Source organism: Quercus robur, chromosome 2 (assembly GCF_932294415.1).
Source record: "Quercus robur chromosome 2, dhQueRobu3.1, whole genome shotgun sequence".
Lineage (NCBI taxonomy): Eukaryota > Viridiplantae > Streptophyta > Magnoliopsida > Fagales > Fagaceae > Quercus > Quercus robur.
The window spans coordinates 71,566,059-71,637,803 of record NC_065535.1 but is presented as its reverse complement, the minus strand read 5'-3'; the positions used below and the strand labels follow the sequence as shown (position 1 = coordinate 71,637,803).

Genomic DNA, 71,745 nt, shown 5'->3' with positions numbered 1-71,745 from the left:
GCCATTGAAGAATGAATATTTATTGAGAAAAAAAAGCACTAAACTTAAAATATTTTGGGCAGTGTATACAATTTCTTCCATCTAATTCATATGTAACCTACTGTCAATAAATTGATCGACTAAGAAGTACAGACACTTTATTTAGTGTATAGTAACCATGTCATATTTGTGTCATATCGATGTCGTATTAGTCATCTTATATTATAATTTTTTAGAAATTGTTCATATTACTGTATTATATCCATGTTCATTTCGATATCTGTGTCCGTACTTCTTAGTTAATCAATTTCAAAGTGTTTAAAAGTTTATGGTAATATCTATATCTTTAAGGCATTTACATTGTTACCTTGAAATTGTCGCATGTGCACGTTCTATTGTGGTTTCATTAGTACGTCACTACGTTGTTTGACGTATTAACTATCCTACACATAAGGGCTACTAATAAGTAACAACAGGATGCTCTTCTAACCGAAAATGAATAGTCAATTCCGCATTTAAAATTTTATTTATTGGATTTAACATTACACAAAATGTCACGTCATGTAAAATTTAAATGATATAATTTTGTAAATACTTTTAGATTTGTAATATTTAATTTGAAATGTAAAGCTAAACTATTTCAAATGTACATTTGTAAGATATGTAATTAATTATACTTCTTAGAATACAAAATAGGCTATACCAGAAAGGTTTTGTCAAATAAAATGGGTTACTATGTTTTTGCAGAATCACGGTCTGGCCTTGAATATATATATATATATATATATATATATATATATATATATATATATATATATATATATATATATATTGAGTTTATTGTAATATATAATTCAATATAATAAAGACTTGTTGTTCTAGTGCTTTCTACTATATAAATGTAGGTTACCAAATTAAACAGGAACTAACATATAGGTTTAAAGCTTTCGCTAGACTAACAAGACTTAGGCCGTTTTGTTAGTTTACCGTCTGTGATCTTAAACCTGTTAGTACACTAGAATTTCAATGCTAACTTAACTAACTAATTCCTCTCAAAAAAAAAAAAAAATAAAAGGTTACCAAATTAAACCACGTTAATCCTATTTCTACTTTATATTTGTTACTTTTTTTTTTTAATCTAAATGATGTAGGAAAAAATATGGGTTTTAGAAAGAAAAAAAATTTGTATATAATTTTTGTAATTTTAGGAGATGAGATTTTATTTCCTTAATTTTAAGTGTTTTAAGGGGTTTATTAGTTAAAACGGAGTCATATTATAGTATTGTGTCAATTAAGATATGTATAAGAATATATTTCTTTAAAAATAAGTTTTCTAGAGCCTTTAGATAGGCCTATAATATGTAAATGAAATTTAAATTCATAATATGATCAATAATATTTTCAAAGATGTTTTTCTATTCTTTGCAATGGATTCTAGATTTTTTCCTTATGGATTCAAGAAGGTTTTTTTTTTTTTTTTTTTAAATGGATTTAAGGGTTTGCATCTAGCTAAAACAACATCTAACCCTTTCACACTTTTTGTTCTGTGTCAATTGGTATAAGAACTTGCTTGTATCCTAATATGGCAAGAGGTGCCTAGGGTTATAATTGAACCAAGATGTTTATGAATGCTCAAGCTTAATTCGGGAAAATGCTTATTTATGTTCATTTGTTTAGTAAACAAGTTAAACTCAAGCTCAAGTTTAAGCTTGACTATTAAATGAACCAAATTAAAACATAATAATGTGTTCATGAATAAGCTCATGAACGAGAGGCTTGATCTAATTAACTATGTATAATATTGTATTTTTATATCTATAATTGTCTAAAATATATTTATATAAACTTGAGATTAAATTATATAAGTTTATAAATAGGTTTATATGATATCAAATTATTATTTGTAATTTATTAATAATATAAATAACTTATTTGTAGTAAGAATTCATAAATTTGTGAAAGAGTAAAAAAATTAGTCATTATTTTCCTATATATGAAAAAAAAAAAAAGTTAATTAAGTAGTTTGTGAACGAGTTCAAGCTTGTTTGACAAGAAAATGAACAAAATTTAAATATGTAATCTTGTTTGGTGATAAATTCAAACACGACTCAAGTTTGAAATAAAATTAAACTAACAAGTCCAAATTTTTAATTCTCAATCTAGTTGAGCTCATGGAATTTAGTATAAGATTGTAGGGGCCAGTGGGTTGATGATTTGTGTCTAAACCAATCATCAAGCTCACTCTCTTGCAATCTAGCATTGAACATGACAACGATAATTGCCCTAAACTTTATAATAAAAAGGAAAATTATTAGGTACTTCCGGATTATCATAAATACATACTCCCCACTCTCAAATGAATGGTGGGTCCCACCATGAATTTAATTAGTGGGACCCACCATTCATGTGAGATGAGGGAGTACACACTTATGGTACTCTGAGAGTACACAATAATTTTCCTAATAAAATGGATAACAAGAAAACTTTGTCGATTGAAGAGGACCAGAGTTGATATTATCAAAGAAAGTCACTTTTTGTTGTAGCAATAATTGCCCAATATTGTTTAGATTATCACACTTTAAATTTTGAAGAGAGAGAGAGATGTCTATGGTGATATATAAGTACTATAATGCAGGCAGTGCAGAAAGAAGAGAGGAACCAACCTATGATCGATCATTTTCCATCAATTATTTTTCACAATGGGTTGGGAGGGCCGGCCAGTTGTTAGTACTTCATGTCTGTTTGGTTAGTTTATTTTTTTCAACTTATTTTACTATTCAGTTTATTTTTACTATTATTCATGGGTCCTACTGCACTTTTTGGTATTATTCATGAGTCCCACTGTACTATTTCAACTAACATTTATCTTTATCTACAGTACTTTTGGCAAAAAATTTTCAATTTCAGAAAAATAAACAGATCTTAAACAGACCCTTAGTCGTTTATTGGCACTTAAATGTGTAAACCTTATTTATTCCCAAAATATATATGTATGGACTTAATTAGTAGTGTTATATGTACTGAGTGAACAATTTCTTAAAATCAAAAAGAAATTTAGGGATTGTTTCTTTTTAGTAATTTATTTGTTTAGGATTTATCAAAAGATATAATTTTTTTATAACTTTTATGTTAAATGTGAAACAAAAAGCTAAAAACTAGTTTATTTTTTTAATTAAAATTACATAATTTAAAAAAAAAAACTGAGACAATTTTTTTTTTAGAAAATAAGCAATTAGCAAACACATACAAATTTCTAATAACTTATGTAAGGACTCAATTTGTAGCAACCCCAAATTAGTGTATTGGGTTCGAACGTTGGCCCAAACAATAAAATTTGTAGAGAGTGGGCTAAAAGGTTAAGCCTTGGTAAACGAACAGTTGTTAGTCATGGTATTCACGATGATCGCACAGTGATGTACTGTGCTTACCCAAGAAGACTTTCTCCTCGGCATGGCCTGGGTGGCTCCGATTCTTGGCCCTGGTCCTAGCCCCTTTTCTAGACTGCTTCCTTCTCCTTTTATATTAGCCTTTCTCCTCCCTCCAACATCCACGTGTAGGTTTAGCTTTCTAGGACTGATACTTGTCCTATCAGCCCATACCCAAAGTGGTTGGGGGTCGTTGTAAAAGCTGAAAAGCATGGTTCTGTCAGGCGCAGAGTACTTAATTGCAGTAATGGCAGTCTTTCACTTGTCCTTCGTCACCACACTGTTCAGGGGTCCCTTCCCCATCAATGCGGAGGTGTTAGCTTTTTTTTGAACCGCTCCTATATTGTATTCGCCTTTTCTTTTGGGAGCGCTTTGGGGATTGCTTTTGATGGTGTGCCGCTCCTTCCTTCTAGGTTTTGGGATGCCGAGGACAGGATTGTCCTCAGCTATATCTCTAGGCCATTTGGACTTCCGTTGCATGTCCTCGGCAACGCCTCTCCTCGGCGCGGGCCTTGGGCCCTAATGTAAAGTGGACTGGGATCACAAATTCTCTAGCTCCACAACTTATTTTTTTGAAGGTAAGAAAAAAAATTCCCAATTTTAAGCAAATAAGCTAGTTAATCGCACAAAACTACTTATTAAATTCACTATTTATCTGACCTTTAATTAAGTAATAAGGTAGCCAAATGCCTACTAATTTACTGTAAATATATAATTTAACCACTTACCAGAATTTTTTATGGTTTGTTTACATAAAGGTATTTATAGATAATAAAGAATTTGGATATTAAATTTTAGTTCAAAATTATTTGAATAGAATGTAAAATGATAATTATTTTATGGGTGTATTACAAATTACACCCTTAAAGTTTGGGGTGTTTAGATTTTATACTATGAAATTTCAAATTTTAGAATTTACCCTTGAAGTTTGGTAGTGTTTGAATTTTACACCTTAACGTTTTAGAATTTGGATTTGACCCCTTAACGTTTGAGAGTGTTTGGGGGGTGTAAAATTCAAACACTCCTAAATTTTAGAGAGTAAATCCAAACACTCTTAAAAATTTAGGAGGTAAAATTCAAATTCTGAAATGTTTAGGTGTAAAATCCAAATACTCCTAAACTTCAGGGGGTAAAATTCAAATTCTGAAACTTCAAGGTGTAAAATCCAAACACCCCTAAATTTTAGGGATGTAATTTGCAATTTTCCCTTTTTTTTATTGCTTTCACATTGGAGCACTTGAAATTCCTCAAAATCTCTTTTTTTAAGTAGGAATTATTGAAAATAAAAAACAACAACAGCACAAATTTTAGAAAAAAAAAAAAAAATGAATAAAAAGAAGGATGTTTAGCCTATTTTCTAACGCCAGTTTCTTCCATTTTGCTATATTCAGACGTGGATTTTATGATGGATTGGGGTCATGAAAAGAAATGCAAATTCATTGAGCTAAAAAAGGCCAAGAAAATTTTAACTATTGGAAAATGCAAAAGTTATTACAAATTTTACTACAAAATCTTTACAAAATAATGTGATAATGAATATAATTAGTGTATTTTCAATAACCTGATAAATGAATGTTTATTTTATTTTATTATATTTTTGTAATTTAGCACATTAATTTGTAAGTCTTATGTAAAAAATTTGTAGTATCTCTAGAAGCATGAATATCTTGTATGAATAATACTAAAGATATAAACTATTTTACAAAAAAATTTACAAACTGTTAGTGTGATAAGTGATTATTGGTAAATGAAAAAATAATATTAATAGTGGACCTCGATGAAAACTAAAAAGAGGTTGGCTACATCAACATTTTATAAAAATATTGTAAAATAGTTTGTGACTATAGCATTATTCATCTTGTATCATTATGATATTGTAAAATCATAATTGAATTCTTATTATATAAAAAATAATTTTTTTCCTTAAAAAAAATCATCATTGAATTATAATTTTTAAAAAATAATAAAAAATCATTGATTTTTTCAAGATCATTGGTTCATGTGAAATATTTTTACTCCTCTCTATTTCAAATAGATTTAATATTCCATAGTTTAGATTAAGTTTTAAAATATAAAGATGTATTTGTGCCACATCAATAATAATTGTAAATGACTTGACATGTACAATATTAGTTATAAGAAACAAAATCTTAACCTGATATAGAGATGATCCTATTCCTTTAATTACCTCTCTTCAACTATATCAATAACTAGTCGCTAACCCGTGCGATGCACGGGATAATTAAACAAAATTTATACACATTCACTTTTATTGGTATAATCATTTGAAAATAATTCTAACTAATACCCAAATGTAAGAGAGACATTGACTTACTATTTAAAATAGCCTTTTGAAGAATTTACACATATTGTGCAACTGAGCCTTAATTTCTCATCAACAATAAAAACATGGAAATTCAAAACATGGAAAGAAAATAAAAATTACAACAATTAATTCCATTATCTTTCATGCTATACTTTGTAATTGTACGGAATTAAGTCAACTCAATTTAAGTAGTTGTAATAAAATTGGCTTCTACTATTCTCTATTCTATAGAGATATGAACATATTGGATTTCTCAAACAATTACCGGTATTGCAATAAAATGATTTATTATTGAAAATAAGAAACAAAGAAAATCTGTCTATAGCTTAAGAAACACAATATAATAAAATTAAAGAGATAAAATTTTCGGAGGACAAAATATTATAGATAATTTTAGAAACAGATTATACACTTAAAAGGGTTAGTAATTTATAGCACTTACCCCCCACTATTAGTATACAGATACCAAGTGCGGTCGTCGTAACCCTTTGAAAGAACATTCCCCAATTGGACCTTATCAAAAAAAAAAAAAAAAAAAAAAAACACCCAATTAACAAAATTGATCCAAAAGGGTCTAAAAAGCACACAAAATCAATTCAAAAAACAAAAAATGAGACAAAGTAATTACTTTCCGTTGCCAATGAAATCGTCTTTTGTATTGCTATTCCAAACTACAACACTTATCTCTCTAAGGCATTCAATTAACGAAAACACAAACTTTTCTTAGAATACCGGAGTATTATGACCATCTATACACACACAACAAAAACAAAATCAGCATAACTCACTATAACTCTATAAAAGCCTCAAAAATATAAAGAGAAATTAAAGGGGTTGAATTTGATATTTACGTTTGGAGAGAGAGAGTTTGCAGAAACTGTGGCTTTATATTTCTTAACTTGAGAGAGGGGTAAGGTTGCTAGGGTTTTGAGAGTAAGATTGCTAGGGTTTTGAAGTGTTATAATGTTTTTATTTTTATTTTTTATTTTTTAAATATTGTGCTGATGTGGAAAATTGTGGTGCCAGCAGAGGTTTCGGTTTTATATATATATATATATATATATATAGATTAATCCGCTCCTGCATTTAATTAAAAAGGCTTTTGGAAATAATTCTTTTTTCTTTTTCAAGTAACTAATTATAGGGAGATAAGTAGATAGTGACCATTAAGCGTAAGCCTCGAGTCTATGGAAAAAAAAAAAAAAAAAAAAAAACCTTGACTTCCAATTTTCATAGTAACATGGACCCGCAGTAAAATCATTCCTTTAGGCTTTAATAATAGTATGGAATATGGAACTGTCGACCACCCACAGCTACAGAACTTTTTCTAGGATCTAAAATTTAAAAAATGACAATTAATAAATTTTAGGCAAAATGCAAAATACAGCCTTCAAATTTGACCAAAATTTATTTTAGTTCTTTAATTTTATTTTTGTTCATTGAGCCCTCTAAGTTTCAAAACTGTTCAATCAAAGCCTCCCCATTAGTCTCCGTCAAAATTGTGCCGTTGATCTTTTAAAAAACAACACAACTTTGATAATTTTTAATTTCTTTAATTGAAATATATGGAAAAAATATTTTGAAAAAATAAATAAATAAATTTTGGATATGAACATTTTCCAAGAACAAATAGATAAGAAAAAAAAAAATCAAAAGATATGTCTCAACCAATCCATACACAAATTAATCTTAAAACACAAATTCATCCAAACTACACAAAAAAAAAAAAAAAAAAAAAAAAAATTATACACAATTTCAAAGCAACCTTAAAACCACCAAATAAAGAGAGATCATCAAATTGGGGAGAGAGAGTTCAAAACCACAAAAAAATGAACTTGACAACTCAGATTAGATCGGAGAGGAGAGAATCCAACGAGATTGGATTTTGTCAAGCTCCTCTCACCGATTGCCATCGTTCGCCACCACCATCTCGGTGGTGAATCTCATTTTCAGGACAATGAATTGATAATCTAATAATGGAATGAGGTTAGTTTAATAATAGTCCTAATGGTTTAAAAGTCATGAAATTATATGCACTAAATAGTTATACTGAAATGGCTAATTAATACTCACTTAACATGTTGAGAGTTCTCTCCAAAAAAAAAAAAAAAATTGTTGTTGAGGGATAATGAAACTTAACAAAATTAGATAATCAACCATGTGTACTATGGCTACAATTATGAATATATTAAACCATGAGTTATTCTCAAAAAAAAAAAAAAAAAAACCATGAGTTTTTTTTTTGGGGGGGGGGGGGGGGGGGGGCTTAGTCTTAGAAATTTACAGCATAAAATATTTAATAACTAACATGGTTTTTAAAATGAAAACCACAAGTTAGGTTTGCTAGTCAATAGATTATGAAAGATCAGGGATCAAATTAGGTTTGCTTGGTTCTGATCCACAAACCGAAAGGCAAGAAAGGACAAATTGCCATTTATTGGATTATGATCCATGGTTTAGACTAAAATAACTTGAATGTTGTAACAAAGACTAATTCCTAACAGCAAGGTCCTGCAACAAAGTGTCACCCACTCATAATTAAACCATATCAAAATGTCTTCTTCCTTAATTTCCCCAACCCATAACTAGACAAATATTTTGACACTCTGCAAAAGTTGAATGAAAGCAATACTAATTTTAGAAACCTATTTGTGGCTCTTATTAATTGAGCGGCTTTGTGAATTTCAACCCACTACTCACAAGATGCGTGTATCTCATTTCCTACAAACCCTTCATGACTTTCTTTTCATTACATAAAATTTTTCACCACGATTAATTAGTAAAGAAATTTTTTTGTTGTTTATTCTTTGTTTCTAATAGTTAAAGCCAATATACTCTCAATTTACTTGATAAGTTTTCACCGTAATAAAATAATTTTTCATGTATAAGAAATTAGCCATTTTAATAAGTATCTTTTTGGCATGAAAGGATATACATATATTGATAATGTAGGGAATTTTTTTAAGGAAGAGTCATTTCGACTATCTTCGTGTCAGTAAAACCTACAGGTAACTAACCTAACTTTAATGATTCTAGTGTCTCATATAGGTTAAAAATAAGTTTAACCATGTATGCATATGTATATAAGATATGAGACACCTTCCTCTTGTAAGCTGGTATTTAAAAGTGAGTTTTACCCATGAGTTGGTATTATTTAATATCAGAGTAAACTACCATATCGAGTAATCGAACATTATGAATCTAGTATCCTTATTGGAAGGTGTTCGTCACGCGTTATTTAGTTGGTGTAAGACTAGGAGCATTTATAATCTTCAATGTAGTCACAATTTTGTGGTCTACTGAGTCCATTTCTGTGAGGTCATTGCCTTAATTAGAAGCATCTTAGCTATCTTTTCTTCCAGGATTGGTGACTCTAGCAAGTAAAGAAGCTTTGTCTAGATATTAAGCATTGCCATGTGAGAACAGCCCATCCTCAGTTAAGACCCACTAGGGCTGCAACTTTTTGCTAGAAAAGATTCAATTTCAACCCTAACCACATGTGCAATTCGTGGTTAAGAAGGGATCCAGCTGTGTTCAAGTAAGATTTTTTTGATGAATTTGTTTTCAGGAATGATAAAGTGTTCAGACAAGCATAGTGTTATGGATAAATGATGCCACTTTTGCAATTAATTTTAAACGAAAATGTTAGAAGAACTTTATGATTTTATGGAATACATCTAGTGTAGAAGATGCGTCACTTCGTGCCATGTCAGAGAGAGAAACGATGATATGATATGACTATATATATATATGACGACCAAGTCTTGTGAAAGATATATTATCATTGCCTGCCCTTAATTCAGGGTTTGCATGTGATCATGCAGAAAAATAGATAAGCATGTAGATGAACTCAAATGAAGATATATCAATGTATGCCCTAAATTGAGGATTTGTATGTGATCATGCAAAAAAAAAAAAAAGATAAGTATGTTCTATTTTTTTAAGAGAGTTTCAATTTATATTGTTTGTTCTTGATAATTGCTCTTTATTATTAAACTAATTAAGACACTCAATTAGTTTTTTTTTTATGTCAGTGAGAATCGAACTTCAAATATGTATGAACTATAAACTCATAGGAAGGATTATTTTTTTAAAAAAAGTAATTAATATCTGGATGGAAGCCATCCTAATTTACATATCCAATAGCATCCAAGAAAAAAGTCCAAACTGCACCTTTTCTAGTTGTGTAACTATTCAATTTGGCACGGTTTCATCAATGTACTTGATACACAGGTCTAAGAAAAAGTTTAAAGACATAACAAAACTTCACAATATTTTCACTTATATATTAAATTTAATTTTAATTTTGACTTATGGTCATCATTTTCAAACCCGAACCATTCAAAGAACCGGAGAAGGGAGATGTTCAAGATTTTTAAGGTCGGATTAAGGTTCAACCGAGGTCGAACTGTGATGACGTCAAAATTAATTTAATATTAATTAAAATACAAATAAATGTATTAAATGTATAAAAATATGGAAAATTACCCTTGAAAAATATTAAGCAATTAAAACAACTTTCAAATGAATATTCATTATTTTTATAAAGTGAATAGAAAATAATAAATATAAACAAGCTTTAAAAATTTGTGTTTATTAATCTTTCAAATAAAAAATGCATTTTAATTTAAAATAAAATCATTTTTAGCATAAATTTACAATTTTCATATTCATATTTATTGATGTGAAAGAATAATTCTTGAACATAAAAAAAATTAGAAAATACTATTAAGTAAATAGTGATAAAATTAAATCCAAAACTATTAATCTTTTAAAATTAAAATAAATAAAATATAAATTTCAAGAAGGCCACAAGGGAGCTAATTAGTTCAGTGGTTAGCGTGTTGGACAAAGGTCCAAAAGGGCCAAAACTCCTAAGAGGTTGTTGGTTTTATACCTGAAGCATGCGTTTTTTCCACAAACATTTTATTTTGAGTTGTAGTAAGTCTCATATATTTTTTTAATTTTATTTTGATCTATGGTGGGTTGACACCTTACTTATTGTGTAAGTTTTTTTTTTTTTTTTTTTTTTTTTTTTTTTTAAGACTTATTGTGTAAGTTTGTTGTATACATAGAAAAACTCATAGGTCTAAATGAAAAAATATATATATTTTGCGTGTGATGTATACATTGAGTCTCTCACAGCATATGAGTCCTATTATATACATAGAAAAACTCATAGGTCTAAACTCTAAATGAAAACATATATCTTGCATTTTGGTGGAGCCTAATTTAGAGTTTAGACTTACGAGTATTTTTCATGTATGTAATGAGATCCACATGTTGTAAAAGGCTAAATACACGGAATACCTTCTCGGCCTAAACTCATCAAGAGCATATTGGCTTAGTGGTGCTTACTTCCACCCAATCCTTGATGGATGAGGTTAGACTCGATCCACTGGCTCACCTTATCTGGTGAGTTTGACTTTTCTAGAAATAGTTTAAAGAATAGGGTAGTTTTTTTTATTTATTGAAAACCAAACAAAAACTTGTTTAAGTTTTCATTAAATTGCATTGTTTCCTAGTTTTTTTTTTAGGCTGAGTAAGAATTAGAATATAATTACAAAGAAAAGATGGACAATAAAACAGCATCAAAAGAACTAGGATGGTCCTACTCCTCTTTCTTCCTGGTAGATAACCCAAGGAGGAAGAGTAGAGATGGGAAAAAAAACCACCAGGTTTACAATGCACAGACCTGAGACCACTTTGTAATATTATGAGCCAAAAAAAATTGGAGTTTCTTGGAACGTAGTAGACCATATCCCAACACACAAAACAGGACAGAAAGGACTTAGTTTCTCCAATAAATTCATCTGATGGACCAGGGAGCATCCTCCCCTCATTCTTGATAGCCATGACTTGATCACATTGCTTGCATCTCTTTAATAACTATATACTTTAAACTTTTGTCCTGCCATATATGGCTTCGCTCCACAAAGGTTCACCTGGACTAAGGATTTTCGACCAAGCTTCTACCAAAGTTCCACCATCATTTCGGCATCGCGATTTGGATTCTTTGAGCAAATAACGGTGTTGCTAGTAGTAATGATTCATCTATTTATTTGCAATTGATACGTCCAGAGCACATGATGTGTCTGTTAAGTCTCTCACCCTTTCACTCCAGAGAGAAGTATCTCAAGAAAAAATAAAATCTTGACTGTTTATTGATTGAATGTGTATATTAGCATTGATATACCATGTTAAATATGCTATAATAGATGCGAAAGCAAAAGCATAAAGTATAGAACACATAAAGGTTACATGGTTCAGCCTAATGGTTTACATTCATAAAGAAATGTAATACAAATTTTATGTTACAAGAAACCATAATATGGTATATATAGTAGACTAAATCCTAGACTAACCATACATTAATTGGTTAATAAACTTTTAGTACAAGTAGTAGACTTGACTTGTATACATAGATGGATTGGACTTGAACCTATTACATTGGGCTAAAATATTTCTAATACCCCCTTTCAAACTCAAGGTGGAAGCACGATAAAACCTTGAGATTGGATAAGCTTGAGAAGATCCCTTGAGGAAACCATGAAATTGACCACGAAAATGTCTTGAAGAAGCTATGAAGAAAGATTCAAGAATGACCTTGAAGAGACCAAATGGATCGAACCCTATGGAGACATGCACATTGAAAAAATGACATCAGAAAAATTCAAAAGAAGACCTGCATCAATGAGCAAGAAAGGTTGCTATGGCCAGATAATGGCTATATTGAAGGCCTAAAAAAGATCGGTGAAGACGGCATCTTGATAAAGCATGATTTGTGAGTCTTTGTGCAAAGGAGGGTCCTTTAGTCAAAGTCCACCTAAGGTCAAAGTCAAACCAAAGAGTTAATGGTCAAACTGGCTTTGGTCCATGGTTAAATTTGGGTATTTCGGGTTGGGTTGGTCTAAGTCAGCTGAGTGAGAAGACGTGGCACTGACGAGGCGATGACATGGCATTACTATTGAAGTGGCACTAGCTGACGAGGACAGATCAAGATGTGACGTGGTGAAAATATAATGGCTAAGATATTGATGATCTGGTGGGCTTGCATGGCTCGGATGACGTTAGGAGGGAAAATTATTAGGTACTCCCCCCTCTCACATGAATGGTGGGTCCCACTATAAATTTAATTAATGAGACTGACCATTCATGTGAGAGGAGGGAGTACGCATTTATGGTATTTCGAAAGTACACAATAATTTCCCCGTTAGAAGAGGCAGACATTGAGGACCAGCGCGTGGAAGTGCGTGAAAACATAGGAGGAGTGTGGAATTGACAGCAGGCGCGTGGCACGATGGATGGTCGCCAGATTTCCAGGTTTTGCAGATAGAGCAATGGAGAAGTTGACCGAGTGGCATGTGTAGCCGTCGGTGAGATGCGCATGAGAACAAGAAAGGCACATGGATTGGCCACAAAACATATTGGCTGCGCATGGCACTGATTCTAGCAACCAGATTCTTGGGTTTTTCTTGCGGGATGCTGAGGAAGAGGCCTGTCGAGTCAGTTTCAACAAAGGAAGGCTTGAAAGGCACAAATCTTAGAGGATAGACACGACTTGCCAAAAAATTTCGAGATCGTAGTGATTGTTGAAGATGTTGACAGCGATTGTGACCAGGCAATAGAGAAATGTGGCATGAGGAAGGCCGGGGCAGATCTGTAGGTTAAAGGAAGAGAGAGCAAGCTTGATAGAGAGATTTTGCTAAAAGCTAAGAGCGATGTTTGGCTCTAATACCATGTTAAATATTAGTATTGATATACCATGTTAAATATGTTATAATAGATGTGGAAGTGAAAGCATAAAGTATAGAATACAAGAAGGTTACGTGGTTCAGTCTAACACCCTACATCCACAGAGGAACCCTAAAGGGCTACATCTTTAAATATGAGAGTGTAGTACAAATCCTATGTTACAAAAAACCATAGCATGGTATATATAGTAGACTAAACCCTAAACTAACCATACATTAACTATGGTTAATAAAATTTTAGTACAAGTAGAAAACTTGGCTTGCACTCATAGATGGATTGGGCTCAGGCCTATTACATTAGGCTAAAATATCTCTAATAGAATGAAAGAATGAGAGAGTTAATACAATAATTAGTCTTTAAGAAAATTTTAATTAAATAAAATTTTTCTTGGACTTTTTCTTTTTATTTGTAAGGACCTAATATATTGTTACGATGACCAAAGTTTGGCTACAAACATAATTGTAGCTTAAGGCTATAACTCTCATAAAAAAAAATTAACATTGCTATATGTTTTGAAAATCTAACCATTGAATTGTATGTTATCTATGTTCTTAAAACACATCAAATTTCATGCCAATCGGATGTTATTTACTATTTGATCTATAAACTTATTTTATATATATAATTTTAAACTACAAAAACTCAAAATTTAAACATTTGATTGATAACTATTGATCTTTAATCTTCTTGAAATTTTGCAAGTATGGAGAATATAAGAGGAAAATATAATTAATGGTGGATTTGTCAAAATTCATATCCAATAAAAAAAATTATTGAATGGAATTGTAGCCTTATTCCACAACCAAGTTTATTGTCAAAGTTGCCCCTCAAGAAAAAAAAAAAAAAAGTTTATTGTCAAAGTTTGTTCAAAGTTTAATTATGTTAGGACTAAAAAAAATTTAGGGTGGTCACAAAGTTTTTTTAAGAATAAAAAAATCATAAATTTTTAAAATTGATACATACATATATATATATATATATATATCTATATATATTTTTTTTAATGTCAGAGTGGTCCTATGACCACCCTAGACTATGTGGAGCTGCCCTAACCATCAATCCGTTACACAGTAAAAACAGTTTTACAAATCTGTTATAACAATCTCCAGCTTGAGCTAATCCACAATTTATGATTCCATAATTATGGTTAGCTTGCCGAGGTGAACTGACTTGATGTCGTTCAAGTAAAACGATTGTGTTTTGCCTTCCAGGAGTAAGGGTTTTTTTTTTTTTTTTTTTTTTTTTTTTTTTTTTTTTTTTTTTTTTTTTTTAAGTCAGGAGTTAAGTGCTTAAGTTATTTGAGAATTGATGATACAATGTCATTTTTAGTTTTTTCTTTCTTTCATTTGGCAAAATAATGTAATTTGGGTCTAATCTAAACATACACTTCTGGTTTAAATAGTGTCTATTCTTAGATCTCTCATTTATACAATTGACAATATTCATACACTTCTAATATATATATATATATATATATATATATAATCGAAACCTCTGAAACTCTCACAATTTTTCACGTCAGTATAATATTTAAATAAAATTATCATTTTATTTAAATAAAATTATTATTTTTAGTTCAAACTTAACCAGGAGTAAAACTCTATCTCTCTAATAAGTCTAACTTAAACTCAAACTCAAACATTGATAATCTATATAAAAACAAAAATTATGATAGGACTTTAAAAAAAAAAAAAAAAAAAAAAAAAAAACTTTGAAAAAAGAGAGTCTCATGTTGATAATCGTGGGTTTGGTTTTTGGGTTAAAATTTCTACTTTTTTTTTTATTTTTTTATTGTACAAGATAGATAAAGCATCTCTATTTTTTTGGAAAAAAAAAAAATCAAAGATGCAACCTATGTCTTCTAGCCAAGGGAACGATAAATTTTTATTTGGTATGTTATATATAAATTTGTTGGATTTGGTTTGGTTATAAAGTAGAATTTGGGGATTCTATAAATTTTAAAGTTTTAAGTCTTGGGGTTTTTGGTATTTGCATCTCAGTAGGTTGATCTTAATTCTTCACCTTAAATGCTTTTTATTTAGGTTCATGTGATTTTTTGTTTTCTTATTAAAAGCTATATTTTTGGTTGATTAATTATTTGTTTGGATTAATTTCAATTAAATTTTTTTTTTTCAAAATGTCTCTTTACTCATTGTTGGATTTTTTTTCAAAGTCAATAGTTTTTTTTGTGCATCGTACGGGTTAACAATTAGTTTTAATAGTGTCTATTCTTAGATCTCTCATTTATACAATCGGCAACATTTGTCTCAAAAAGTACAGTAAATAATCATGAATGAATGGTGATCATAAAATGGAATACACTGGTCCATATGTTGGGAAAGATAATCCATCATTCATATTTCAAATGCATGAGATAATCATTGCACAGTAATAAATTCATGGTACTCATATTAGACAACCAAAACTTAGCAATCATACTCCCATACGCCACAAGATCGATGATATTTTCATTGACACTTTTCTTGGAAGAAAAATGTGTAATATTTTGAAACCTATATATTATTTTATTATGTCTCTCTACTTTCTCTAACCGTCCGTTGAATTACCAAAAAAAAAAAAAAAAAAAAGATAAATCAATGTGATCTCTCGAAACCAGATGAGACTAGAAGAAACATGGGAATGAGCACCATTCCTATGAGATCTTTTGTCTCAAAGAGCCCACAAAAGGGCAGCCCGCTCTCTCTATCTCAGTTTTGGTTTAACATCATATATCAATCTGGAAAAAATTTAAATTGGTTGTAGTGCAGATTAAGAAAGCTGCTTTTCCATGCTGTGGCTATGGAGTTGGGGTCTGCCACCTCCTAAGAAAAGTGGAAGCAGTGCAATTTAAATTTCCCCAGTTTGCCCATTCATTTAAAATATTTATTCACATGCACCTGAATCATCCAAGCGAGATCAACATAATATATAGCAAGAACTACAACATGATAACTTAGGAATATAACTTGGGATATTGGTTTCTTCCAATATCCCAATGATAGTATTTGATAGTATTTGATATTTGTGTATTTTTAAAAACTTTATTCTTAATTAAATTGGTTTCTTTGTATTAATTCCTCAATGATCATGCCAAAAATCATGAAATAGTAAACATGTTATTGACATGTTACTTGTCTTTCATACAAAATATGGCCATATTGCTACGAAGATTTTTCATATGCATAGAATATTTTAAATATATAATAAAAAGGTTTAAAAACTTATAAAATTTTAAATGGTGTTTATAGGGTTGATGGGTCCAAGAATATATGTTGGGCCTTGGGCCTTATCCGAGGACACTTAGTGGTTTAAGGACAGATAAACAGTAATAAATATGTGAAACTCAGAGCTCTGTGAGTGAGCTATGAACAGGAAGGCTGGGGAAGGTAGGCCGAGGAGGAGTATCTCCTCAGCTAAACTAAGCCGAGGGCAGAAAGTGTGTTTTGTCATCCAAAGTGACGTTCTAGGGAGTTCTGTTGATAAGGATATGCATTGTGAATGTAAAGGACAAATAGGGAGCTGGGAAATATCTAAGGGAAAGCTGCTACTACCACATTGAATGCTCTGCAACTAACTCTCTGGCTGCATTAATGAGAAAGTGATACCTGAATAATAATTTTCAACCTTATAGCTACTCCCTCAAGATTTCAGGAAGGTGCTGATGTGATAAGGATCAACACCAACAATCTGCTTTACACATGGATGGTAGAGACGAAAGGAAAAAGGATTGTATAAAATAGAAGAGAGACCCAGAGAGAAAGGGATCGAAGATCAAAAAATTAAGAGAGAAACATTGTAGCTATAATAAATGTATTTGTAATCAACTTCAAGAGATATATACAAGAATTGATCTCCTCGGACTGTGCCAAGGACGATTTTTATTAGATACAACCAGTCCATTTACTTTTTTGTCACTTGGATGCATTGTAATTGTTATCCAACTTATTAGAACCTAGTTTTTCAATACACTCTCTACAAATTCATTGTATTGGGCTCTTAGGGCCTAGATCTTTTTAACTTTTGGGCTTAAGACTCAAATTGTGTCCTTACAATGTTAAATACTTCAATTCAACTTCAGACGTCATTTCAAACCTTACTTAAATTCATGGCCTATAATAATTGAGCCAAATTTAACTCTCCCCCAACACATTTTTGGGCATAAGGCAACAAATTTATAGTGAGCCTTCTCTTATTTTTTAAATATTAATTGAATAATATTTATATTTCGATATTTAAAAATATATTTTTCTAGCTTTTTTTAGATTTAAGATTACTATTAATTATGTTTTTGTGTCCAAGTTCTACTTTTTTTTTTAATTGGAAATATTGATAATCCACTTAATCTTTTTAGTGAAATAGTCGATCTTAAATATGATTTTATCAATTTTAATTTTGAATAACTTCTTTTTGCAAAATTAAATATAAAACGTATTGTTAGTTAATATTTTTATAAACAATACATGCATTAGAAAAAAAATATAACATTTTTTATATATAATATTGTGGGGCTAGAGAATTTGTGATTTCAACCCACTTTACATTAGGGCCCAAGGCCCGCGCTAAGGAGAGACGTTGTCGAGGACGTGCAACGAAAGTCCAAATGGCCTAGAGATGTAACCGAAGACGACCCTGTCCTCGGCATCCCAAAACTTAGAAGGAAAGAATGGCACGCCATCAAAGGCAGCCCTCAGAGCGCTCCCAGAAGAAAGAGCGAGTACAGTGTAGGAGCGGTTCAAGGAAAAGCTGTCACATCCGCATTGAATGCACCGACAAACGTCCTGGACGCATTAATGGGGAAAGGACCCCTGAATAATGTGGCGACAAAGAACAAGGGAAAGGCTGCCATTACTGCAATTAAGTACTCTACGCCTGACAGGGCCATGCTCTTCAGCTTTTACAACCACCCCCAACCACTTTGGGTATGGGCTGACAAAACAAGTATTAGCCCTAAAAAGCTGAACCTACACGTGGACGTTTGAGAAAGAGGAAAAGCTAGTATAAAAGGAGGAGGAAGCAGCCAGAAAAGGGGGGACGGCATGATGTATCGTCTCTAGGATCATTGAAACCTAGCGGAAAAGGAACAATAAGAACATTAAGCTCCTCGGACGAGGTCCAAGGTCTGGAGCCACCCAGGCCGAGCCGAGGAGAAAGTCTTTCTGGATGCGCTCAGTTCACCTCTGTGCGATCATCATGAACACCATGACTAACAACTGTCCATTCACCAAGGCCTAGCCTTTTAGCCCACTCTTTACAAATTTATTGTTTGGGCCTTTAACGTTCAAACCCAATACCACTTAGGGATCGTTACAAATTGAGTCCTTACAAATATAATATGTTATTGGACTATTTTTATCTATGTATAAAATGTATTTTAAAACTTTTAATTCTAAAAATAAATCTAAACCATCATATCAAATAAATATTACTTTTGAAATGGTCATGGTCTCTTTTGAGTTTTGACGATGTTGGACTATAGTTTAAATATTGAACGATAGATTTCAATAATAAATTTATCTAGAAAACTGTTAATTCTAATTTTAGTTTTAATTTTTAGAGAGAGAGAGAGAGAGTAAAATATTTTGGGCCTGGTAAATTTTTTATAGCTAAGACAGATAAACAAGACAATTTATTGGCCAAGAGAAAAGGTCTTAAAGCAACCGCATCAATCTGGCCAAATTTTTCCGTTTATTTTACACTAAGAACCTACTTTTTCTATTTTACACTACCACTTTTCTAAAACACCCACGTCAGTTCATCTATTTTACAATCTATTCTATTTAAATAATAATATTTCTATAATATTTTATTATTATTTTATCCTTTTCTATTGTCCTTATCTCTTTTTCTTTTGTACTTATCCCATTTCATTTGATCTCATTTTTTCACTCTCATCTCCACTATTATTATTTTATCCTTTTCTTTTGTCCTTATCTCTTTTTCTTATGTACTTATCCCATTTCATTTGATCTCATTTTTTCACTCTCATCTCCACCCCTATGCCGTTTATTGTCAAGACTCTCCATTTCATTTGATCTCATTTTTTCACTCTCACGGTCAGATTATCTTCTACCACAAGAACCAATCTCCACCACAAGCACCGATCTCAAAGATTTGAAGAAATCCCTCTCTGTCGAAGCTTGCATGGTTGAATCTCTCTCATCTGATTCCAAGCATTCTGCCACCATTGAGTTTGTATTTTGATTTTGATTTTGAGTTATGAGTTTTTAGTAGATGCTTTAATTTTAAGTTGATTTTTTGTGAATTTTGGGTAGATCAGGTTTGATTTTCGTTGTATTTTGGGTTTTCATTGTTTTAACGGGTTTTGGTGGTGGTGGTTGTTTTAACGGGTGATGGTGGTAGTGGTTGGGTGGTGATGGTTGGACGGTATTCGGTGGATGGTGGGATCTGCGTTTTGGTGGGTGTGTTTGTGTATCAAAGGAAGGAAGAAGAAGAAGAGTCTGGGTTGATTTTGCAAATGGAGAAGATAGAGAAAAAAAAGGAGTCAAATGTGAAATTAGTTAAATAATAGGATACACATCTATATATTCGCTCGGTTACTATAGTAAATGTGTATATACACAATTTTAAAAAGACTGATGTGAAAGATTTTTGAAACAAAATGTGTAAATTATTTTACTTTTTGCCTTTTGCAAACTTTTACATCCGTTGATGCGGATGCTCTTAGCTATATAAGAGAGAGGCCTTACTTTTTTTTTTTTTTTTTTTGCAATACTTTTTTTTTAAACCTTTTTTTGCAATACTATAAAACAAATAAATATAATATATTCTATTAAGGGCTCTCTTCCAATTGAGGGCCTTTAGGTCATTGCCTAAATGGTCGTAGCTCCACTCTTTTGTACAATAGAAAGATTGCATTGCACACCAATCAGTTATAAGGCAATCAAAAATAACTATTAAGTGCGGCTATGCCCAAAAGGCATTGGAACAAAGATGAAAGTTTGGTTTACAGCTAAAAGTATTTAGCTAATGTAGCAACCATACAAGCCAAATATATAAAGTTCTAGACAAACGTTCTGCTATTACAACACTGAGAAAGGGGAAGCGTCCTCTCCCAAATCGCTAGGAACCAAAATTCTTTAATGGCTCATGCCTGAAAAGAAAGCAAGAGAGGGTTGTAACAAACATATAACGAAAGGAATATGACAGGTGTAAGCATGAAACTTGCGTTCGCAACGATATCCCATTATTCAAAATCACTACGTTTTTGGAGAATAAAAATAGCAGCTTAAAGCCATTATATAATTCAATGCCACGGTCCATTCTATAAAATTCATGTACTTGCCTTGCTAGCAATATTGTTGGAAAGCCAATCCAACCCCTCATAGAGACCCTCTCCAGAAGTTGCACATGTGCTCTGAATGTACCTGAAATGGACCACCATTTAGCATCACCTTATGTTTGGGTTAATTGTCATTTTCATCCTAAGTTTAATTTTTGTATTTTACTCCTTAAACTTGACGAACCTGTCAAGTTGGTCCTTCCATCCATTGCCATTAATAAAACTAATACTATCACAAGAAATACAACATCGTTCTACTAGACTTAACAATAATTTTATAGATGGTGATGGACAAAAGGACCATATTGTCAGGAACATCAGATTTTGAGAACTGAAGGGTGTGCTTTGAAATTCAATACAGTTATATCCATTTTGTAAAAATCTTGATGTGAATTTCAAGAAGAATTCCATTAAACTTTATTATTTAGTAGTTTGACTTGTTAGAAGTATGATGATGCTAAAAGAGTCACTCCTTTAGCTTCATTCAAAATTTCAGGAGACAAAAAAAATTGGCATGATTGTCCCAAGGGAGAAAGAAATTCTTTTAGATCAGGTTGAGAGCACCATGTCAAATGAATAAGGGAAAGTCAACAAATCTAGTAGCCATGTCCATGGAGAACATTCAAGAAATGACCCCCCCCAAGTTGAGGCAGAAACGAGGAGAAAACATTACCAGTGGCGTTGGCGGAGAGAATGCAAGCCAAGCTTGTCAGTTATCTCTGCAGCATTCATTGCATTAGGCAGATCTTGTTTGTTGGCAAATACAAGCAAAACAGCCTCCCTGAGTTCATCCTGAAACAAGATTAACATTTGAATTAATAAACCTAGTACCAATATCAAACAATATTGCAAGCTTGTAATACTGTGAAGGATAAAACAGATACTTGGCCAAGAAAGCAATAATGAACTAGTTAAAGGAACTAGCTATACCACTTATCCTACTGATGCAAGAATCAGTAAATAGATGTTCATAGAACAGTTGCCACAGTGCTAGTTGATTTTGAAATTTACCGAAAGCAATCAAAGCACAAAACAACCCCAGATTTAACTTGGATTTTTTTATGCAAACTAATATCTGAATAGCATCCTGTGAGTGAAATCCTAAACTACTACCAATGAACTTAATAAGAGTTGTATCATAGTATGCAGGAAGCAATTAAGATGTACTCTGACAATTGCATAAAGATTACATGGGTGACTTAAGGAAAGAATATATACAGCAAAGGAAACAACGCAAGTTAAAACTCAAAAACGTACAAGAAAATTGGTAAGAGAAAAGATGGAACATCAGTATTTCTCTAAGCAAAGGGGATGTTATGTCACATATGTAAGTATAGAGTAGAGGAATGGAACCTGGTGAAATAACAAAAAGATGCAGGAAAAAGTAGTTTATATTCCAAAATGTGAATAAATACTTAAATAGCAATAAAAGCAATCTAGAACAGATTTAAGAATGTATACAAACCCAGCTCTATGTCAGTCCTTTTTTTGAATAAAGCAGCAAAATGTCAGTCCAATTTAAGTTGCACATAATGGAAGGAAACCAGGAGATCAAAGCATAACATGCAAAGCATAAGAGGAAGACATGAAAAGTGGTAATGTACCTCATTCAACATCCTGTGCAACTCATCCCTTGCCTCAACAACACGATCCCTGTCATTGCTATCAACCACAAAAATAAGACCCTGAGTGTTTTGGAAGTAGTGCCTCCACAATGGACGGATCTGTTTAAAGAAATTATATCAATGAATCATCATCTAGTTACATAATTCTACAGTGGATATCCATTTATTTAGTTAACATATTACATGGACACACATTCTTAACCCCAGAGGATAGTACAATCAGAAGGAGACCACGCCTTATGAAGGTTCAGATCAATAGTTCGAAACCCTTCCCCTCCTCCTCTTGGCACCAAAAGCTCCACTTCTAAAATTCTATTTAAAATACAAACTGCTATGATAACATTCACACTCCCCCCTTCAATGTACAGTCTGTAACACATGTTGACATGACAAATGCCACAAATATGCAATATCAGTTTGAAATCGATAATCATATTTTGAAAGTACTTTTTTTTTTTTTTAAATAATGTCACTCCATGTAACCCTATTTTACAATGTTGGTCCATTATCTGATAACTCATAACCTATAAATGCTCAGCCCATGTTGCAACATTTAAACTGTATATGATTGTTATCGCTAAAGGTAGCTGAGTAACTGTTTCCCACACTGCTCATGCATTGTTAAAAATCTGAAAATAATACCAATCTTGCAGACAATAATCAACTTTTTTTCATCAGGCAGACGCATTTGAAATTTGTCCCACATTGTTGATGGAAAAATAGCTTCATAGAAGGGCGGAACTAGGTGGACGGTTGGATGCCCTTCCCTTCCAAAATTTTGGAAAATCCATTAAAAAGTAATTTTTTATTCTTTTGACCCAAAAATTATGAGCAAATAATCTAAAAAATGAGAATGAAGCAATAAGTAAATTAAAGAGAATACAAATGTCCAATTTAAATTCTTTTTTGTTTAAAGTCTTTGGAGTACTTATTATTGTACAATTTTTCATTGAGTTTAAATAATCTTACATAAAAGGATTATATATAATTAAAGCCTATTATGTTAAATATTCTAGAACAGGAATTGAATCAAGAACCTTCTATGTGACATTAGTTTAGTCCTTTATTAACAAAGCATGAAAAGTTTCACTTACACATTTTAAGCAAACCCATAGATATACATGCACATGTATGGATGCATGTACAAATGTATGTATATGTACATCATTACATGTGAGTGTGTGCATTAAACACAAAAGCATTTTTACTATCCATGAATAACAGAAAACAAGGAACAACTCAAAATATCAAACACACAAACACAGAGGGATGTTTGCACATGACATGACTTTTTCACAAACACGCAAACACAGAGGGATGTACCTTGTCTTGACCACCAACATCCCAAACGGTGAAACTGATGTTTTTATATTCCACTGTTTCCACATTAAATCCTGCAAAGAGCAAATCCTCCCATGATTAAGGTAAAAATTAATTCCATTTTAATTAACAGAATGTCAAAACTGCAATGAATTGGGAAAATCATCATTCAAATCATGATAGGGATTAAAAAAAATTAATTAATTCATCAAAAGTAATTAAGGTACACCTGGGACAATAAAAGTATTTCAACAAACCAAAATAAAGTTCCCAAGTGAGAGTAATTCATTCACAAAAATCAAGATTCCTAGATTGTAGTTATATAAAATTGAATACTAACATTTAAAATCAAATAAATACTCCAATTATCCTCCTGAAATTTGGAAATCTGCTACTAAGACGACTTAGTTTTAGTACAGAACAACGTACATAGCCTTCTAAGCTTCTAACTACCATTCATTCAAAATCTTTGTTATACACAACAGTTTATAGACATATAGAGCTTACATATACAAGATTCTGCTACAGTATTCACAAATTGTAACTAGGGTTGTAAACGAACAGAAACAGCTAGAGCTCAACTCAGGGAAAAACCTTATTTATATTTGTTTATTTAGCAAATGGGCCAAGCTCAAGCTTAAGTTTAGGCTTGACTATTAAACAAACTGAGCTCAAACATAATGGATATTAACCCATGACTTCACCCTCCAACTTGCTTTTGCAAGGGGAGGAGGTGCCAATGACATGCTACAAAAGTTCCAATGAGACATAAAATAATCCTCATTTCAAATCTGTAAATTCACTTAGAGCACCATTAGTCCCACACACAGGCAAACAAGTAGTCCCATTCCATCCAAAGCAACATTTCATCTATTAAACAGTGCAAGGTCCACTGTCTTACCCATCATAAAGACTAGATCCGAAAAGATCAAAAGACTTCTCAAAGAACAATATCTGAAAACAAAACAAAGCAAAAACCTTCTCTAAAAACCTTTTCTAATTTTACATTCTCTCTTTGATGAAGAACTACTTTTCCCAAAAACCACAACTAATAGGAAATGACAAATTTAATCATTTAAACCCAATCTCTATCTTAACAAGTGGGCCATAACAACATGGAGTTTCTAACTTTAGATGGAATATAAACTGAAGGCACTGTCCAAAACTCAAGGCCACCTACTAGGACCACGACAAACTAAAAACTCATTCCAGACGCCTAACAACAACATCAAAGCAAAGCTTTAGTCCCAAAACATTAGGGCTGGCTATAGATCCTCAACACGCTAATCAGGGTTCGCCACAGGTATTCTTCTTCGCCATTCTTTCAAATCGAAAACCATACTCTTTGTTACCTCCTTAATAAACATTGGAAAAGGCTTACATCTAGACCAGTCTGGAAAAAATTCCTCCAGACCGACGTGTACTTTTTAGTCACAAGACCTATTTAATAAGTCATGTGACTAGTTTAAAAAGATACACGGAATGGTTTTACGAGTTGCCAAGTAATGTGTTGGCAGGAGATTCCGAATGCTCCAAACCCGTGAAAAATTTGTTCATTAACATTTAATTTCAAATCTTCCTATGCCTGTTTTTGTTCCCTTGACATGAACCAAATCAAACCCCAAAAGCCTAAGCTGATAAGAAACAATGAATTCAAATCATTTAACCAATACACCAAAAGCCTTGTAGCCCAACTGACACGTCTTAGTGTTTCCAACTGAAACGCTCAGGTTCAAATCCACATCCCCCAACTATCAAATTATCAAACAAAATCATTTAACCCTTATGCTAATACTTAGAGCCACGAAAGCAAATATATATATATATATATATATATATAATTCGAATACATAAACAGCAAGGTAATTAGTAAACTGGGAATAATTACCGATGGTAGGGATGGTAGTAACGATTTCACCGAGCTTGAGCTTGTATAAAATGGTAGTTTTACCAGCAGCATCGAGACCTACCATCAGAATTCTCATTTCTCTCTTCGCAAAAAGCTTGCTAAACAGCTTCGTAAATGTCAGCCCCATTTTTAAGCAACCTCACAGTACCGAACCTGATTAACTATTCAGAAAAAATAAAAATAAAAAAGCCCTAATCAATTCAAATATTCATAATCACAAAAATTATAGAAAAAGATTCGAACTGAGATCAGATTAGTTCAAATTCAACGATGCGATGAAATTAAATCGAAGTATAAACGAACAATTTTGAAAAAAAAAAAAAAAAATTGTATATAAAAAAGAGATCTCAGAAACAACAGGATCGTTTAATTGAACTTAAACGAATAAGTAGTTCTAAAAATTTTACCTACGATAATTTGATGGATCTATCAGTTAAGATCTGCGATGGGATTTTAGAGAGAGAGAGAGAAATGACCTGTGAAAGATTGGAGGAAGGAAAGAAGGAAGGAAGGAAGTAAGGAGAGGAGAGCCGCGATATTTTGTTTTTTGAGTGACGTGAATGAAATTTTTTTCTCTGCGTTATTTAACAGCTGATTTTTTTGGGCGCAGTAACAAATTTGATTTTTTTTTTTTTTTTTTTTTTTTTTTTTTTTTTTTTGTGGAGGTGTGAAACGGGGACGACGTCGTTTTGTGAAGTTTGTGGAATGGGAAAATTGTTAGGGCCTGTTTGGTTTGTTGAAAAAAGTACAATATTCTGTATTCATTTTCAGTTTTCTGTGAGATTCACCACTTAAAATTTGGTTTGGTTTTAGAATTTATACTTAGTTTTCATTTTTAATGTTCTAAAAGTTATATTTGAATACAAAAAATGAAAACAACTGTTCAGTATTTTCATTTTCTATAAATACAAATACTTTTCCATATTCGTAAATATTGTAAAAAATACAAAATTACTTTTTTTGAGTGATGCGAGTGTGTGTAAGTGAGAGAATTTACTTTTAAAAAAATGACCAAATTTAGGTATGATGTATTATATACCCAAATTATGTATTCAAAACAATTTACCAAACACTATCAAATGTGAAAAGTGATTTTTTTTTTTTTTTTTTGAATTTGAATATAGAATAAAGAAAATGAAAAGTGAATACACTACTTTCTAAAACTAAATAAGATTTTAGCGATTTTCTCTTTTTTATTTTTTATTTTATATATAGTAATAGCATTGATGTTCTTATATTTCAATGGGTTCTATATGTCATTTTTGGGACAATAATGTAAAATCATATGGGCTCCTTACAATTTATGAGCATCTTCTTCTCAAAAAAAAAAAAAAAAAAATTATGAGCATCTTCTTTCTTTTTATTTGTTTTTTAAAGATTTTAAAAAAGACCTACCTTAACATGATCTCATCTTTACTTTACCTAAAGAATTTATAACAAATTCATGTTAATCGTATTACAAATTTTATTATATAATTCATAAAAATTAATGTGTCAAATTTTCAAAACAAAACAACAAATTAATTAAAAATTATTTATTATGTTACCAATGTGGTATTTAATATACTTTTCCAAATCTTTAACATTTTTCTTGAGTTGTTTCAATTTTCAAGCTTCTTGTCCTAGATTTATTTGATGACTATGATGCAGATATAGTGATAATTATTCTTATGTAAAGCATATATAATTAGTTAGTCTTTTTAGTAAACATCTTTGATGTTTCATGAGCTGAATCATCTTGATAAACTTTCAGTGATTTTTATTTTTAAATAATACCCATGTTAATTAACTTCATATGGTCTCTAACACATACACAAAGCTTCACAAATTTAATTAATTACATGGGCCCTTTGCAATTTATTAACGTCTTTTTTCTTTTTATTTGATCTTATCTTAACTTATATAAACAATTCATAAGATATGGATGTTGAGAGTATTACAAAAATTTTACAATATAATCATTATAAATTAATGTGTCAATTTTTAAATACAAAACAAACAATTAGTTAAGAAATTTTTTTTCAAACCCACAACCTCTTGGCACATGGTTTAAAGCCACGGTTTTTTATTTTTTATTTTATTTTTTTTTATACAAAGATAGAATTTTTAGTTCCTCAAATAAGGATAAAATTTCTACTTTAAGTTAATCTAAATTAGTCTAAATATACATGTATGTAAAACTTCCGTTTAAATACTTAAACTCCGACTCTTATCTCTGACATTTCACAAAAATAAACACTTACAGATGTTATTTTATTTTTCATTTACACATATTCTTTCACTAATATATATATATATATATATATATATATATATATAGTGCCTGTCTCTTACAGTCTCACACACCTTGCTAGTTTTGTGGGCATGGCTTGCAAGACTTGGCTCCACTCATTTTCTTTCGTCCCCATTCTCCATCGCCGCTCCTCCACTCTTCCCGCCATGTCTCACCTTCTCAACCGCTCATCCCAATCCGGTCGGCTATTTTCCTCCTCCGCGAACCGGCCATCACCACCACCAACAATTCCTGTCCACGCGCAAGCCAAGCGCGGCTTCTCATCCAAAAACGACGACGTCGCCGTAGCTACTCGTAAGCGCGCGCACACTCTCTCTCTCTAAATATTGAACTTGGTGGAGCTCTGAATCTGATTTCGTAATTAATTAATACTGAATATGTTTGTGTTTTTGTTGTTGTTGTTGTTTATTTTGAATTAGCTGAGGATGTTCGATTTGAAGCGCCATTGAAAATAGTGGAATATCCAGACCCTATTCTGAGGGCGAAGAACAAGCGAATCGATTCGTTCGACGATAATTTGCAGAAACTCGTCCACGAAATGTTCGACGTTATGTATAAGTAACTTCTCTTATCCCAATCCACTTCTTTATTCGTTGTAAATTAATAATATATGTTTCATTTCCGTCTCTCCCATCTATAATGTTACAGTTTTGCAATGCTCACCAGTCAGCACTGTCCCTATTTTTATTATTATGTACCAATCATAAATAAAATTCCAACTTAGAAATAGGGTGCCTTTTGTATAAGCTATTGGAAAACGGTGTTTTGAGTTTAAAATGAGCATTTGTAATAAAAGCTACAAGGAGATATGGTTGCAAATCAGAGTTTTGAGTTTTAAAAAGTAATAACGCTTATTTAAGCTTCCAAAATGCCTAACTAAACGGACTCATTTTCGTGAAAAAAACAATTGAGAAATTTTTTTGTGTCACTTGACTTATTGATTTTAAAAGAACCCATTTTTTATCAATAGGCATAGGAGGAAAAAAGGTGAAGGGGATAATATTATGATTGTCCTAGAGAAAGTGCTTCTTATTTTATTGGAGTAATGCTCCAGACACAACAATTGAGTTAGCAAGCTTTTGCTGGTTCTCATTTGGGCTCCATTGAGATCACTTTTTTTTTTTTTTTTTTTTTTAATTTTTACCACCATTAACAACTTTCACCTCCACTGTTGTGAAATTTTAACAGTATTCTAGGCCATGCCACCATTTCATTGTCACCTCGGCAGTTGTGAAATTGATTTCATTGCTGTTAAGCTTATTCTATGCCATGTCAGCATTTGGTCTGGCATACAACAACAACAACAAAACCTTTAGTCCCAAGATTTTTGTCTGGCATTTACTTAACTATTTTAATAGTGGACGGATGTAAGGGTGAAATTGATAATTTTTTTTAAAGGAGAGAATTGTAACTTTTTAAATTTGAAAGATGTAAATCAAAGCTAAAATTTAAGGACTAAACAATCATTTTGGCCTTATTTTAATATTTAGTGATTTTTTATGGTAGTGTACTATAAGCCTGCTACGGTTAAATCTTTGATGTGTGTTCAAAGTCCATGTTTGACAACTACATTGAGTATTGCTTCATTGGTGAAGATGAAACCTTAATGAATTGGCACTGGCCAAAAGCTTTGCTTTTTTATTTTTATTTTTTAGTTGGTAAGTTACATATGCACCCAATGTGCTGTAACTCATTGGAAGCCAAAAACTTTGCTTTGAGAGTATTTATTTAATATTTTTCATGAAGGTAATTAAAATATGTAGGTATAAAAATTTAGAAGGGTTCATAATGCTTTCCTCATTCATATTTATTGGCTGAAATCCTCTTGCAACCTGTGAAGAAGAGTAAAAAATTGAAATTTGCTTGACTTACCACTCAATGGTGCTGTTGTAAATCTCACTTAATGATTCTCGGCATTGGCCTCATCCTTTCTGGGGGTGGCTACTCTAATCCAATTTCACCTTTTGGATCTCTTTGTAGCTTATAATTTTGGTGAACTGTATACTAAAATTGTTGTTAGTAATCTTTTGAAACACCAAATCAAATCTTTAGTTTTGGAGACTTGTTTAATTAATCCGAAGTGAAGTATTGCTGTCCCTTTTGTAGTTTTCCACTTACCATGAAGCATTTCAAAATTCTGTGCATTATTTATTTATTTTTTTTCTATTGTTTGTTTGCTATTATATTCTTTACAACCTCTTCTGAATACCGAGCTGGTCATGAGGTTCAATAAACTCATTCACTGATACAGTTTACTGTGTTCGAATTGAATGGTTCTGTGATTAGGTTTTATAGAATATAGAGTTAGATTCTTATGAACAATCCTTGCTATTTACAGGAGTGTGAACAATACTTGTTGGCTTCCTTTTCCGCAGAACTGATGGCATTGGCCTCTCAGCACCTCAAGTAGGAATTAATGTTCAACTCATGGTGTTTAATCCTGTTGGAGAACGTGGTGAAGGAGAGGAAATTGTTCTTGTAAATCCAAGAGTATACAAATATTCCAAGAAAATGGTGCTTTTTAATGAAGGTTGCCTGTCCTTCCCAGGGATTTATGCTGATGTTGTGGTATTCAAAGCTGATTGATTCCTTATTATCTCCTTTTTGGTTTCATTTACATTTTGAGTACTCTGTAGGACATGGCCACTTTAAATAAGCAATTTTATTTGGTGCATATTAATACCTTTTTCCAATTCAGCAATAATTCACTTATGGTCTTCTCATAAGTCTTAACTTCATTGTTGACTGGGTTTATAAATATTTGGAATGTGCAAGAGAATATTTTTTTTTAATATATATTGGTAAATTACACATGCACCGAATTAGTAATGAAACCCATGACCTCACCCATGACCTAGAACTTTTAAGGGAGGAGATGCCTGTTGAGCTGGAGCTCATTGGCAATGTGCAAGAGAATCATGAATGCATGTGTAGAAGTTATTGAATGTTTTGTTTGTGAATTCATTTTTATAGGGGCTTAGCTTGAATTGCTCTCTGACTTTGTGTATTTTACTCCTGGCTGCTTCCTCATTTCTTGTTGGTAATAAAAATTAAAAATAAAATTATGAGTTCATATGATCTTTCTCTAAAATACTAAGATATCATTAGGTATTCATTAATAAAAGCCAAGCTGGATCCTCTGAATTTTTTCAAGTTTTCTTAAGATTTCCTTTCTAAAGCTTCTTGAGCTCATTGGCGTCACTTGAATTCTTGTCATGAGCTCAAATCAGAAAGAATATGTTGTAATGCTCTCCATACAAGTTTTTACACTGTTGATTTTTTTTTTTTTTTTTTTGGATTGCACCATACTTACAATGTCTGTCATGTTTGTACTTGCAGAGACCAGAAACTGTGAAGATTGACGCACGGGACATTAAAGGAGCAAGGTTTACTGTCAGCTTGTCTGATCTTCCTGCACGAGTGTTCCAGCATGAATTTGACCATTTGCAGGTCTGTCCTCCATTTTGATTCTAATTTAGTATATCTGGTAATACAACAAAAATCTTGTCCCTTGAAACTTGAAGGAAGGTGTAAATTTTACAGTTTTAGAAGCTAAATCCTATGGTCCAAATGAATCTAAATTTTAAATTAACCTGGAATGTGGACTCACTAGTTAATATGACATACCACTTTTAACCTTCCCCAGATCTTAATAGAATCAGAGATAAGAATAAGTTAGAACTTCATAAGATGCATATGAATGTGAGTCCACTCTTTTCATTCAAAACAAGGGGAAAAAAAGAAACAAAAATGATGCATGAAATTATGAGTGTTCTATTCATTTCAAGTAATTAGTACTATGAAAAAAATAGACAAGGGAATGGAACTACTAATTTCCATCTCGTATTTCTTAATTTGTAATACCAATTGCTTGTTTTTTTTTCCCACAAAGACTTCAAACCTTTTAGCTTTTGATCTGTCATCATCATTTGAAGGAAGAAAGATTCTAATAGTGTACCAGGTTTTAAAACAGATGCTTAGGTTAGGCCATTAGGGTACTGTCAAATCAAGGAAATGGAAACTCTTTGAGATGTAATATCCTTATTATTAGGTGGAGGCATCTGCTTAAATGCCATGAATCTCAGAAAACTTGCTATGTTGCCTTGAGCCATTTATATACCTGGGTTTTATCCATACGAGCTTTAGCAAGGCAATTTATTGATGCAATCATCTTCTTTGGTTTATTCCTCATGGTCCATTTTGTTCTTTGTAAAAAGGTTCCTATCATTTCATAACCACACTTTTTGTGACTTTAATTCTGTATAAGGAACCTGAAACAACACCAAGAATCCAATTCAAACAAGAATGAACATTTATGTCTCACTTTTCTACTGTTGTGATGGCTAAGTATTATAAAAATAAAATTAATCAGATGAAACCTGATAGGCTACAGATTTTTATGGAGGAAGTGAAACAAAATGCCAGGGCTGTAGAAGTGCAGAAGCCCGTTTAAATAGGAGACAAGCGGTGCAATAACCTTATAAGGTGATTGGAAATAAAAATCATAATTTCAAGAGCTTGCTTAAGAAGGAAATCAATCTGGCTTTTAGAGCTGGCTCTAAATGTTGAATATAAAAGGCCAGTGAGCCATAGCTCAACTGACACTTCCTCCTCCCATAATAATGGGATGAAGGGTGAGGTTTTGGGTTTAAGAACCACAAAGTTCATGCGTAACTTACTTATAAATAAAATGTTAAATATAAAGGACAAGAATCCACTTTATAAAATTGAGCTGCATAACAGGCCTGTTCCAATATTTCATAGTGAAAGGACCTATATTATTAGTAACATGGTCTGTTCAATGTAGGCAAACCATTTTGTCTAGGTTTGTGCAGATATGACATATTTCCTTGTATCGTCATTCTTAACACAGCAATATAATGCATTTTGCATATGGTGAAACAATTTAGATTGAACCTTTCCAAAGGAGCATTCATCTATGTTAATGCCTATGAATACTTAAGGGTTTGATTTTTCAGGCCCAGTTTTATGTTTCACCTGTAATTCTTTCTTATAAGATGACTTGAATTTGCAGGGTATTCTATTCTTTGATAGAATGAGTGATGAAGTTCTTGATAGTATTCGCACAGAGCTACAGGTAAGCAAGCATGCCTATAAATCTCATGTTTTCTGATCTCAGAAGAATAGTTTCCCTGCTCCCTTGAAAGTGTATACCACGATGATGCTTAGAACCTTTTGTTTTCATTGGAAAGTATACCTATTGATAAAGGTGAACCAGCAATGAGCAGTGACAACTGCTCTTTGCTTGTATCTGATACACCATCCTTGTTAGATGGCATCAAGAAATTTATTGAACTCAAGCATCATGGGCATTGCTAGCCGATCTTTTGGGTGACTAAATGTGTACAAAAAATTGTTGAAAGCTTTGCTTTTGGTGCAAATTGAAATGTTTTTGAGATTGTTTTGGTCTGCCTTATGTTTTCGGTGATTGTAGTGTAGATTTTCCCTGTGTATTAACAGGATCCTGTCTTTGCAATGGAAAAGGAATATGTTCATTTTGTTTAGGTAATTATGACAGGCTCTAGAAAAGAAGTACGAGGAGAAGACAGGATTGGCAAGCCCTGAAAGAATAGAAACCCGCCAAAGGAAGAAGGCTGCTGCTGGTTTTGGAAAATCTTGAACATGCTGGCTTCCATGGACACATTTGGTTTCCATATTCCATATTGATAATTCTTAATCTTGTTTGTTTCCATTTGTAATATTTTTAACTGTTCTTTTGGTTGCTCATCATATGGGAAAGCTGAGTGCTAGGCATGATGCTGATTGTATTATACGTTGCAGTGCTCTTCCATTCAAGGAGATGGTAGGGAATGTTTGATAGGTTTTCTTGTAATGCAGAAATTAGAGTTTTCAATTTGATTTTCTTAGAAGGCTTCACTCTATTGTCCTATGTTGTATTATTATTTTGGTTGTAGAGCATGCAGGTCTGCTTTAATGTTTCAAAATGTCAATTTCTACTGGTTTATTTGATATCAAGCAAATTTCGGTCACTGCAAGACATTTGAAGTCAGTGTCATTGGCTTCTTTATTTATTTTTTATTTTTATTAATATCTTCAAAAAAAATTTGGGAGATTGGAGAAAAGTAATATCTTTGTTTTAAAAAAGTTGAAAGTCTTTCTTAGGAGAAAAAAGAAAGAAACGAAAGAATAATAGAAAAAAATGAGCAGAAGAAACGAAATTGTGTCTACTTTTCCCTGTTTTTTTTGTTCGAATGAAAGTTCTCTTAAGAATGCGTCCATTTTATTTCTAGAAAACTTCTTTTCTAATCCAGATCATGAGATGAACGCTAGCAATGTTTAACAAATGGGATAATACATTCAAGACTTTCTAGAAACTGGAATTTATTACTTGTATAAACTAAAACAAAAAAAACAAAAAAAAATTCTAGAGACCAGAATCAAGTAAATAAATGTTGTGGATTTGGCAATATAGATTGTTCCATTCCTAGGAAACAATCACATAAGGAGAACAAAATTCACACTGGCATCATTCATCACGCATTCACTCCAAATCAACTAAGTTGGACATGAGAAACCACTGCATCCATGCACTGCATCTGTCCTTGAGGCTAAACCCAGCAAGAATTACCATAAGACTGAACTCTAGTGCTTGATAGCTTGCTTGGCATCAAACAATCAATTGGAGGGACAGTCCTAGTTCTCAGTGTTCCATTTGCTTTCCAACAGAAAGAGCCACACAATTCGAAGTTATAACTTGGAAGTGGTGTTAGTTCTATGTTAGCCAGAGATAGACCGGTGCATGGCAAACTGTTACTGCAGGCAAAATGTAAAGGTTTTACTGTGTATGTTCCCCATATATTCACATAGTTTATGCCTGACACTGCCACAGCTGATGTATCATTACGGCATTTGCTTTTGTCGCTAGCACAGTAAAATTGGTCGATCATGATTGGAATTTCAACTTCATAAACTTGAATGTTTGAGAATGTGATTCCTTGGACAGAACCGTAGCCTCCCTGCGGTTGAAAACTATAAGAAAATGTCTAATAGGAGATGTAAGTTGGATGAGTTTGAAATAGGTTCTAGTTACCTAGAGTAGAATATTGTGAGTGATTATGTAAATATGCTCTTAATGGCATTTATGATTTGAATTAAGAAGAGGTAATCGATAGTGTATACTGATAATGTTTATAATTTATACCTGCCATGTCTTTATTCTGACACCAGTCAGTGTATTATGCAGTGTGACATCTCGGACGATGATATTTGAAACACAAGCTTTGGTTTTACCCGCTCCCAGTGCTCCAATGCTGATTCCATGTCCAGGTCCACAGTTGATGTTGTGTATATAAATATTTGAGCATCCAGTTTGTATGGATATGCAATCATCTCCTGCAGAATGCAGTCGTTTTTATCACCCTTTACATAACTACTCATGACACAGGTTCCTTTGGTCTGACACCAAGTTGTACAACTAGGCATGTGGGCATTGAGAATTTTTAGATCTAGGATTTTCTATCTTAGTATCTGAGAGAAATAGAGAGAGGTTTATATATGCTTCCATTTGTTTTAGTTGGTTGTTTTCCAAGTAAATTCTTATTCTTTTTTATATTCCCTGCTTGATTGTTTAATATCTTTTTGTTCTTCATTTCAGCTTACAGCAAGTGAACAACTGCTGATAGTGTTTGTGAAATTACGATAAAATTCTACTCCTATCTAGAATGAGTGATGTTAGGGATACTATAAATTTTACCACATTCATTACCCATCACTATTAAGTTTTATGTAATAAAATTAATAGGAGCTATAGCATTTTCCATTTAGAATTTTAGAGTTACATACCACATGCAAGATTAGCTCTGTAAATGGTTACATCTTGAGAGTTTTGTAGGTGAATTCCATCTGTATTGGGGCTATCAGATGGGGCTGAAATACGTATGTCGAAAACCTGAACACCTATGCAATTGTCAAATTTGAGGTGGGTTCTAGCACTGTTTTGTATCGTTATGCCGCTTACTGTCACAGCTTTACTTCCATAAAACCTCAATGCCTGTTTACCATAATAGCACCATACATATACAAAAGCTCTTTTAGAGTACAGCATTGCTAGAACATCGTGAATAGTAGAGCACAAGTTAAGGTTGCTACCGTTGGTTTGGTGCTTGGCATTCTTCCATTGTCATTCCACCAGTCTGAGCCTTGTCCATCTATAACACCTTTTCCTAAAATTGTAATTCCTTTAAGATTTTTGAATTGCAGCCATTGTAAGAGACCTGAACCCCAAGGTTGAGAGCTTGTAGGGGCTATAATTTTGCCATCCAACTGCATTATATTTGACTAGTAAGTACTGGCTCATATATTTAACAATAAGAATTAACACATTTTAGCATAACGGTTTCTAGTCTAGGGCCCAAACAATGCGCAAGACAGTTACTATTCTTTGTGTCGATGCTTTTATTTTTATTTTTGTACAATAAAAAGTTTAGTGTTTCTTCCAACTACGAAACAAAATCATCAACATAAGTGCTTTACTTTGTGTGGCATTGTTTTGTTATATTAACTATTTTGAGTGCTTGTAAGAAAATAAGGTCAATAAATTTATTTATAGATGAATTTCTACCATGGTATGTTGAATAACCTATACATTGTACGATGAGCTTCACATGTCAAAAAAAAAAAAAAAAAAAAAAGCTTTCATGTACTCAAACAAATCACTAAAAAACTTATGAGAACCATAGTTATAACAATCTCCTAATTTCTATATGACATAGAAATTGATCTTCAAATTCAAATTATATTGCATCAAAACACTAAAATTGTGCAATTCACTATGACTAAAATACTAACATCAACTAAGGGGAAAAAAAGAACACAAAAAAAAAATATAATACCACAAATCATTAAATTAAACAATTAAAAATAATATTATTACTTTTTGTCATCTATTTACAATTTATTTTGAAAATTTATTTATTTTAAAAAAATTCATATTTAGAATAGGTACTCTCAACCCAAATTTGAATTTTTCCATTTTTAAGTAAGTGCACAAAAATGGACCAAAGTAGACCGAATTGGATCAAAACAACCAAAAAGGGACCTATTGGACTGTAATGGGCTGCAGTGGACCTAAATAGGCCGAACTGTGCAAAACAAAATGACTGAACCAAACTGGACCGAAATAGATCAAACGTACCGAACTGGACCGAATCATCAATCACACCACCTTTTTTTTATTGATTTGTTCTTCTAATTTTTTGATAGTATTAAATATATTAACCAATTGAATTTATACATTCATTTTGGACTTTTTTTCCCCTAATAATATCTAGGATGGTTTAATATATTTAATATTATAAAAAAAATAGAGGAACAACTCAATAAAAAATGGTAACACGGTCGATGATGTGGCTCAATAAGAGCATGATAACATTAAACATTATACTTCGACTATTAGATATTATATAGGTATAATTATAGCTGATATGGTAATGAAATATGGGGTTAATAATTTATTAGTGAACCTGAAATTGAATGTTTGGTTGACAATTTGGGCCAGAGAAAGTGATTGGTTTGACGAGGAACACAAATCCATATGGAACAACCATGGTTGATCCTTCCACTTTGCAAGCTGCTGCCCATGCTGCTTCAAATGCCTGCATTGCATTATTACATGGACAAGTTAAAAAATAATAATCTAGCCAAAGAAGAAAAAAAAAAAAGAGAGAGCATATATTGTAACAGTACTATTAATAATTGTAGTCATGAGTTACGAGTCACGATTATTTGTCAAAAAATAATGCTAATGATAATAATTCTCTCCAAACTAGTTTGGAGAGAAACCTTTTAAACTCCTCCTATATTTTTTTATTAAATGTGAATTTTGAACATTTAACTAGTTGAATTTCATGCTATTTTTGTTCATAACACACATGTCAAATTTCATTTAAATTGAATGTTATTTACCATTTGATCAATAGACTCATTTTTTATGCATAATTTTAGATTACAAAAATTTAAAATTTAAACATTTGATTGATGACATCATTATTGATCTTTGATCTTTTTGAAATTTGTAAGCATGAACGATATAATAAGAACATGCAATCTAACTGCTAGATTTTTAAAATTCACATCCAATAAAAAAATATTGTAAAGTTTAAAGGGTTTTGGTGATGATGCCTGATGTCATTTAGATATTGGTCTTAATTTGTATTTTGTACTGCTACATGCCTACATGGGATCTTTGCCAACTCTACAATAATAGAAATTAGAAATTAATTGACACCCAAAAAAAAAAATTTTAATAAGGGATAACAACTGGTTGACTATCCAATATTCTGCTTCTTCTTTTTTTTCCTTCTACTTTTTAATGATTATGATTTCCCTTTGACTTTATCTCCTCTTGCTTATGTGGCCATTTCGTTATATGCAAGCAAATATTTTAATCTTGAAGTAACCAGCTGATTGTCCCTCACGTTTGCACCAAGTGCCACAACACATAGTGGGTAACTATTCCATGACTCTTCCTTCTGCTTGATAACTTTGAACTACATGTTTGATTTTGTTTCTTAACAGAAAGTTCTGCATTTGGCCAATGAATCAGTTAGCAAATTTTGTTGTTAGAGTCATCACTAAATAGTAGAAATCATCTTCAAGTTTCTAAAATGTTGATATTCATCTTTGGTTGTCTAATGAAATTCATAATGAAGCTTACATGTTCAATAAGCTGAATTTATAGGGTATATAGCTTTAGAAACTTACCTCATCTGTACCTCAAGAATCAACAATGTAGATTACCATTATATCTAAAATATGAAAAAGCACATATTTTTGGTTTTTATAATGAGTATATTATTAATTGGCTATGTACAATTTGAAATATTATGAACTAATAAGAAGGCTTTTTAGAGTCACCTTTGTGTCGTCGGCATATCCATTGCCTTTAGCACCATACTCTAGTACATTAAAGATGGCATAGTTCCAATGTCTTGGTTGCGGTATGTAACTTTGCGAAGCACCGCAATTCTCAAAGCTTGAAGACCAAACAAACAAGGCAATGAGAAGAACTAATGTAAGCCCTTTAAGGTTAGACCTACTCATCTTCAATTTTTTGTGGGGGTCTGTTTGGGTAACCAAGAGGGTATGTGGGCTTAGGAGTATATATAGGTAGAAATGCTTATGCCACTAGGCACCAGGTGCATTGCACATGAGCTGACATTCTAGTTTAATAATAAAAAGATTTGTTTTATATCTTCTAATTTTCATTATTATCTTTATCTTATTTTAAAATGAAATCATGGGTACCCAGTTACATTACAGGCTGATCAATTAGAGGTGTAAAATGAGCCCAGCTTAACTCAATTTGCCTACTTTTTTTTATTGATTTAAAAGAATACATTCTAGCTATTGAAAGGTTTTGACCGTTCCCGGACACTTTCGTTTTGGCAAATAATAGAACATCTTGCCATGTTGTGGCATGCTGGCCGGTTAATATATATATATAAAAAAGATATGAAGAATTATTTGAAGGGAACTTGTAAGGGAACATTAGTATGTTTCCATGATCAGAATATGATCAAAACAATTCAGTTTATTACAATTACAATTTGATTTTCTAAATCTAACAATGTTGTGTGTCATTTAAAATTTTTAAATGACATAATTTTGTGCACTAAAAAAGAATATGATGAGATTTTGGATACACATGTAAATTTATAATAGTTAATCTAAATCATGAAATGGATCAATTTCATAATCACTTCGGCCCGTTGAAGATTTGTATAAGTAGGGATATCATATGGGATTTTCATTTTATGGTTCATCCAAGGGAGAAAGTTCAAGATATGATAAGAAAATACATTGTCTTATACAGAGGTAACGTGAAAAGATTGACTTAAAATTAAGATGAACCAAGCTATTTGTTATTCCTCATCTTTTGCACAAAATGTATTTTCATTCAGCTAGCGTGGCAAGTCAGTTGGATTTTAATTCAGAAAGTGCTGATTCAGCCAATAATGGAAACTACTCGTTATCATCTTGATTGGGAGGAGGATTCAGGTAAAAACCATGCTAAACTTAGGAAAGAAAAAAAAACATTCACCTGATGTTTCACTGTAACTTGCTGAAAAGGATAGTTACTTTGGTAAGAATAAATTGAGATAGAGAAGGTCTTGAACTCTTTGTATATCCAGGACAGTAAGACTGATGAGTCTTTAAAACAAATCTGTAAGTTTAGCCCAATGGGAAGAATGTGGCCAGCAAGGTACCCTTTTTTGTGTGGGATAGTAAGAATGTAGCTACAAGGTGCCAATTCAGGCACAAAACCTGACTTTGAGATCACAAATCCATAGCCATTTATCCTGGAAGAGAGCGGTTTATAATCATTTCAATAAAAGAAGGATTGTCAGATTGTAATTAATACAGCAAGGGATTAAAAGCAACACAAATTTTCATTTAAAAAAATGGTGCAACAAAACAAAAACAAGTCGTCATAGCGCAAAATTTCTGCAGAAAGCTTTTCTGCCACCAACTACTAGTAGAAGCTAGAGTTACTGCAATTAACCAAATCAAATAAAAAGAGAATTCAAGGCTTTACTTTATCCACTAACAATATGAAATCTTACCAACCGGTAATCTCAGAAAAGAAAAGAGATGCTACAATCAGATCATCTTTGGGCCTCAGTCAAATGATGCTTCTGATATGTGGGAATGAAATGTCACATTCCTTTTTAAGCATGATTGTAATGATGCAGCTTGTATAACAAAACTTTTCCACCAGCATTTCCCATGGCCATGAAACCACCACCAGGACTGAAATCCAAACATAGTGGATATTGTAGGGACTTCTTGAGGGGAGGCCAGTTTGAGAACACCGTAAATGATGGAACATGTATCAACTTTAAGCTGTTCTTCTTCATGCTAGATGAAATAGCCAATATTTGAGCATCATTGTTAAATTTCAGAAAGTCCACTTTGGTGGTTAGATTTTCTATGGTCTTGATAGGCTTTCTCTTGCCCCCTAAGAACTCCTCTCTGTTGTAAACATTCACAATCCCACTGTCTGAACCAGCTGCAAACAATTTTCCATTTGGGGAAGTTGAAAGACTAGTACTGTTTATGCAACCTGCATCAACAGCCTTATGGAAGCAAGCCCTTGTTCTCAAGTCCCAATGGTAGACCTGGCCATCACCACCAGAGCTCAATAATTGCTGACCATCATCAGCAAAAGCTAAAGAACGAGCTGTTCCATTCATCTTTAGTGTCCCGATCAGTTCCTTTGTTTTGGTAGAAACCAGCAAGATATAACCTTCATTTCCCACAAAGGCAATTGTACTTGAATCAGGGGAAACCTCAAAAACTTCCAAGCTTTTCTCCTCCCTGCCAACCAGGGGGCCAATTTTATCAACTTTTGCTTTCACTAAATCAAAGCTATAGAAGAACTTTCTCCTTCCAGCTACAATAACCTGAGACCCATCAGGCAAGAAAGATGCCTTTCGAATGGGGCAATCATCAAGGAAGATACTTTGTATCTTGGTATTCCGTTTGCCATCAATCTGAAAAAATCTAAGTCTTCGATCCAATCCTGCAGTTAGTAGCAGCTGCGCATTTCGATGGAACTGAACTGAATTTATTGGAGCATTTGAAGGATCCTCTGCATTTGCATCTACAAGTCTTGAATATTCAAGACGTCCAGGCAACAACTTAGTGCTGCTCCTCACAACTAGGTTTTCATTTGTTTGAAGGATATCTTCAACAGCTTCAACATTCTTGTAATTATGGGACAGTACTGCCCCATTTTCTTCATCCGATGATTCATCATCAAAAGATGTATCATTCCTTGACCTTGAATCAAATTGGGCCCACTCTGTGCCAGGGTTCAGCTTAATATGCTGAGCCCTCAGTCTCAACACATAGTCTGAACCTGAAATCAAACTCTCATCCTCTTCCTTCCTCAATTTCCTTAATCTATTAACTTTAGCAATATTTATTTCGGTTTTATCCTCTTCCTCATCCACCCAGACTGGTTTTCTTTGCTTAGTTTCTAGCTCGTCATTGCTTATTTCTGATAATTCTGCATCCTCTTCATGAACAGAAAGCATGCTATTTGCAGAACGATCCATTATGAATAAAGTAGAACCTTTCTCAAGCTTGTCTTGAATCTCTTCCTTATCTTCCTTCCCGAACTCAACAGGGGAATATAGAGATCCAAACAAAGAGTTTTCAAGCTTCTTCATTTCTCTTTCTTGCTCAATTACTAGCTTCTCATTCTCTTCATTGTGTTCTTTCTTTTTCTTTTTCTTATTCATCCTTGAAACATCCAAATATTCGTTTTGAGCATCTTCATTCCCTTGCATGGAGGAGAGGTCATTGATATCCTCCCTTTTAGTCTTTTTAGCTTTACTTTTGGGGGGAATATTTTGCGATATTAAACTCATCTTTGACAAGAAAAATCCTTCTTCTGCAAAACCAAACAAAATGCAATTTAAACAATGTACAAATTAACAGCCAAAAGATCTCTTGCTTTGGAATATTTACAGCAAACTGAAACATAATTTAGTCAAGGAATTATATCATGGAACTTCTTTTTTAAAGTAAGTAATGCTATTGAAAAAAAGCACAAAAATAGGCGCAGCTGTGCAAGCCTCTTACACAGAATGTTTTATATCATGGAACAGTAATTTCATGTTCAGGGTAAATCATAAATTATTTCTCATTTTGATCCACCACCTTTGTAAAATATTTAGCAACTAAGACAAAAATTTAATTGTAAACTAAAAAATATTGAAATTCTAAGAGAACTCACAAGGTAGAGCCCAATATAGTTCAACTTGTGAAAAAAATAGAGTTGCAGTATATATATCTAAAGCTCCACATGCAGATACACAGACTTAGAACAGGTCAATGTTCTCTAACAAGCATAAGACCTTTGAAGTGATCCCAAAACATCAAACCTGAAATGTCAATGCTACCAATATAATTAAGAATCACAATCATCCTTTTGAGTTTAAAAGATATACAAATATTTTGATTTGATTAGTAATAGATATTTTAGTAAAAATAGAAGAGACATCATGTAAACGGGATGTGTTACTTGATCAAAGAATTACATACAAAAAGAAATAAAATCAATAAAAGAAACATACGAAACAGAGAAATGCACTTCAGGGAAAAACTCACAGCCTTCCTAAATATCACCAGAAGTAAATAGCATCAAGATGTCAGTCTTGCACGCACACGGGTCTGTTTTGAGATAATATATTTTCATTGGCTTATTACTTTGCTTTAAAATAAGCTATGTACTAGAAAATGTGAGGCTTTAAAGTGAAAATAACACCTATCCAAACACACACACAGTACATCATATGTAACTGTCAAACTCACAAATGTCCTAATGATTACTGGCCACCACGCACAATTTAATATGACCATATAACATAATAAATTAAAGACGTATTACATGCATATAATGTTCTTTTGTGCTCTCTTCACACATAAAATCTGGAATTTTCTCAACCAAATAATTGTACACATTTGCTTTCATAAAATCTGGAATTTTTTCACTTTACTACCATTTTTTATTTCCAGCATTCTATTAGTTTCTCTTTTTGATTTGATTGTAATGGTTTATGATACTTCGCATTCACCATTGTGAACATAGAGTTCTTGTTTCTTTATCAATTAATTCTGATTAATAATATATAAATTAATTAATTAATTAAAGATAAAAACCATACGCATACAATGTTCTTTTGTGCTCTCCAAGTTGTAATCATCTATTCTAAAGACAAGTTCATAAGTCCTAAACTGGTCTTTCCTCAAAACGAGTTTAGAATTTGAATTTTCTAAAAACGAGATCAAATAAAATTTAATTCACTTGAAATTTGTCTTTCCTAAAGATGAGTTCAAATAAAATAAATTGAGACAAAACCCATCTTCCCAAAAAATGAGGTTCTTTTGAAATGGCGTCTACTGAATATTTGGACAAGGAAGTTTTAGCAAACATCTACTACATATTTAGAAACGTTTACGAAACATCTAATAGATATCTAGCTGAACAGTTGCAAAGGCATTATAAGCCCTATAATTTCTGGGAAAAAAACATACAAAGCACCTTAAAAGGAATTGCATATATAGAAAATGGGTAATATCAAGCAACATCAACTTCCAAAAAAATATAAAAATCTCAATAAGCAAAAGCTGGAAGCACCATTTTCACAAATTTTTTTTTTTTTTTTTTTTTTTGATAAGTCAAATTAAAATTTTTTTTTATAGGTAATAAAAACTTTTATTGAATAAACTGAACATCGTGTTCATGATGATGAACACTCTGGACATGAAAAAATACAAAAATCTCAAGAGCTAAAGCTAATAGATTGTAGGAAAGCAGAAATTGAAATGCATTATTTAAAACCCCAAATGCGAGTCCACTAAAATAAAGTACCAAAAATAAGACGTTTTAAAAGATCTTAGGATCTCTCATTATCTTCAAAGATACGGTTGTTACGTTCATGCCAAACTAACCAAATAAGACAAGCTGGAATCATAATACAAAGACTTTGAAACTTCCAAGACTCTTAAGACAAATTTTTAATTGATATTAACATAAACACATTTTACTGCTGGCAGTAATACTTCTGCCCTACCTTCATCAAGTTCTAAGGCATCCTAGTGAGCTACCTAAGGAACAAGACTTACTGATTATTAAGTCTAGTCATGAGTCATGAAAAAGGTTAAGGAAGCTGCATACTAATCAAATGACCACTAAGAATGTCTGATCTCCATAATGTCCCATTTTCATATTCAATTATTAATTTTACCCAAAAAAAAAAATCAGTTAAAAAAACAAAGACAATGAAATGCACAATCTCAGCATCTTCCCAATTCAATGATTATACATACAGATGGGCCAGCTGATCAATACTCAAAAAATCACAACCACTACAATTTTATCTTTCTGGTTTATGTATATTTGTGTGTGTGTCTGTGGAAAAAAATTTCATTAAAAGCCAAAATGCGTGCTACCACAGTACATGGGCTGTGTACAGAAGTAGACACAAAACTGAACACAAAATATAAACAAAAAGGAACAGCAACAACTCAAGGAATTAATAGATTCTAGGAACCCCCTCTACAGAAAATTGACAATGACGGTAAAGACCACCCATATAAAGAATTCAGAAATAAGTGTTTCAATTTAGCAATGAGCATGGAATATGATTGGACCTACCACTGTACAGCAATAGCAATCCCACTACCATGATTAAGAAGAATGCAAAATCTTTTTATAATGTAATTTTTTATTCATCATATAGAGGGAATGTACAAAACCATATAAGCTTACCTTCAATTCTGCACTTTTCAGAACCTCCTCTGTAGGAACTTCAAACTCAGGCCTTTTGGGAGGCTTCCTTACTCCTAGCTTTCTAAGATCAAGATCCTGCGATAAAGACATGGAGCGATTAAACGAGACAACTAAGCATTCTTAGAAACAAAATAAATATATAAAACTATATATATAAATATATAAATATATATATATATAAATCATTGAGATCCCAAATAATACATTAGAGAGTAACGCATACACTCACAAACCCAATTACAACACTTGACAATTCCAAAGCTGTGTAATATAATGCTACTCAAAACCACCATTATTTGTATTACATATTGCCTATAATTTTCACAAACCAAAAGTTCTCTAATCATATAAAAAAAAAACTTAAAAAAATTAGAAGAAAATCACATTGCAAATATATCTCTCCAAAAATATTTTGGGTTCCTAAGGGGCGGAGGGAGGGGGGGCACTTGCCCCCCCCTGGCCTTCTCAATATTTCTCAAGCAGTAGTGGTGTAAAATGCAGTAAAAGTCCCCACTTGACAGTTGACACAAAAGACAATCTACTTTTTCTTGTTATTTATATTTATTAGCTTGTCAACAATTCTCAGAAAATTTTACATTCACATGGCAACACTTTTTTTACATAATGGGTCCCATCTAATAGTACTTTTTTTTTGCACACTACTTTGCCAACTACGACTGAAAAAAAAAAAAAAATATATATATATATATATATATACTGAATTGGACTTTGAAAGAAAAAATCTATGTTTATGTGTAATGTTCCTACTTTAGCGCCTCACCAGTTGGTTTCCAGCTTACAATTTTTTTTCTAGTTATCAACCTTTTCAATATCAAACTTGAGTTTTTGCTATAAACTCGAATTTTAACGACATAAAAAAGTAAAAATGTCTATATGAAATTTTAGAAGCATTCATGGAATTGAGTTGCATATAATCGAATAGAACTTCATAAGCATATTGCTATATTCTTAATATTTTTACATTGCTTTATTTTTCCAATTTATTTTAAAGATCCAAATTACATGTTTAAATTGTGTGTATTTAGTATCGATTAATTTATCTTAGATTAATTCTACCTTCAATCTTGTCTTTTAATCTTGCCCCCCCAACTTGAAATTCTAGCTCCGCCATTGGTTCCTATATCCTCTCCATTAATATTTTGGTGGCAATGCACAATTGCAATACAAAAGGGGTTGACATTTTTTTGAAAAAGCTAATAGTAGACACAAATTACTACCTGGGAATACAATATCTCATACAAGGCACCAGTATATAATGTAAAGTCTAGGGGTGTAATCGGTTCGGTTCGGTCGGTGACTCGGTGTTGAAGACAGTTTGACAGTTTTTGCACCGAACCGAGAATTTCGGTTTTAACATATTGAGCACCGAAACCGACTTGTAAGGAAGGAACGCTGAACTGACCAATTGCATTTGGTTTCGGTTCTGTTCAGTCGGGTTTCGGTGTTTGGTATGTGAGAAACAAAAGCAAGAAAAAAAATAGAAAAGAAGAAATTTTTTCATCAAACAAAGACTTTATTGGCAGACAAAATCAGTACAAAAACTAACAATAAAAGCAACCAACACAGACTCTGTTTTCAACCCAAAATAGAGAGCAACACAGGAAAAAAAAATAAAAATAAAACACAAACTAAGATTAAGCAAACATCACATCGTGTTTTCTTAGAAACCAAACAGATCAAAGAAAAAAAAACTATTTCCCTTTGCTTTCCCACATTTTCTCAACACCCAATCACCAAGCAAACACAAAAAAATATACTCAAAATCATGTATATATTTCGAGAACATACCAAAATAAGGAGAAACCTATTTCCCTTTGCTTTCCTACATTTTATCAGCACCCAAACACCAAGCAACAAGCAAACACAAGAAACATATACTCAGAATCAAGAAGATTGTATTTTCTTTTTTCTTTTTTTGGTTAAACGTTTTTGGGATTCCTTGAACTTTGTTTCTGAGAGACTAAAAGAAATGGAGAAGAAAGAGGGTTGTGGCGGAGAACAGCTACAGCTTGAAGTGAAAGAGAAGAGCTAGAGAGAAAATTAAGGAAGGGGGCGGCTGAAGAAAAGAAAAGAGAAGATAAAATGTGGTATTTATATCATGCTACTAGGGTTTTTCGGTTTGAACGCACACCCCTATATTAAACTAGTAACTTGGTAAAGAAAATTTCACTTATTTCAAGTTTTTCAATCACCAAAATGAAAGAGAATGAAATCCAGTCACAAAACTGCAGTTCCTAAAACAAAAAATTATGTGGGTGTAGTTCATATCAACGCATCAGCCTCCAGAAATTGAAGCTTTAATTGCTTCCACAAAATTACTTCCTAGTTCCTACAACAAAACACTAGAAACCACCTCTACTCTCTCTCTCTCTCACACACACACATACACACTTCAAAAACAAAACACACCCAGATAATGGAAAACAAATTTTTTTTGAAAAAGATATAATTTTTATTAGGGTTTCTCAGTTCTACCAAAAAAAAAAGAACCTTTAATGGGTAATCATGAAGCATAATAACAAATATGAATTGGTTTGTTGTATTGAAAAATAGAGGTTAAGGCTTACCTTGCAAAGCAATGGCGAGAAGATAGTTTACCAATGAAACGGAGAGAGAGAGAGAGAGAGGAGAGTGGACGAGAACAGAGGTGAGAAGGGACCCAACTGGGAGCGGCGGTCGTCAAGGGTTTTGTTGATTTTTTTTTTTTTTTTTTTTTTTTTCTTTATAATTTATTTTTATCTTTATATAAATTTTTCTTTAGATTACTGTCACTCCAATTTTTGTGTTCGGCTGGATCAGCTTATTTTGTTTTTTATTAATTTTTTTTTTTTTAGTATACTAAAATATACTTCTAGTCTTTTGCCTTAAAAAAAGTGAAGTTTAAAAAACACAGTATATAAAAGATAAAAACTAAGAGATAAAAGTCAAAGATAATAATTCAGCTGTGTTTATACCTAGAAAATAGGTAATGCTGATTATTTTTTGATGCAAACACGGGCAGCACTGCAGCCAACCTAAGGGTTCAAAAAATTATATATAAAATGGAAAAAAAAATTGTTTTGACCTCCTAAAATAAAATTTTGAATATTTTAATCCTAAATTTTGTTTAGACCTAGTTGAAATAAGCTTGAATATAATTAGTTTAGGAGTACTACTTTTACGATATACTAGTATTATGCCTGTACGACACATGATTTAATTAAAAATCATATGTAATTTAAATAAAAGATAACGACAACTAAGTTTTTATATTTATCTAAAAAATTGATAGAGATGTATGGAAAAAAAAATCGATAAGAACAATTATAATTTTTAGTCTATCCATAAGGTGTTTTAAAAAAATAAAAAAATAAAATTAAAGGTTGATATTAGTAGTTGTATATGCGTATTAAATTATAGTTAATATGAACTATTAGTGTGAAACCAAAATTCAAATCCCCTAAAATGCTAGAACTCCTAAATCTCCTATTGCTAATTAAATAAATCACTTAGAAATTATAGATAAATTAATAGTAACAAGATTAGATGAAGAATTTTCTTATTGTATTCAAATTGAGTTTTTATTAACTTAGAAATTATAGGAGAAGAGGATAAGAACAAAAATATATATATATATATATATATATATTTAAAAATCTAATAAAAAATTTATAGAAAAATTAATTAGATTATTATTTTTCATTTTATAGATAGCCATAATTTACTTACTTATATATCATGTTTACACATGCATAATAGTTGGTGATCTGTATGAGTTGTGCATGTAATGGAGCTGCAATATAATGATATTGTATGACTGAGAGTGAGAGCATGTTTGTGTGAGCACACTTTGGAATAACTTTTAATTTCATGTATGTTTTCTTCTAAAACAAAAAATTCATGTATGCTTGCAAGGGTTACATATATACCAATCCAGTAACAATGGAAGTTTCATCTTTGAGATAAAGAACTGATGTAATGCTCAAGGAAGCTACCTGAAAAGGTCAAAAGAATCAATAGAGTATAGAAGAAGTGATCGAGAAGAAAAAGAAAATATATTATGCTCATAATATGCATGACTTCTAATTTAATTGAGAAAATATAAATAAATAAATAAATTTTGACACTAAGAAAACATAAACTTAGCTATCAAAAATAATTTTAAGACTCCTACACCTTTGAAGAGTTGTAGAAGATAACTGTAGGGGCACGATTTTGGGGCTCAGGCCCAACAGGCGGGTGATTCTGGCCCAAAAGTCCCTCAACAATGAATTTGTAGAGAGTAGGTTACAGAACTAGGTCTTTGACAGAGGAAAACGCAGTTACGACCAAGCCATGCAACCAGTTGGACGTAAGGATATTCCTTCAAACTTTTGGAGTAATGGTCCCTGGGGCTGTTTCTTATACTTCTATCTCTTTTCTCTTTCTCTATCTTTTTCTTCCTTCTGCTTGCGATCCCCTTTCCATGGGGATTTCCTTCTCTTATATAGCATCCTTCCTAAGATCATGTCCCTACACTTGTCAACCACCTGACCCGCCACTTGAGTGCCTGTCCCATAGGTCATCCTTCCTCTTTTCTGTGAGTTGCACTGGTCAAGATGATTCTGCGTTCCTGTCCCTTCCACATTAATGCGGCTGGAAAAGTAGTTCCTTGGCATTTAATGCGGCAGTTGTGGCTGCCCCCCTTCCTGAACGTCACGCACTGTTCCTTCGTATTGGGTGACCTTTCGCCAGGTATGGAGTGCGAATTGGACACTTAATTGGCGAGTCCGAGGAGGTACTCCTCCTCGGACACCCCTAAGCAGGCCCGGCCCATCATGGTTGGGATGGGATATCCTACGCCCATGCCTTTTCTTCTTATCGTGGCTGGGCTTGGTACATGAACTACGGCCCAACATCAGCTGACAGATTTTACCCCCCACAATAACCATATATAAAAAAAAAAGGCATACCATATATTTCAAAAGAAAGAATTGCATACTCGTTTATTATATATAACATATATTTCTAATAATGGCCTCCACAAATATATCCAAAAAAATAATATATTTTTTCCCTCTTGCATAAAATTTTTGTTGAACAATTAATTAAAATATTATCTCTTGATATAATGTGCCAAATCTAAATAATATATTAATCAATGTTAGGTTTGCCCATTTTTTTTCCCACCACCTCTATCTTTTAGCGTATTGGCTTCAGTAACTTTTGTTAGTTATGAAGATAGTAATTTATTATGTAGAATCAAATTTTTTGTGTTAGTTATGAAAATAGCAATGTATTATGTAGAATCAAAATTACTTGTTGGGTCTTTTTTTTGTTGGCTTTTAAGTGCGACTAGCAATTTTTACACATTTGTATAAAGCAACGTCTTTGTCGATATTATCTCTAGAGTTTGTAAGACCGCGACTGATCCTCAAAAGAATGAATGGAAAAAGCAGCATGTTGTATCCGTGTGGAATTCTGAAAATATTTTATTCTTAGTGGATTGGTTCAAAACTTTGTTTAAATTCTTAACGAAAAAAAATAAAATGAAATTTTGGGTTAAGTGAATAAATGGATAGAGCCTTATGGCTCCAATTATAGGTAAACAAAAAAAAAAAAGAAAAGAAAAAAAAAATGAAACGAGCTTCTGTTCTTATTAAATGTTAAACTCATGGACGTTGAAGTACCTTTCTTATATGAAAAAAAAAAAAAAAAAAAAAAAAAAAATACATACCTCTAACATTGAATACGTGGACAGAGGTAGGCTATAAGACAAAAGCCTTCATGTCATATTCAGTTCAAAGCTGGGCAAGTTGGATAGTGATTTGGCTGCTGCTGCTGGTAATAACTTCACTTTGGGCGCCATTGCTGGAGTTATTTTTACAATTGCGCCGTGCCACAATGAGAATCAGGAGGCTAACCATTGCCACGGCGAGTTTGACCCACGAAAGCACTTGTTCTTCCCCGTACATTACAAAAAGATCAATGAAGTTATATCAAATATTCAACACCGAAAAAAAAAAAATATATATATATATATATTTATATATTTTTTTAAAGTACATAATGCATGAATAACTTTAGGTATTGTGTTGCTACCAGGGTGAGGAGGAGGGTTTTCAAAACTGGAAGGGTTGAAAGGAGGCGAGGAATGTATAAAATTTTCTATTTAAGAATTATAAGAGAATGATAATTAATGGTGGAGAGAGAGTTTATACGAAGATATATACAAATGTGAAGTTTAGAGTTTATATATATTAAAGGAAAGCTGAAGTAGTCGTGTGATAGTGAAAATAAATAAGAAGTTGATAGACTTTAGTAGATGAACCTTCTATACATCTATCAAAAAAACCTTCTATCCATTACTAAAAAAATGCATAATATATTAACCAAAATATGAGGAAAAGTAAAGAGAAAAAATAAAATAAAAGTATTAGAAAGGAAAAAACGTGAAGGAAAAAATAATTACAGAAAAATATTAGAAAAGGATTTTTTTTTTTTTTTTTTAATCTTCAATATAATTGATTAGTTGTAATACACTATTAGGCATTTGTGTCTTTCCAAAGTGTTATTTTCCCTTAAGAGAAGTCTATCCAAAGAAGAGATTGATATATTATTAAATTATTAAGTTTTTGTATTCATCAAACTTTATCCAAAGAGATGATAAAGTAGTAGACAAAATTCTTATAATAACAAATAATTTGCCCAAGATGCACACTTTAATTAAAAATCATATGTAACTTAAACAAAAGATAACAACAATTAAGTTTTTTGTATTTATCGAAAAAATTGATAGAGATGTATATTATGTATATTTTTAAAAATCTAATAAAATTTCTACAGTTTGGTGAAGCCACATGGCGCAACCACGACCTTTAAACCCACCTTTTATTATATATAATATGATATAATATGATATTTTCACAACAGTTTTACAATACAAGTTAAGTTGTAAGTTGTAATTGGTTTTTATCTAGACCTACAATTGATATTACTTTTTTACATACCTTTAACAACTTGCCACATAGATTTCATTATGAAAGTGTTGTGTCAGTAGCATTACTTTTAAAATTGCTCATTCGTTAAACAAAATAAATAAATAAACACTCTGGCTTACTTTGTCATTGACAGCAAAATGAAATTGTTTTCTATGTACTTTTATTCTTCATTAACCAAAAATTACACCACTTTTAGCCAAAAAAAAAAAATTTACACCACATTTACAACCAATTAATCTGTATTTACATATATGATTAATTCCTTATTCTCTTTATCTCTATTTCTCTTTTCCATGTTTTATTTATGTCTAATCAAGTAGTTTGACAAGTATTCTACATATTTTGAAATTCAAAAAATCTCTTAGTGCTTGCTTCAATTCCAAGAAAATAACCGCATGAATGCTTAATAAGTCATATATTTCAAAAGTAAAAATTTATAACAGTCACTATTTTTTTTTTTTTTGTTTTAATTTCATGTTTACTACTAGTCCTACTCCTAAGTGTGTTACTATTCTTCTTTATCATATATTTTTATTTAATTGATATTACATATAAATATAATAAATTATTATATTTAATTCATCAAAAATATAATAAATTATTATTATTTTGACAAAAATGTATTAGTTGTTATTTAATTATATATATATATATATATATATATATATATTTTAGAGTCTATTATATCTAATGTATTCAATGGTTGTTGTCTTACCGATCTTTAAACTATTAATAATTTTTTAAAACTATTGTACAATATAGTTATATTATATACTAAATTTTATTTGGAATAATGTTTTTAGATTATTGTATACTAGTGTACGTGAGATTAGGAATTAAGAAAATCGGAAATTCAAAATAAATAAATAAATAAATCGGTGAGTCTCGATAAAGTTAAAAAAAAAAAAAAAAAAAAAAAAAGAGTTGGAACATGGTCATGAGGGAAATATCAAAATGGACTGAGAAGTTTTTTTTTTTTTTTTTTTTTTAATTTTAATTTTTGGATAAGTTTGTTTGGAAGACATGGATTAGTAGTAGAGTATCCTACTTTGTAAGCATTTTACGGGAAGTTAGAGTCTTGGAGATATATTTTTACCAAGTTGTCCTCAAAATTTGTCCTTATTAAACATAGGGTCTAGGAATATTTCTAAACCATATAAAAGTTCAGTCTAAAAAGGGAAATCATTTTATAAATAGTATAGATAATATGAAAGTTTTATATACAGGAAAAAAAATTAATCATTTTATTTTTTACTCCCCACAACAAATTCCTAACTTCAACGGTTCGACCCCAAAATCTTTTTTTTTTTTTTTTTTTTTTTTTTTGGGTGTTACAACTTACAGCCACTAGATCTTGAATGTGATTTATAGGATTCCTAGTTAATTGAATTTATTTATCTCGTCATTTGTGGACTTGTAGAAGATGGTTAACATAAGCTCCACCAACCATAAGGCAAACACTTTCGTTTCATATATATATATATATATATATATATATATATATATATATATATAAGACTAAATTATGCTTTTGTCACTGTAATAGTCCAGGCTTACCAAATTAAGTCCTATAGTTCTAATATACTACATCAAAGGTCATGTATCTATGTTTTGCCTAATAATATAATGCACCCACATTAGACTCTCTAATCTACTTCAAATGATAAATGAAACACAATTTTTTTACCCAAGGGCAAATAAATTCAATATAGGCATGCATTTGAAATTAAATTTTTTTAATGGAACATTTGAATTAATTCGGAAGCTTAATGTAGTAACCCTATGTTTTAATTACACCTGCTAGTATTATTTACTAGCATTGCTTGGATACTAGTATTTACTAGTGTGGGGGGTAAAAGACCGAGAGGCCCATGTCAATATCTACATTGGGCCAAGGGTCCAGTCCAAGGAAGAACCCCTCTTCGGCCATGGGAAGAACCCTCCTCGGCCATGGATGTAGCCGAGGACAAAGGGAGCAGCCTACTACTGGGAGTGACACTCCGGGTCATCCCATGGAATAGGGTAAGTACTAAGATAGAAAAGGACAACGAGAAGAATGGAAATATTTAAGGGAAAGCTGCCATTATTGCATTCAGTGCCCCGTACCTGACATAGCCATGTCTCTCTGCCTTTACAACCACTCCCAACAACTTTGGGGATGGGCGGATGGGACAAATAGCAGTGCTATGAATCTAAAAATCTAAGGGAGGGAAAGGGGATATAAATAGGATAGAATAGGAGACAAAGGGGGGGACTCGGGGATCCCTACCACTCAACGCGAACTAGAGAAGGCTCCTCGGATAGTGCCGGGGACCAATCTTCCTTGATAAACTCAATTCATCTCAGCTTGATCCTGACAAACACCATATTAACTGTTATACATGCACTAAAGCCTGGCTCTTCGGCCCACTCTCTACAAATTTATTGTACTGGGTTCACTGGTCCTAGATTCCATACATCTTGGGCTTGGGCTAAAAAACGTGTTCCTACAATTGGTTCCGTATGTGGGAAGAGCTTGTGCGTTAGCGAATGCAACGGTTAATCATGGTGGGATTAAGCTCCTATCATCAAGAGTCCCTCGAGAAGACCATTTTGATGGTGGTGCAAGCTACACGAAAGCTTCCCCATTATTTCCAAGAACACACCGTCGTTGTCATAACTCAACTTCCGCTTAGGTCTACACTTCGAAGTACTGATTACGTGGGAAGGATTGCTAAACAGAGTGCAGTTCTAGGGGCTTCTAACGTCAAGTATGTGCCCTGTGCACTTGTCAAGGGGCTAGTTCTCACAGGTCTAGTTGTCTAGTTCGCTGAATTCCCTTCGGAGAAAGAAGCCGAGGGCCAAAGCAGAATCTTGTGAAACGGTTAAACAGAACCTTAGCTATGACGGGTCCTCGGACCTCCTGCTTTGGGGAAATTAACACGCACCAAAATCTTGTGAAGCAGTTAAACAGAACCATAGCTATGACGGGTCCTCGAACCTCCTGCTTTGGGGAAATTAACACGCACTAGAATTTTGTGAAGCGGTTAAACAGAACCTTAGCTACGACAGGTCCTCGGACCTGTTGCTCTTGGGAAATTAACACGCACCAGAATCTTGTGAAGCGGTTAAATAGAACCTTAGCTATGACGGGTCCTCAGACCTCCTGCTTTGGGGAAATTAACACGCACCAGAATCTTGTGAAGCGGTTAAACAGAACCTTAGCTATGTCGGGTCCTCGGACCTCCTGCTCTGAGGAAATTAACGCACACTGACAACTTTCTAAATGACTAAGTACTAGACAGAACCAAGGTCTTGCATGGTCCTTGGACTTAAACTTATGGGGAAACTAATTACTTCAAAGAAGAACCTAAGTACTAGACAGAACCAAGGTCTTGCATGGTCCTCGGACTCAAACCTATGGGGAAACTAGTTACTTCAAAGAAGAGCCTAAGTACTAGACAAAACCAAGGTCTTGCATGGTCCTCGGACTCAAACCTATGGGGAAACTAGTTACTTCAAAGAAGAACCTAAGTACTAGACAGAACTGAGGTCTTGCATGGTCTTCGGACTCAAACCTATGAGGAAACTAGTTACTTCAAAGAAGAACCTAAGTACTAGACAGAACCAAGGTCTTGCATGGTCCTCGGACTCAAACCTATGGGGAAACTAGTTACTTCAAAGAAGAACCTAAGTGCTAGACAAAACCAAGGTCTTGCATGGTCCTCGGACTCAAACCTATAGGGAAAATAGTTACTTCAAAGAAGAACCTAAGTACTACACAGAACTAAGGTCTTGCATGGTCCTCGGACTCAAACCTATGGGGAAACTAGTTACTTCAAAGAAGAACCTAAGTGCTAGACAGAACCAAGGTCTTGCATGGTCCTCGGACTCAAACCTATGGAGGAAACTAGTTACTTCAAAGAAGAGCCTAAGTACTAGACAGAACCAAGGTCTTGCATGGTCCTCGGACTCAAACCTATGGGGAAACTAGTTACTTCAAAGAAGAACCTAAGTACTAGACAGAACCAAGGTCTTGCATGGTCCTCAGACTCAAACCTATGGGGAAACTAGTTACTTCAAAGAAGAACTTAAGTACTAGACAGAACCAAGGTCTTGCATAGTCCTCAGACTCAAACCTATGGAGAAACTTGTTACTTCAAAGAAGAACCTAAGTACTAGACAGAACCAAGGTCTTGCATGGTCCTTGGACTCAAACCTATGGGGAAACTAGTTACTTCAAAGAAGAACCTAAGTGCTAGACAGAAACAAGATCTTGCATGATCCTCAAACTCGAACCTATGGGGAAACTAGTTACTTCAAAGAAGAGCCTAAGTACTAAACAGAACCAAGGTCTTGCATGGTTCTCGGACTCAAACCTATGGGGAAACTAGTTACTTCAAAGAAGGACTTAAGTGCTAGACAGAACCGAGGTCTTGCATGGTCTTCGAACTCAAACCTATGGGGAAACTAGTTACTTCAAAGAAGAGTCTAAGTATTAGACAGAACTGAGGTCTTGCATGGTCCTCGGACCTCCTGCTTTGTAGAAGCTAACACACGCTGACAACTTTCTAAGTGTTTAAAGTAAATTCAACCATGCCTCGGTCCTCGGACCAGACACTTAAGGGAAGCTAACACTACAAACATCATCGTAAATGTTGAAACAAACCTTAGTACCCGGTGACTCCCTCGGACTGTTCACTTTAAATTACATGTCCTTTGGCAGTTGCGCCATTTGTAATGTAGAGCACGCGGTTATTTTCCTAGTTAGTCCTATATAGTTAACTTATTTAAAATTAGCGGTGGTGCGCCCGTCAGTTTTGATAAACTCAGGGTGACAACTCTTTACCATCAACGACATCAATTCTAAGTACTATTCGAAAGAAAAAGATACCAACACACCCATTCATAAAACAATTATTGCAGAAAAGGAAAGGTACGCAAAATGAAATAAAGTCGTGTTTTTATTAGATAAAGAAGAAGTACAGTGTACATAAAAGGGCTTAGACAAGCTTGTTTCAAAAGCTAACTATAATAAATAAATAAATAAATAAAAACAGTCCATGAGAATAATAAATCCACAATCTTGTTCTAGCAGCAATTGAGCAAGTATGGACGATACCGGCGATGAGAGAGAAGAAGAAGCAGAGATGCCAGATCCATAATCTTGTTCTAGCAGCAATCAAGCAAGTGTGGACGGTACTGGCGATGGGAGAGAAGAAGAAGTAGAGAGGCCAGATCCACAATCTTGCTCCAACAGCAATCGAGCAAGTATGGATGGTACCGGCGTTGAGAAATCCAAATCTGCACATGTGTGACACACAGCACTGGATGAAATCCAAATTTTGTTGCACCAAAAATTTGATGCGACCTACGCTTGCTTCGGATTCTAGCTGAAGGAAGAACGACCTCTTTTTTGTCAGGTCGAAGGGGAGAAATATCTTTGGCCTCTGCTTCCCTTGCCTCAACTGTGTCATTTTGAATCTTGGTGACACCCATGGCTTCTGAAGAGGGCTTGAACCCTTCACCCTCACCCTTATCCTTGACCATTTCACTCCCTAAATCTCAATCACCACCTTGGTAGGGCCCTTGGGAATATTTGAAGAGTTAAGAGCCTGAAACTCCCGCAAGACTCAAGGATCTGCGAATGAAGAAGAACGATCCCCCTCCCATGCGCCTTATATAGGAGGCAAACTTGGTGGCAATCAATTTGCCCAAATCTCCAAGAAAGAATTACAAGCGAGATAAATCTCGCTTAATTTCCAAAGCAGTCTTCAGCCGTTGGATTTACATCACCTCATAAGAAGACCTTAATAAAAGCGCGTCTCGTGTACCGAAACGGCAGGAATGCGACTTAGATAAACTAGAAGAATGTCTCACAACTAGGCATAGTGCAAAACGGGCGCGAGAGGACAATCATCATATTGAGATCCTCCTTTCCTCCCATGGGAAAGAAAAGAAGAATCTCGAGGGGCTATTGTGGGGGGTAAAAGACCAGGAGGCTCATGACAATATCTACATTGGGCCAAGAGCCTAGTCCAAGGAAGAACCCCTTCTCGGCCATGGGAAGAACCCTCATCGGCCATGGATGTAGCCGAGGAGAAAGGGAGCAGCCTACTACTAGGAGTGACACTCCGGGTCATTCCATAGAATAGGGTAAGTACTAAGACAAAAAAGGACAACGGGAAGAATGAAAATATCTAAGGGAAAGCTGTCATTATTGCATTCAGTGCCCCGTACCTGACATAACCATGCCTCTCTGCCTTTACAACCACTCCCAACAACTTTGGGGATGGGCGGATCGGACAAGTAGCAGTGCTATGAATCTAAAAATCTAGGGGAGGGAAAAGGGATATAAATAGGATGGAATGGGAGACAAAGGGGGGGACTCAGGGATCCCTACCACTCAACGCGAACTGGAGAAGGCTCCTCGGATAGTGCTGAGGACCAATCTTCCTTCATAAACTCAGTTCATCTCAGCTTGATCATGGCAAACACCATATTAACTGTTATACGTGCACTAAAGCCTGGTTCTTTGGCCAACTCTCTACAAATTTATTGTACTGGATTCACTGGTCCCAGATCCCATACATCTTGGGTTTGGGCTGAAAAACGTATCCCTACAACTAGCCTTACTAGTATTATTTACTATTGACAGATTGGCTACTTTGCTACAAAATCCAAACCTAAAGTGGGAGAAAGTATACCATGTTTCGGTAATACCAACTCAGCATTTGTTTTGGTATTTCCTACTCAATAAATGAGTGACACTTGTTTCAAAAAACCACATCAGACTATTCCAATAAATTAATCACAATCTTCTATACTATCGGAAAGATAAATTAATCATTTATTGGAGTAGTCTGATGTGGTTTTTTAAAACAGGTGTCACTCATTTATTGGATAGGAAATACTAAAACAGATGCTGAGTTGGTATTACCGAAACATAGTATACTTTCTCCTAAAGTGGAAAAAGAAAAAAAGGGTAAGTGGCTAGTAATTAAACTCGGCTATTATTAAGTTGTGTGCTACCAAGATGTAGGCATATAGGCACTAAATTGACTTACCTCAAAATGTAAAGGCCAAAATGATATTTTCATCTAAATTCAAAACAACCATGTATTTGAAATTAATTGGAAAGCATGTAGTAACCCTAAGTCCAAACTAGTTAATATGTGCTCTTAGGGCATTTGGTAATAGATAATTTTAGCCAAGTTTTGATACCATTTTAATGAGAAATATAAAAAACTACAAAAAATATCAGTTTTTTTTTTTTTCAATACAAAATTTCTAAAAATATTTTCTAAATCAATATCCTTTTAAAGCATCTATAACTTTTACAAAGTTTGTTTTTTATTTTTGAAGAAAGAACTTTTACAAAGTTTTAATTACCGCGAGTATTAGTACTAGCCTTGGATGGACACATCGTATTGGTGGATTAACCACTTTGATACAAAATCCAAACCTAAGAGCATTCACACTCGCACTGTCATATGTCATATGTAGATATGTTTTACCACCAAAACACAAAAACGCAGCATTACCTAATCTTGTATCCTAAAAAAATTTAGGCAAAAATGCAAAATTGACCCTCTAACTTTCAGCCTTTTTCATTTCAGTCCTCTAACTTTCAATTGTTGTTAATTCTGTACTCCATTAGACCTCAGTTATCTACTATCGTTAAGTAAGCCAAAACAACGTTGTTTTGGCTCTTTTTTTTGTAATTAAAAAAAATTAAGAAAACTGTTATTAAAAAAAATTCATTTTTTTTCTCATTTTCTCTCTCGTCAGACTCTCTCTCGCTTTCTCATTCTCTATCTCTCTGTCTCACAATGCCATGGTGCAAGGCCTCACCGCCGTCGTCGGCCTCCACCCACAGGACCAAAGTCATGAAAGCTAGACACAAGTCTAGCCCTTAAAAACTCTCTAATGATCCAAAGCCCACATCCACACCCACCAAAACCAATTCCGCTAACACTGTCACCAACCTTGGAGCAAAACGGTGTTTGGGGTTTTAGGTTTTATACTTTGTTTATGTGGCTGAGCAGAGCAGAACCAAAACCAGAACCAGAGAAAGAGAGAGAGAGAAGAGTTAAAACCCAAAATGGGAAAACTTCAGTACAAGAAGATGAAGGGAAGCTCGAACCTGAGACAAAGGCTAGTCCTTGCAACTCTCTCATCAACACCTCTTTTGATCAAAGACATTTGAGCCAAACACACACTCCCAAGTCTCCACCCCACGAAATCTCCTTTCTCCGATTGCTCGAGAAGCTCTGCAACAATTGCTCTCTCATCATCAATGAAACCAGCACCAAGCTCAAGTACTAACCGGGAACTATAATGGGTGGAGGCTGGCGGTGGCGGTGAGGCCTTGCACCATGGCACTGTGAGACATAGAGATAGAGAATGAGAAAGCGAGAGAAAGTCCGATGAGAGAGAAAATGAGAAAAAAAATGAATGTTTTTTTTTTAATAACAATTTTCTTAATTTTTTTTAATTACAAAAAAAAAACCAAAACAACGTTGTTTTGGCTCACTTAACGACAGTAGATAACTGAGGTCTAACGGAGTACCGAATTGACAACAATTGAAAGTTAAAGAACTAAAATGACAAAACTAAAAGTTAGAGAACTGAAATGAAAAAAACTGAAAATTAGAGAGTCAATTTTGCATTTTTGCCAAAAATTTACAATTTTGCGAAAGTACTGTCACAAATTTGTGACAGTACTGTAGCACAATTGTAAAACGAAATAATATTTTTTTTATTCTCGTATTTAATGTATTTGCCTCTTTCTCTCCCTTCATTTTCTCTGTTTCTCATCTCTCTCTCTTTCTCCACAACATTCTGGCCTCTCTCTCATCACATCTCTATCCTGGTCTTTCTCTCTCACGATGGCCCACCGTGTTTATATTGATCGGTGTTTAAGCTGTAAAGTTCCACTGGGTACCATTGTCATAGTACCACCGTCGGTGGGCATATTCTAGCGTGGGTCATGGGTCCGACGTGGGTCTGGTGGTGCCGTGGGGTTGGTGGTTTCAACGATGTGGTCCTTTGATGGAGGCGCTCAACCTCGCCTCTGATAATGGGCTGCTCAAGCTCGCTGATGATGGGTTGTGATTTTTCTGGCGTAGGTCCGGTGGTGAGTTGTGGTGTGTTGGTGGTTTGAGGGGCTATGGATTTCGATGGTTTTGAGTGTTGTGGTGCGATGGTGGTGGGGCTATGGATTCCGATGGTTTTGGGTGTTGTGGTGCGATGGTGGCAGGGTAATGGATTTCGATGGTTAGATTCCAATGTTTGGATTCTGATGGTTTTAGGTGTTATGGTGCGATGGTTTAAGGGGCTGTGGATTTCGATGGTTGGATTCTGATGTTTGGATTCCAATGATTGGATTTTGATGGGGTTTGGGTTAGATTTGGATTGATTGGTTTGGGTTAGCGTGGTGGGCAGTGGTGGTGGTGGTGGTGTGGTGGTGATTGGGTTATTTTTGCTATGGGTTTGCTGGGTTATTGGTTTTTTTTTTTTTTTTTTTTTTTTTTAATTTGGGTTTTTGGTTCCAGCGGGATTTTGGTGGGCAGTGGTGGTGTGGTGGGCATGGTGGTGGCATTGTGGTAGTGACTGGACTGTTTGGTTTTTTTTAATGGGTTTGCTGGGTTTTTGGTGGGAATTTGCCGTTTTTTTTTTTTTTTCTTTTTAATTTGGGTTTTTGGTTCCAATGGGATTTTGGTGGGTGGGTGGCGTGGTGGGTATGGTGGTAATTGGGTTGTTTGGTTGTTGAGAGATGGGTATTGAGGTAGGGATAGAAATGAAAGTGGGAGAGAGGAGAGATAGATAATTTGCATATTATTTTATTGTATAATTTATATTATTTTAATGTGTTGTATTGTAAAATAAAATTTGGGATGTTAAGAGCATTCTCATCAGCTCTCTCATAAAAAATCTCATTTTGACACATCAAAAACCTACTTTATCATTTTAGCACACCATTTTACAATTCACCATTTATCACATCTTTTATTTTTCAATTCTATACATTAAAATAATATATCCAACACATTAAATAATATTAAACAAATTCCAACACATTAAACTACAATCTCAATCAACCTCCACAAACCACCGACGGCAACGGCAACGGCAACGGCAACGGCAACGGCAACGGCAACGGCAACGGCAATGGCAAATCACCACCAACGGCAAATCAACCACCACAAACTACAATCACAATCACTGGATCTCCAACAAATTCCAAATCCAAAAACCTCAACAAAAGAGAAAAGAAAAAGAAACTCAAAATCTTCAACAAACACTGCCAGCCAACTACAGCCACAAACACCACCGCCCACTACAACCACAAACATTGCCGGCCCAAAACTCAACCAACCACTACCGCAACCACGACACCACCACAGGCCCAAAATCCCAACCCAACGGATCAATCAATGACCCAAAATCCACACATCAAAACCCACTACAGTCACAAACACCGCCGCCTACTACAGCCATAAACATCGCCGACCCAAAACTCAACCAACCATCGCCACAACCACGACACCACCACCGGCCCAAAATCCCAACCCAAACAATCAATCAATGACCCAAAACCCACACATCAAAACCCATCCCAAATCTCACACCCACCACCCAATTAAGAGATCTAAAGGTCGGCGGCTCTGGCTGTGGAAGTTGACGGCGAGGTGAGGCAGCGAGAGATCTTGAGCAAGGATGAGAGAGATCTTGAGCGGACTGAGAGGGAAGAGATAGAGAGTGACGGAGAGAGAAAAGAGAATAAAAAAACAATAAACCAAAATGGCATAGCTGTCCGTACGCTCTCATATTTGAAAGCGTACTGTAGCATGTCTCAAAATTTTAAGACATTTAACATAGCTGATGAGGGTCTGTTTTTGTGTTTGATGTGTTAAATGTGCCAAATATTTAGCATTTGGCACATTTGAGAGAGCTGATGATAGTGCTCTAAGTGTATTGTAAAATGATATAGTATAATAGATAAAGAAACTTAGATATAGTAAATAGAATAGTTCAAAAATATGAGATGTGAAAAGAAACGGGAGAAAGAAAAAAGACGGTAGGTATTATGGGGATGGGCTCCTCTCCCGTTTCTTTTTCTCCCGTTCTCTTCAATTTTTAAGTAGATGCTTGACATCTGGCAAGACTAAATCTAAGGATCAATTATCAAGCCACGTCATATTTCACAAAGACTCCTTGACTCCTTCCATCATCTGCTGATTCTGCTTCCCACTAAAACACATTTGCTGCTTTCCTTGCCGCCTTCCATCATCTTATTCCCACTAAATCCTGTAATATCGCTCTCTATCTCTCTCAGATTTTTGATTCAGCTTCAACATCACTCTTGCATGGTATTTCTTACTTTTTCCTTTCCTTAATTTTTGAAATGAGAAGATCTAAGATAGTGAATTCTTCCGAAACCAGTTTTCATCAATCTATTGGGGAGACCGTTCGCAACGTGTATTCTTCCGAAAGGGAGAAATTTGATCAAAGAAGTCATCTCTTGCTAAAGTTGGAGCTCTTTTTCCAATTTGTGTTAAATTATTAATGATTTCTATAGAGAATGAAAAGATAGTGGTGGAATACATGTGGCTAGCAAAGGATTCCGAGGCGCAGGAAAGAATATATCCAATGTAGAAGACTTTAATTTCAAGAGACTTTTATGGTCATGGCACACACACGGCATCCACAGCAGTAGGTAACCATGTACTTGGTGTAAGTTACTTCGGATATGCAAGAGGCACAGCCAGTGGCATGGCTCCCCCTACACATCTTGCCATGTACACATGTGGCAAAAATTTGAGTATACTTATGACTTCCTTCGTTTTGCATTACTATGTAGCACAGCAATTGTATCGAAAGCTTCCTTTCTCTGATTGAAATGTACTACCCTTGAGGACTAAGTTGAGCAACTTGTGAAGAGAAGCAATAGTAACCCTTGAAATGCTGTGAAGGTGTTTGTGAAAATGCTTAGGCCGATGGTAGCTTGTTTTTTTTGTAAAAGTACCTCATCAGCAAGGGTGAATGCAAGGCTGTAGGGTCATTTTTTTTTTTGTTGGGTGAATGCAAGGCTTGTTTCTGTATTTTTTGCTCATGTAACCATTGTACATTATCTTGATTAATGAAAATTTTTTGTTGGAGTTCAGTACAAATGGGGTCTCTCTATATTTGTTTTTTCTTTGTATCCTTGCGTGAGATATTATAGAATAGGTATAAAAATATTAATTGCAGGAAATTTTCATGGAGCAATTTGACAAAACTTGTTTGCTTCAAGAATTGCAAATGCATTAGACTTTGTGTTTGAATCTTGAAGTTTCTTCATTGTGCCTCTCTAGAGTCATCACTATGACAGTGATGTTGTATTTACTTTCCTTTTTGAGTGCAAGCCTTGGGAAATACTTTGCTGCATGAGCTACAAGATAAGCACATCATAGCAACTGGAATATTACACTTCTCTACACAATTGCTTATCTCATATTGGCTTAAAGCTGAGTTAAGCAATTGATTACAAAATTACTTAAAGATATAGCTAATACTCCATTAATTTCCAAGAGAGCATAAGAAAATGAATATTTTTGTAGGAAAATTTAAAGAAATTTCTCTTAAGACACAAGAAAGAGAACAATGGGTCATTTGATCTCTTCAACTTGGATGCTACCAAAGTTTCTCCAAAAGCTATATTATAAGCAATGCCAAAAATAGATTACTTCTCATGCTTAAAACTTAGCACCACTAGTTGTGATGTCCTACTTCTACCAAAGATAATAAAACAATGAAAAGCAATCTGAGGTAGCCAGAAGATGCAAGCAATTTAGCTACAGCATAAGCTTCTAAGTTGAAGGAGATGGAGCTCATGGCTGTACAAAAAAAGGATTTTTTTTTGGGCATCACTCCCTTCCCTGCAATCATCCAACCTCTTATTAGTCACTTGAATGAGTAAAAGTATGAGATGGTAGCATCTAAGACAGTCCAAAAATTCAATTCCATATTGATTTTTTTTTTTTTTAATGTTATGTTTTTTAAAGATAAAATTTATGTTGTGGTATCAAGTGAGCAATAGTTTCTTACACACACACAATTCTAGTGATAAATTCAACAATGGGATATAAAATCACAATAAGTACCTGAGGTTTATGTCATGGTGGTGGAACATGTGGTTGGAGGAGTTAAGCTAGATGTGAGAGTTTGGACCTTTTTTGCTTCTATTTTTTTTATTTCCCTTTTCAAGACATCCTTTCAACCGTTTTCTCCCACGCAAAACTTCCCTTCTCTTTAAACCTTTTGCTTGTATGGTACATGTGCTCTTGACGACCTGATTTTCACAAGACATTGAGGAAGGCATAAGGGTCTCACTCGGGGATTCAATCTTTAAATATTCTTCTAGTTTTGCATCTAACTCACTTGCAAGACTTAGAAGGAAATCAGATGCCTCTTTAGATTCAGCAGCTTTACCCATCAATCTAACATAAGTGGTGCATAAATTTCTATAACGAGCTCGCATTTCTAGCTTAGGGTCACTTTGTACCTCACACATGAATATCCAAGACAGTTCCAGCCCTTGCATTCTTGGTCCATCTCTTCATTATGAATTGTTTAGGGATCATCAACTTAATCTTCATCTCATCGAGTACTTTCAAAATATGGCTACACATAATTCCAACAAACTCAAAATTTTTACAACTACATGTAATCAAACCATTTGAAGATGTAACTGTATGTTGCCTAGAACCTTCACAATTATGAACTTTATATGTAGAAACTGGTCCACTTTGATGAAAAGTGTCAACAACCACCATCAATGACTTTTCAAACTCATCTTGGAACATAGTAAAAATAGCTCCTGTGTAGATATCTCTGGCATGTCTCAACAAAGGAACATTAACCTTCAAAGTGGGAATTTTTTGGCTCATGTCATAGTTTGCACAAACTTCATTATAACGGACATCATCAACAGCCCTTTGAAAATGTTTGAAAAATTGTACTATGTCCAAATCAAACTTCAAATAATCTTTTAAAAGAGAGTTGAAACTCTCACTAAGCTGTGTACTTTTCTTACCTGCAGAAAAGGTATTTCTCCCATACACCATAGCCCACTTTTCTCGCACTTTAAATAGATCTTGCAACCATTCATTTTCTTGAAGATCATATTTTTCCAACATATTCTCCCAAGCACTAATGAACTCCTCTTCATACTCACCATCATATATGCAACTTCTAAAATCAGCATTGAAGGTTTTTTGGCTCTTAAATAGATGATTAAGATTTTTAAGAGCATTTTGATAAATATGCCATAAGCACAATCTATGATAAGTCTCTAGCATCACTAAAGATATTGCCTTTGCCATTGCAGGATCTCGATCAGTAAATATTGTCTTTGGCTTTTTATCGGACATACACTCAAAAAATGTATGAAATAGCCATTCAAATGACTGACTAGTTTCATCATATAACAAAGAGGCCCCAAATACAACTAGTGGTAATGATGATTTACTCCAACAAATGCTCCAAAAGGTCGACACTCTTTATTGGTCCTGTAAGTTGTGTCAAAGAATACCACATCACCATATATACCATAGTCGAAAATCATTTTAGCATCAGCCCAGAATATGTTAGTGATTTGGTCTTCAACATCCAATTGAACTCGAAAAAAGAATGATGGATTTTCTGATACTTGACTAAGAAAATAATTCAGAAGACCCCCAACTTCACCTTGCTGCAAATCACTTTTCCTCTTAGTCCTCAAATAATTCTTATGATCTTGCTTAGTAAAACCAAGATTTTCTCTACCTCCAACTTGATGACTCATCAATTCATGTGCCAATTTAGGTGGTATACCTGAATTATCTGCCAACTCAATTTCAAAAGCTTGAACATCAGTAATAATTCTTTGAGAAGGTAACATGTGTACACATGACTTATCCACTAACTCATGATTGTGATTTGATTCAAAATCAATGACCCGATATTTTCCATTAGCTTGAAGAGAAATGGTTAGTCTTGCTAAGCAACCAGTTCTAGTTTCTTTTCGCGGCTTTTTCACAACCACTCGCTTGTCTTTTTTTTCTGTAGCCTTCCTTATAATAGACAAATCTTCTACTTGATATTACTCCACTAAATCTATCCTCATTTTTCCATTGCTTTCGAATGCTAAATCCAACTTCGTTAGCATATTCATTATACCATTGGTGAGCATGCTCTTCTGAGTCAAACTCCATTTTCCAAACAGATATTTTCCCTTGACAATCAGAATTCTGCATAATATTAGCATAAATATCTTCATTTTCTTTATCACCTTCAAGGCATATTTGTTCATCACTAATTATAGGCATTATACTGACTAGTAACTTTGAAAAGAGGAGCACCTAAAGAGAAATTCAAAAACCAAATTAAAGCAAAACAAGTTAGTGTTGTTGATAAAACAGTCAATGATATAAAAATAAAACAAATAATAAGAAACTGAATACCCATGTTTACTTGCTGCATTACTAAATATTGAATTACTAGTATTGAACAAATACTTGATAATACTAGATAAGGAAGTCAAATCAGATTTAAGAACACTGATTGCAATTGTTTTGATCACTTAGGAAATAATTTTCAAAGTCTAAAAGCTAAAATAGTAGTGAAGCAAAAAGAAAAACAAATCCAAATCAAACAGGGAATTCAATTATTTGTTAGGAGATCACTTAAAGACTTAGCAAAAGAGTATAAAAACTACGGAGGGAAAAAAAACACAAATAAATAATGCAAAGAATGATTGAGCACCTATTGGAATTCAGAACTTTCAATTCCAATCAAGCTGTTAAAATCAACAACGGTTCTGTTTTGTGGTCTCACTAGACAGGGGATTGCTTTGTGGTCTCACTAAAGTTGGAATGATGTAAAGATTTTTATCTTGGGTACACTCAGTAGAAAGAAAATCTTCTTTGCTGGGTTGGAATTCGAATGACTGGAAGATTTTGCAATTATTAGATATTTTAGCGGGTTGCTCAAAGGTTTTAGCGGAATGACTTTTTGTGAAAATTTTGAGCGCGGGAAGTAGAGTTCTGTGCTAATCTATGTTAAATGAGATAAATTTTTGCTCATGTGATGTGGCTTAATGAACATCCTTAGATTATATAACTGCCAGATGTCAAGCATCCATTTAAAAACTGAAGAGAATGGGAGAAAAAGAAACAGGAGAGGAGCCCATCCCGGTATTATGTTGTGCAGACTGATGGGGTTTGATAATAAATATTGTGTTTTTTTGATGAATTTGGTAATAAATATTGATCACATTCCATATCCTTTTGATTGAATTTGCTTGAATTGACCACGCTTGAATTGGCTTTGCATTACCCTATTTAATAACCACTATAAAGCACAAAGGCCAACGATATGCACCATAATTAGAAGTTGGTTAAAGAGAAATGCATTATTTATTCTATTGGGAGGCATGGTCCCTTGACTTTTCAAATATCTTTCCTTTCTTGTATTTAAAAAAAAAAAAAATTGAATATAAATTTCAATAATAACCACTAGATTTTCACTAAAAATATGTAATGCATTTATATAACTGATTAAGATCTTTTTTATTCTCTTTAATTAATGTTATACATAACTCACTTAATTAAATTGTTTTTAATGTATATACATCAGTTACTCCTTACATAACTCACTTAATTAAATTGTTTTTAATGTATATACATCAGTTATATTTTATTTTTATTAGACTTACTTTTTTTGTTGCAAAAATTAAAAAAAAATTAAGGAAAAGAAAGACTTATTTGATGTAAATATTTTTTTTTTTTACATAAGAAAATATCTATGTTTCTTCTCAAAAAAATAAGAAAGAAATTAAAATATCTATGTACCATGTATAAGCAATAAATAAATATTATATATATATATATATGTGTGTGAGAGAGAGAGAGAGAGTTGCTCTTTCGATTTAATTTTTTTAATTATATATTTAACTTGGCTGGCCTGAAAAAACTTTCAGGCTCTACCACTAATTATATTATATTCCAATAAAGAAATAATTAGGAATCTACAACATGCATGTTTTAAGTAGACTATAGAGTCTATAAAAAAAATATAGATATTGGAGTTTGTGGCAGTCTTTTCTTTATGTTGTACAACAATTTATGAGTTAGGTGTTTTTTTCTAATATTTTTTCTTAAAAAAATAAATTAACATTCTAGAATTATGATTTTTTTTTTTTGCACAAATTTGAGGTTTTTTATTATTTAATGGGAATTTTTAAGTCCCTAGAAACTTTAAAGGCGAGTTGGGGGTCTAAATCCTAGTAGGCCTAAGTGGTATTAGCCCATTGGCCACTTCGCTAGAAGGTTTAAGAAGTAGTTAATTAAACGGGATGTTTGTATGTTACGTTGAGCAGACCGGTGGGAGGTGGTAATAAATATTGATTATTACAATGGACTTTGTTAATAGTTGCCAGCCAGCACTTGCTAATGAATCAGCTGTGGTTCATTTATGATCTATTACAATTTTCACTTACATAGGAAATTGACAAAATTTTACTTTTCAGCTGTGTTTTATCAGAAAATAATTTGACTTTCTCCATCTTAATTGACACACATTTAATACATATTCAGTTTTTTCATATCTCTAAAAAAACGTGAATAATTTATTTTAAATTTTATCACATTAACGGGTGTCGTATAACACAACACTAGTGATCAGCACCCTTTCATTACTCTACGTACTCTTTTTTAATAACCTCTATAAAGTTTTTTTTTTTTTTTTTTTTTAAAGCACGAAGGCCAACGATTCATTTCAGGCAATATTAGCTTTTGTGTGTTAAATTTTAGTATTCAACCTAAGAAGCATCAACCGTTCAACTTCTAAGCAAAAAACAGTTCAACCTCTTCAACTAGAACAATGACTTCTCAATGGCGGAGAGACAATGAGAATGGCCCTGCTGATCTTACCACAAAGGCCCCACACTTTTTCAAGATTATTATGCCTCAAACTCTTCAAGAAGAAAAGCTTGTAAGAATACTTTCATCTCTCTCTGAAAATAAAATGCTAATTAATGTCGATCGTCTACTTGGTCTATTTATTTGTGATTCTTGAAAATTTACATTTGTTGATGACCAAGTTCAAGCAAATCCGTGAACTTGGTTCCATGTAACATGCATGTAGTCATGAAAACTTTCATTTTGTAATGCGTAGGTAAGGTTACTGTTTTTTTTTTTTTTTTTTTTGGGCTGTAACTAAGGAGTATATTGGAACATGTTAAGCTGTGAGTTCTTTTTTCTTCTTTTCGGACTGTATATTTTTTCAATGTCTTTATAATCCACTAGGTAAACCTGTATTGGTTTTTTTTTTTTTTTTTTTTTTTTTTTTTTTTTTTTTTTTCACATAACACCTCAGTTCTTTTTATTGGTAATAATATAAAATAAAAAAAGTCTTAATCGGCATTCTTCTTATATTCTTTTGACAATAATAATGGTAATAATATAAAATAAAACAAAAAGTCTTAATCGGCCTTCTTCTTATATTCTTTTAACAATAATAATGGTAATAATATAAAATAAAAGAAAAAGTCTTAATCGGCCTTCTTCTTTGACAGCACAACAAGAATGGTAGAAGAAAACAGTACAAGCAAATAGGAGGATTTAATTCTATGTGACATGTAGTCATGTAAATCTGCCCTTGTGTAATGCGCGTGTAGCCATGGATTTTCGAGTTTTTGATACAGTGGAACAAAATATCCAATGAGTTTTTATTTTATATTTTTTACATCTTTCTGGGACTGTCTATATGGTTTTTGCCTTTTTTTTTTTTTTTTTTTTTTTTTCTTCTTCAAATTTCTTTCAATTTTCCCTACTCTGTAAAACCATTCCCCCCCCCCCCTTGAAATGCCACATCAATTTTTTTTTCCAAGTATCTTCTTTGAATTAATATTAAAGTATTAATATAAAAGAAAGACTAAATCCATTTTTCATGTCTGACTGCACAAAGAGAATAGAGCTTGATTGATTGCATATGTTTATTTACAAAGCCTACATTTATGTTATGGATATTCTTTTTACAGCGGATTCCAAAAAAATTTATTAGCAAATATGGAGTTGATCTATCAAATATGGCATTTCTTACGGTTCCAAATGGTACAAAATGGAAAGTCAAGTTGACAAAACGTGATGGAGAGGTTTGTTTTCAAAATGGTTGGTGCAAATTTGCAAGCTATCATGCTCTAAACCCGGGGCACTTGCTAGTTTTCAAATATGAAGGAAATTCACACTTTTATGTACTCATATTTGATACCACTGCAACAGAAATAGACTATCCCTTAGATGACCAACAAGAAGTTCACAGGATGGAAGACATTGAGAGTGATGATAACTCTCTTGAAATCATGGATGGCTTTATGCCAAGCCAAAAAAGAAGGGAGAAATCACCATTACCATGCCCTCTACCTCATAAGAGGGCAAAAACCAATCCGAGAAGTTCTAATTTGCAAGCAGGAGGAGGGGATACA

General features: G+C 33.2%; 7 protein-coding genes across 14 annotated transcripts in view; 2 read left to right on the top strand and 5 right to left on the bottom strand.

The window, feature by feature from the left end:
* Positions 1–20,375: 20,375 nt before the first annotated feature.
* LOC126714859 (ADP-ribosylation factor 1-like) lies at positions 20,376–26,268 on the bottom strand. 6 transcript variants are annotated; one of them, XM_050415252.1, is made up of 7 exons: positions 26,116–26,268; positions 25,619–25,800; positions 23,734–23,804; positions 22,390–22,509; positions 21,459–21,577; positions 20,789–20,870; positions 20,376–20,596 (listed from the first exon to the last, which is right to left on the bottom strand). In XM_050415252.1, the coding sequence occupies exons 2-7, from the start codon at positions 25,764–25,766 to the stop codon at positions 20,591–20,593; spliced, it is 546 nt and encodes a 181-aa protein (XP_050271209.1). In that variant the 5' UTR covers positions 25,767–25,800; positions 26,116–26,268; the 3' UTR covers positions 20,376–20,590. The 6 variants fall into 6 exon arrangements, with proteins under 6 accessions (XP_050271209.1, XP_050271210.1, XP_050271208.1 ...); XM_050415253.1 differs by having other exon boundaries at positions 25,619–25,792; positions 26,116–26,256; XM_050415251.1 differs by having other exon boundaries at positions 26,047–26,213.
* A 1,676-nt stretch (positions 26,269–27,944) lies between these two features.
* LOC126714858 (peptide deformylase 1B, chloroplastic/mitochondrial) lies at positions 27,945–33,953 on the top strand. The gene is made up of 6 exons (XM_050415247.1): positions 27,945–28,226; positions 28,352–28,490; positions 30,308–30,500; positions 31,272–31,382; positions 32,968–33,030; positions 33,472–33,953. Exons 1-6 carry the CDS (start codon positions 28,004–28,006, stop codon positions 33,571–33,573), a joined length of 831 nt encoding a protein of 276 aa, XP_050271204.1. The 5' UTR covers positions 27,945–28,003; the 3' UTR covers positions 33,574–33,953.
* A 276-nt stretch (positions 33,954–34,229) lies between these two features.
* Positions 34,230–39,095, bottom strand: LOC126714857 (polygalacturonase At1g48100-like). Its single transcript, XM_050415246.1, has 6 exons — positions 38,829–39,095; positions 37,436–37,567; positions 36,063–36,236; positions 35,757–35,964; positions 35,116–35,306; positions 34,230–34,930 (listed from the first exon to the last, which is right to left on the bottom strand). The coding sequence occupies exons 1-6, from the start codon at positions 39,012–39,014 to the stop codon at positions 34,523–34,525; spliced, it is 1,299 nt and encodes a 432-aa protein (XP_050271203.1). The 5' UTR covers positions 39,015–39,095; the 3' UTR covers positions 34,230–34,522.
* A 1,249-nt stretch (positions 39,096–40,344) lies between these two features.
* LOC126714853 (U3 small nucleolar RNA-associated protein 18 homolog) lies at positions 40,345–47,990 on the bottom strand. Of its 3 annotated transcripts, none has more exons than XM_050415242.1 (3): positions 47,865–47,990; positions 45,256–45,351; positions 40,345–42,372 (listed from the first exon to the last, which is right to left on the bottom strand). In XM_050415242.1, the coding sequence occupies exon 3, from the start codon at positions 42,347–42,349 to the stop codon at positions 40,643–40,645; it is 1,707 nt and encodes a 568-aa protein (XP_050271199.1). In that variant the 5' UTR covers positions 42,350–42,372; positions 45,256–45,351; positions 47,865–47,990; the 3' UTR covers positions 40,345–40,642. The 3 variants fall into 3 exon arrangements, with proteins under 3 accessions (XP_050271199.1, XP_050271201.1, XP_050271200.1); XM_050415244.1 differs by having other exon boundaries at positions 40,345–42,366; XM_050415243.1 differs by lacking the exon at positions 47,865–47,990 and adding an exon at positions 47,086–47,316.
* Positions 47,991–65,785: 17,795 nt separating this feature from the next.
* On the bottom strand, positions 65,786–66,652 carry LOC126702757 (protein FAR1-RELATED SEQUENCE 5-like). The gene has a single exon (XM_050401582.1). It carries the CDS (start codon positions 66,650–66,652, stop codon positions 65,786–65,788), a length of 867 nt encoding a protein of 288 aa, XP_050257539.1.
* Positions 66,653–66,729: 77 nt separating this feature from the next.
* LOC126702751 (protein FAR1-RELATED SEQUENCE 5-like) lies at positions 66,730–67,588 on the bottom strand. The gene is made up of 2 exons (XM_050401575.1): positions 67,357–67,588; positions 66,730–67,103 (listed from the first exon to the last, which is right to left on the bottom strand). The coding sequence occupies exons 1-2, from the start codon at positions 67,586–67,588 to the stop codon at positions 66,730–66,732; spliced, it is 606 nt and encodes a 201-aa protein (XP_050257532.1).
* A 3,761-nt stretch (positions 67,589–71,349) lies between these two features.
* LOC126702745 (B3 domain-containing transcription factor VRN1-like) overlaps positions 71,350–71,745 on the top strand; it is a 924-nt gene continuing 528 nt past the window's right edge. Inside the window, exon 1 of the mRNA XM_050401567.1 lies at positions 71,350–71,745. This exon is cut by the window's right edge and continues 94 nt beyond it. Coding sequence (XP_050257524.1) covers positions 71,350–71,745 — 396 coding nt within the window.

What these genes read in the sequence shown, in the direction of transcription:
- LOC126702751 (XM_050401575.1), bottom strand. Translation starts at nt 67,588, where the DNA reads ATGCCTATAATTAGTGATGAACAAATATGCCTTGAAGGTGATAAAGAA. An exon ending in ATTTAGTGGAGTAATATCAA is followed by an intron (nt 67,104 to 67,356) that starts GTAGAAGATTTG and finishes TTGAGTTGGCAG; the next exon opens with ATAATTCAGGTATACCACCT.
- LOC126714857 (XM_050415246.1), bottom strand. Translation starts at nt 39,014, where the DNA reads ATGAGTAGGTCTAACCTTAAAGGGCTTACATTAGTTCTTCTCATTGCC. An exon ending in GATATGCCGACGACACAAAG is followed by an intron (nt 37,568 to 38,828) that starts GTGACTCTAAAA and finishes AATGCAATGCAG; the next exon opens with GCATTTGAAGCAGCATGGGC. An exon ending in TCAGAATAAAGACATGGCAG is followed by an intron (nt 34,931 to 35,115) that starts GTATAAATTATA and finishes TTTCAACCGCAG; the next exon opens with GGAGGCTACGGTTCTGTCCA.
- LOC126714859 (XM_050415248.1), bottom strand. Translation starts at nt 25,766, where the DNA reads ATGGGGCTGACATTTACGAAGCTGTTTAGCAAGCTTTTTGCGAAGAGA. An exon ending in TGCACAGGATGTTGAATGAG is followed by an intron (nt 21,578 to 22,389) that starts GTACATTACCAC and finishes ATCTTGTTTCAG; the next exon opens with GATGAACTCAGGGAGGCTGT. An exon ending in TCTCTCCGCCAACGCCACTG is followed by an intron (nt 20,871 to 21,458) that starts GTAATGTTTTCT and finishes GGTCCATTTCAG; the next exon opens with GTACATTCAGAGCACATGTG.
- LOC126714858 (XM_050415247.1), top strand. Translation starts at nt 28,004, where the DNA reads ATGGCTTGCAAGACTTGGCTCCACTCATTTTCTTTCGTCCCCATTCTC. An exon ending in CGACGTCGCCGTAGCTACTC is followed by an intron (nt 28,227 to 28,351) that starts GTAAGCGCGCGC and finishes ATTTTGAATTAG; the next exon opens with CTGAGGATGTTCGATTTGAA. An exon ending in GGATTTATGCTGATGTTGTG is followed by an intron (nt 30,501 to 31,271) that starts GTATTCAAAGCT and finishes TTGTACTTGCAG; the next exon opens with AGACCAGAAACTGTGAAGAT.
- LOC126714853 (XM_050415242.1), bottom strand. Translation starts at nt 42,349, where the DNA reads ATGAGTTTAATATCGCAAAATATTCCCCCCAAAAGTAAAGCTAAAAAG.
- LOC126702757 (XM_050401582.1), bottom strand. Translation starts at nt 66,652, where the DNA reads ATGTCCGATAAAAAGCCAAAGACAATATTTACTGATCGAGATCCTGCA.